The sequence below is a fragment of the Ostrinia furnacalis genome, unplaced genomic scaffold, assembly GCF_004193835.3.
Source record: "Ostrinia furnacalis isolate ACB-3 unplaced genomic scaffold, ASM419383v2 OfSCF2811, whole genome shotgun sequence".
NCBI lineage: Eukaryota > Metazoa > Arthropoda > Insecta > Lepidoptera > Crambidae > Ostrinia > Ostrinia furnacalis.
Window position 1 is genome coordinate 97,720 of NW_021133050.1, and position 72,089 is coordinate 169,808.

At 37.1% G+C, this 72,089-nt stretch overlaps 2 protein-coding genes across 4 annotated transcripts; one reads left to right on the forward strand and one right to left on the reverse strand.

Moving 5' to 3' along the window:
• Positions 1-3,294: 3,294 nt before the first annotated feature.
• LOC114356505 (uncharacterized) lies at positions 3,295-8,606 on the forward strand. Its single transcript, XM_028309717.1, has one exon. It carries the CDS (start codon positions 3,327-3,329, stop codon positions 8,439-8,441), a length of 5,115 nt encoding a protein of 1,704 aa, XP_028165518.1. The 5' UTR covers positions 3,295-3,326; the 3' UTR covers positions 8,442-8,606.
• Positions 8,607-11,034: 2,428 nt separating this feature from the next.
• Positions 11,035-49,014, reverse strand: LOC114356502 (paramyosin-like). 3 transcript variants are annotated; one of them, XM_028309711.1, is made up of 19 exons: positions 48,962-49,014; positions 36,703-36,771; positions 35,393-35,470; positions 31,719-31,868; positions 23,585-23,977; positions 22,877-23,398; positions 22,676-22,782; positions 22,465-22,597; positions 22,277-22,381; positions 21,667-21,836; positions 20,561-20,771; positions 18,228-18,437; positions 17,586-17,822; positions 16,832-17,017; positions 15,744-16,274; positions 14,685-14,882; positions 12,960-13,028; positions 11,933-12,012; positions 11,035-11,584 (listed from the first exon to the last, which is right to left on the reverse strand). In XM_028309711.1, the coding sequence occupies exons 1-18, from the start codon at positions 49,004-49,006 to the stop codon at positions 11,956-11,958; spliced, it is 3,471 nt and encodes a 1,156-aa protein (XP_028165512.1). In that variant the 5' UTR covers positions 49,007-49,014; the 3' UTR covers positions 11,035-11,584; positions 11,933-11,955. The 3 variants fall into 3 exon arrangements, with proteins under 3 accessions (XP_028165512.1, XP_028165514.1, XP_028165513.1); XM_028309713.1 differs by lacking the exons at positions 11,035-11,584; positions 11,933-12,012; positions 12,960-13,028; positions 14,685-14,882 and adding an exon at positions 14,968-15,074; XM_028309712.1 differs by lacking the exons at positions 11,035-11,584; positions 11,933-12,012; positions 12,960-13,028; positions 14,685-14,882 and adding an exon at positions 15,268-15,369.
• Positions 49,015-72,089: the final 23,075 nt, after the last annotated feature.

The following is a 72,089-nucleotide window of genomic DNA, read 5'->3' on the forward strand; positions in this document are numbered from 1 at the left end:
TAGACGATATTTTCACAAAAAAAAAACCAAAATCTTGATAAAGAAAATAACATCCATTTAGCTAATAGGTGTAAGCATTTTTAAATCGAGGGTGGCCACCAGGATGGTATTGGTAGAAGAAGATAGTATTAGTAGTTGATTCATGATGAGCTGTGTGTGATAGTACATATTATTTATTCTGTGGTGATACCAACAAAAATCGTGGAGACAGGAATACATCGTCCGATGGCAGACCCAAAACTACACACGGATGCTTAGTCAAAAATTATGGGTAAATAGCAGTAGGTGATAGGTAACAGTCACACGTTACATTTTATCAGCCAATGATTCGATGATCTGACTCCCACCAAGGTAAATGNGTAAAAGTTTCTGGAGTGAACTCCTTCATGCACATGCATCGTCTTCGTTTCAGCCAAATAACGTCCACTGCTGGACAAAGCCCTCAAGGATTTCTTTAACAATCGGTCCTGCGCTGCCCGCAGCCAGGCTCTTCCCGCGACCTTCACTAAATCGTCGGTCCACTTAGTGGAGGGCCTGCTCACGCTACGTCTTCCAGCACGCGGTCGCCACTCGAGAACTATTCTGCCCCAATGGCCATCGTCTCTGCGAGCTATGTGCCTCGCCAACTGCCACTTGATTTTAGCATTTCTGCGAGCTATGTCAGTCACTTTGGTTCTCCTGCGGATCTCTTCATTTCTCATTCGATCACGCAGGGAAACTCGGAGCATAGCCCGCTCCATCGCCCGGACATGCATATGGCTTGCTAATTTTATGTAGACTTTATGTATTGGTTATGCAGGTAATTCCCCGTCACTGTAGGTAGGTACAATATCAATAACTTACTATCAAAGAAGAAGATAATGGTTTTTATCGCCTTTGATACCTAACCATAGCCAGTGCATTGTATGATAAAACTACTTTCCTAAGTAGGTAGGTACATAGTTCTTAAGTTGTTTTATACCTATTCGTTAATAATATTACCTTACTTGTTAATTTAATGTTTAATATTTTTTATGTTTAAAGACATAAGAAACGTATAGATTTTAAGCACTTACTTACAAGCAACTGTAATAAACTTTAAATAAAAAAAATAACGGGTAATTTACGCGCGTATTCACAAACATTACTATGAGGTCTCACAATGCGCGTGGAAGCACAGGGTGACACACGAACCAATCACAAGAGCTTTACTCAACGCTGTGCGTTCGATTTTCTGCTTCACTTAAGCAAGCATCGTTTGTGAATACCTACAGGCGAGTTTTTCAGTGTGATAGGGTGCGTTCCCATCCCACGGGAATTCCATTTGCGGGATCCAGTAATGCAGGGTCCCGCACTGTGTGAACAACATACATACACTTATTGTAAGTGTCTTTGAAATTCGAATAACAAATTCGGATGGATCGGTTTTTTGCGGGACACTGCCAACGGGATGTTCGTGTGAACGTTAATATGTATACCTACTGTTAAACGGGATCCTGCAAAAAACAGTTCGGAACAAGCCCTACTTTTGCGAGATTTCTTTAAAAAACTGGGCAGTATTTTTATGCATTTGCAAACTATTTATCTGTCTGTGGAGGAACACTATAATGTGGTCGCGATCCTCATCAGTGAGGGACCGAGGAACAAAGATTAAGAAACTATTTATGTATGATACCTATCTATTTAAGTGTTCTTTGAATCAATTTATTTGTTATTCTTTATCACATCAAACGATATAATATAAACAATTTAGCAGGCAAGTACTTTCCAAGTCTTATCATTGTTACTGTAAAAGCTTAAAACTGGACATTGGAAACTGATAGGTTACCTTGTTTATGCTAAACAAAGCAGGTAGCTATTTGACTGCACCTTATGTTAATGCAGTCTAGGATGGTACCTACATACCCTGTAAGTGTGGCTATTCACTCTAGCCTTGAAGAGGGCCGGATTATAGACTTCGGGAAAGGCAGTGAATTCCAATCCCTAGATATTCGTATTATAAAAGAGTTAGCGAAGCGCTTAGTGCGAGCTGGTGGATTGTCGACAATGCAAGGATGGTACGCTAACTTGCGTCTGGTTCCCCGGTGATGGAAGATAGGTCCCTACTTACCTACATCCTCATTCCTCAATCAATATTCCTTGTTTTCCGCCAATCCACTACGTCAACCTCCTGGTGATGAGTCTTATGCCCGTTTTCACCATCAATCCCTAATAAGTGACCCTATGGTAACACAACATGAATTTTGTTTTCAAATTGGTCACGTAAAAATTAGGGATTGATAGTGAAAACGGGCTCTTGGACAGGCTACTAATTTTACTGCACAAAAAATATTCTGTAATTTTCAGTAACCATTCTATTGGCCATTTATTGTGTCCAGTTAACGGACTGGCGTATTGACTGTGACATAAATAAACCGCGATAAGATAAACATAATATTATGAATACAGTATTTTGTGGTATTACTTAGGTACATTTGTGCGCACCGGTTCGTACGTAACAGTCGCTGGATTAAAAAGAACTGTCTGATATCATCTTCAATACAATGTGGTTACGGAATTCGTGAAATTTCTTTCATTGCAAATGTAAGTTTTACACTAACGTATTTTTATGTAGCCTCCAAATAAACTGCACTTAACTTCTATACTTAATTGATTAATTGAAGCGTAATAAGGGTGTTATGTGTGAACGAACTGTTTATGTAAGATTTTTACTATCGAGGCGTTTTGAAGCGTCTCAATGTGAAAGACAGTGAGTGAAAATGAAACTGAAAATAGCATTGTAAGTACATAAAGCTGCGAAAAAAGTCGATCTATTGCAAAAATAAGAACGTAAGTTACAAAGGTTGAATTCCCAACAGAGGTTCGTTCGTTCGTTTCAGCCGAAAGACGTCCACTGCTGGACAAAGGCCTCCCCCAAGGATTTCCACAAAGACCGGTCCAGCGCCGACAGAGGTATTAGGATTTAATTAAAATGGAATCATTTTTTCATTAATTTACTTAGTAATTATGGAAAACTGAAGGGAAATTGTGGATTAAATGGTAATGGTTGAAAAAATATATAGGTACTTCACATAAATTAATCTCCGAATGTCAGCACATCACATCAGAACGCGGCATCTACTTATTTTGGTTATTATTTTGTGTTTGTAAAATTTAGCTGGACGTCTTGTGTGAAATCAAATTACTGAGACATAAAAATTAACCCCTTAATAATACCTACTAATTAGATTAATAATAACTTTAACTGTAAAATATTACTTTAGACATGGATAAGAATTGAATTGGCATTTCATTAATTAAACTATTTTGTTTTAGAAAACTGACAAAAAATTTGAAAAATAACGATAATGGATCAAATCACGGAAAACCTTTTTACATCGTTGCGCTCAAAAAAAGGCGAAGACGAAAAATATCAAGAAGTGCTCGGATATTTAGACAGCGGAGCCAATCCTAATGCCGCTGATCCTAAAAGGAAGGATAACAGACCCTTGCACATAGCTGTGCAAAATAGTGATTTAAAAATCGTTGAACTCTTACTTGACAGGGGAGCTGACGTGACTTTGAAAAATGGTCTCAACAAAAATCCATATGAGTTAGCCAAAGAATTACCTGAAGTCGATGAAGAAGTAGTAGCCTTACTACAAACAAAATTCGAGCAATTAAACATCGTCTCGAATGAGGTTTCAAGAAAAATACAAGGCAAAAATCTTACCCACAGTAAAAAACAACTAGGTTTCGACAAAAGAGAGGGCACTGCTAGTGGTATCGACGGTCAGTTTTACGAATCAAAAATATTAAGTCTTATATTATTTCGATGCCTTACTGATGCGACAATCGAGTACTTTTATTTGGGTACGAATGTTAATAATGTAGGAGCACTGGACGACGTCTGCTTGAGATATAAAATATATGGAGAATCAAAGGACAGAATGCTCTTCATGCAAGCTAAACATAGACAACAAGACGGCATAGCAAAAAAAGTAATAACTTTAGACGATTTAAAAAACTCCAATGATTATAAACTTATTAAATATTTTGAGAGTTATGAACAAATCAAAAACAAATTCAAAAGTAACAAAGATGACATCATGTTTAAAGGCTCCTACGAGGACGTAGATTGTGATTTAGTACTATTCACGCCTTCTGACAATATTATTGAAAGAAAACATAAAGCAGAAAAGTCTATTTTGCGGGGCCACCGATTCGAAAAACTTTTTTGCTCTCGTAAAAATATAACATTTAGCAACATAAACGAAAATTTTCAAATAAGCGATGTAGCATTACTTCAAAATTTAATTATATTTAAGCACGTTGAAGCTTTAGGTGAATTATTAAAGGCTTTTATCTTGACTGACAATGAGAAAACATATTCTAATATGTTGAAAAAGGACAATATTGTACAAAAGTACCATGCCCTTTTGACACAAAAAGTAATCCATGTAGGTGCTATTGAACAAAAAAGACTTGAAGAAGAAAAACCTAATTTAACAAATTTTGGTGAAGGAACTTCATCACAGTGTTCAATTCAGGAAAGTAAGGTTTCAGGAAAAGAAATTGAAAATGCAAATCTAGTGGAAAAGTATCGAAAAGGAACTTTCCATAGCAGCTTCTTTGACGACGAAGATGCATGTATGCGTTTATTGAAGGAAAAACTTTTTGAAAATAATAACCCATCCCAAAAAGGTGAAGAAAAAAAAAGAAAAGATAAAAGTAATAAAAAAAGTTACGAAACTGAAATTGAGGAATTTAAATCACAAAAAAAATCTTTCAAACTTCCTGTATCGTTCGGGAAGCTCGATCTGACACTCAAGAAAGGTAAGGAAAAAACCAGAATAGAATATTTAGTACGGATAATTATTATGTTGGCAAATATTGCCAAATATGAAAAAAAGAATGTAATCAGAATTGATAAAAATATTTTCTGTAAAAACAAAGAAGAAGAAAAACACGTTAATAAAGGATTTATTGATAACGAAGGTGGAATTGCAGGTTTAGTTGGTAATTTGCTGACTTTTGACAGTGAGACAGAAACTTATCAATTTCGCGATGTAGAAAAAGAAAATAAAACACATGAATTGGAAGCAAATAGCAAACTTTTTTTAGAAGAACTAAATAAGCAATGTATAGAGCAATGTGAAGAGAAATGTAAAGATCAATGTAGAGAGCAATGTGAACATAAATTAGATATATATCAATTTAGATTTGACATTGCCATAGACGATTTTCCAAAACTTGCTTTTTATTGTACCGAAGATGAAAAACTTAATGCAAATGATTTTTTAAATAAATATTGGGTTTTAAGTAATCAATGCTCACAGAGTGAAATAGAAGATATTTTAAAAATGGAAATTGAGTCTCAATTGCGCCAAGAAAACAAAAATAGATTACTCCGAATACAATCACATGCAATTTTCTTAAAATTTCACGACCAAGTTCAAAAATGGTGGATGAAAAATAAAAAAGCTAATTATAAAACCAAGATGTGTCAATACTATGAAAAAGCTAAAAAAGAAATAGTCGATAGCCCTATATTGTCTGTTTTAAATTTTATTATGTTAAACACTATCAAAAAGAATCTCATCAAATTTAAAAGCGATATTATTGATACATTAGGGTTACAAATATTTATGAATGATCCAAACACAAACGTGTTTAACATCACTGCATCTGAAGGTTTTCTAACCATTATCAAATTAGCTCAGTTTTTCGAAAACCACGGAAACACTGCATTTTTGGACTTTGAATATATTCTGGAAAATAAGTACTTTGAAGATATGAAATCGGAACTACAAACAACTGAGCTCGACACTTTCATATTCCTTCAAAAAAATCAGCAGAACACCCAAAACCTCTGCCAAGTTATTGATATTATCAAGGAAAATAAGAAAAAGAAATGTTTTCTAGTGACTGAGAAAAAGATTGTTGATATCGTCAAATCTCAATGCAATGTCGAATGCCTTTGGCAAGACGACAATATTTGCGACCTAAATTCTGTTTGTGATAGTGATGATGTGTCCAGAAATTGGACTCTTATTTTTCAAGAAGAAGAAGTCAAATTTAATAGAGTTATAGAAGAAGAATCAAAGAGATTAATTAATTCTCATATACTTTTAAAGCTAATAAAAGGAGAAAAAATTGAAATAGGTAATCCCTTAAGAAATATAAGATACAATGAGGTTAAACAATATTGCATTCCTCGTAATTTAGATCGCGGTGAAGAATTTATGATTAAATCTTTTAAAGATATCAACGAAAATGTGGTACTCATCGTGGCAGAACCTGGTATGGGTAAATCGGTATTGATGAATCAACTCGCTATTCAGACAAAAGAAATAGAACATGAATTTTCTGATCTCAGTTCGTGGATACTATATGTAAATTTAAATGACTACTCGTCTGACTTTTCAAAGTGGCCTAACGATAACATATCGAAAGAAGAAGCAATAATATTTATTTGTAAGACTGCTATAAATAAACTTTGCACAAACAATGGAGCACAGAATATCGGCACAAGAACAAATGTAAAAAATGCGTTCAAAATCAAAGTAGATGCAGGAAATAATGTGCAAGTAGAAAGTTTCATTAAGGACCCACTAGTCTCGTTTGAGTTGCGCCTGTTCATAGATTATTTAAACAGGGGAAATCTAATAATAATATTTGATGGGTTTGATGAAATCTGTCCACAATATGAAAAGAAAGTAATATGTTTACTAAAACATCTTACAAGAACCTTTCATCTTCCAAATTGTGAGTTGTTACAACCTTTTGACCCTATGATCAATGTAAAAAACGTTATATCTTTGCTACAAAAAACAGAACCATCAACTTCGAAGACCTGTAATTGTCCTCGAATGGGTGCAAACCAGAACCGCATATGGGTAACTACACGATCATACAATCATATCAAAAACGTTCTAGAAACGGAACTGGGAAGAACTGGATTTACACTTCGCCCACTTTCGAAGCATGAACAGACCATTTATTTAATGAAATATTTTGAAATAAACTTTCGAATATCGGACTTGAAAAAAGAAGAAATAGACAACCTGAACATATTTTTCGATTATATGCTTAATAGACTATCTGATGAAAGCCGACACATAACAATGGTAAGTGTCCCTCTGTACACTGTTTATGTCACACTAGTGAGCTTTTTTCATAACAAATTTTCTGCAAATCCATTAAATTGTTACTCAGATGATGAAGTGAGAGATTTGAAAAACAAATGTGCTGATGTTTACTCAGTTTTGACTAGTTATGGACCAGTTTTCGAACGACAGTCAAATGTTCGTGCACTTACTGCAGTATCAGAAAATCCACTTCACCTATACATGGCAGCGGAATATTTTTACAGCCAAATCAAATACAATGAGAGTGAAGACCAAGGTTATGATAAATGGGATATTAACACAGAATCGTTCAATTTATTCAAGAAATTCCTTGACATCAAATTCAAAAAAATACTTTTTGAACAAAAAAACTATGTGGATCCAAGCAAGTCTGCTATCGAAGAGACTTTGGAAAATCAAAGGTTAAAATTTGTTGAAGACCATAAAAAAATGGCCCTGTGCGCAATATTTAACCGTATCGATTTGGAACGGTTACTACCTGAAAGTGTTTTAGACGATATAGACAAAATCATGATACAAATAAACACTGGGAAGGAAAAAACTGGTATCATAGTAACAGTCATCGATAAAGTTCCAAGATTTGTACATTTAGTCTTCGCAGAATATTTTGCTATCGAGTATATATGTGATTTGCTAATTAAAAGTTCGAATTCTGAAATGAGTAGTCCTGATATAGAAGAACTATGGCGTTTTATAATGAATATAGTGCTATACAAAGCTAGTGGGGGCGTCCGTACATTCTTTGATCATAAACTAAGAAACGATTCTGGGTTTATGAATGTAATAAATTCAGAGCAAAATAAAAAGATAGTTTTCAAATCATTCATACAACAGGGGAAAGAAAACCAAGTAGTTCCGGAAGGTTTTAATTTTTCAATTCTCAAAACATCCCTGAATATTGCTGTTGAGGAAAATTTATTAGATATACAAAATTATATATTTGAGTGTATTCAATGTAATTTGAATGAAGAGAATATTGATGAATTTACGGAACTCACATCCAATAGTTTACTTCTTTTCAGTGCCCTTGGATCTAACAACGATGACCTAATACATAGATTTAAACAATGCTTAAATAATATATGGGATGATGATGATGATAAGTTTATTGACTTTGTTTTTCCGGCGTTTGTAAGGAAAATACTTCCATTCAAAATAAATCTACAAAATTTCATGTCTATATGGAGAATGGTGCAACGCATGATACCCCAACTTGCTGACGTGGACATCGATACAGCAACTGAAATTACGCCAAATATGAGAAGTGCTCTCTCAGATTACATAAAATTATTTTGGGAACTGGTTACTGATACATATAACTCTCAAAGTTGAAAAANTTAGAATTGAAAAAGTAAATAAAAGCTTGTAAAAAGAGAGATTTTATGCCGAAAACAAATATTATGAACAAATTAATTAATGCTTAATTATTATACTGTGGCCCCGGGCAAGTAGTGATCAAATTTCTATAGAAAATTTTATTGTGATTTTGATTGATGACTAATGAAGAATAATATTATGTAGATATAAGAATAGATGTTCTCATTTCTTTTTCCTAGACATACAAATATACTATCCGATTGAGCTAACTACCCACCTCGCTGAAATGTAACTCTCCTTCGCACTCACCCACACTCCTCCCCGCGTTCGGCCCCTCGCGTCTGTACCATCAACGTGACGTCACGGCTGCCGGGTGCGCAGTTAACTTAATTGGGTTGTAATTTTTTACCGATAATTTAAGGGTAAACTTAGTGTTTGTTATTAACCCTTATCGCTAAGTTCTCGGAATAAAACGATTAATTATTATTATTATAATAACAAATTATTTAATAAGAACAAACTAATTATATTGATGTTATATTGATTTATATCGATAATAGCCTACCTACATTATTATATTAAAAAATATTATTATGATAGTTGTTTTTTATTTATTTCTTCGAATTACCTAAGTACCTACCTACTCCAGCCGTTTTTGAATTTTCTATGAAATTACAAATAAAATATTTAAATGAAAACAAAACAATCATTTTAAGAAAGTAGGTATTTAATAATAATTCTGTAAAGAAAAATTTTACGTTGCATACCTACATTACAACCGGACTTCTTTGATGACTTCGATCTATCACATCGTATACAGGGTTAAATTTTAACTTCATACTTAATCGAAACTTTTCATTAATGTTTGCATTTTGCATAAATTCGCAGTCTTACCAATTACTAAGCATTCGCATACTTTGCAACTGCACGCTTTCTTTTATTCTTCTTAATATTCATATTTCATAAACTTAGTTGGTTTTGGTAAAGAAGTTTCTGGTTTACTATGAGATATTGAGTCGGTAAAATCTTTGTGCGGCACTTTCATAATTTGTGCACTTATCTGAGCTGCATTCGTATCAAATTCTTTGTTGCGAGTTGCGAGAGCTAGTGACGGTCGCGCTTAGAGAATGTGAGAGTTGTAATGTTTCAGTGGACAATGTGGACATATTGTTACTATTATATTTGTAAGTTTTTTTAGACATGAGGACATTTGAAGACGCTCTTTGAGGCAGTTTTTTTCAGGCGGTTTAAAGGAATATTTGCTTGGGCTTCTTACTCCCCTGGAAATATTTTTGAGCTTTGTCTTGTTTACATGTACAGCATACTTTGTTTCATAGTGCAAAGCGTTCGAAGGAATCGCGGTTGGTGCACGAACAAATTGATATTTTTCTTCTCTACCTATGTGGTGGTTTACGCAAAGTTTTTAAATTTGAAAGTTTCATGCTGGCTTATATTGACAGTCGTGCTTCTTCGGGGGTTCTTTAGGTTTCGGCTCTTTTTTCGGTCGCGTGATAGATGCTGCACTGCGACAACATAAATTTGCTGACTTCACGACCTGCAAAATAGTTTGAATTTAGAACCCACCTAAGGGTGAGGCCCCATTAGTGACATGGGATTAGTGACTAAAGGATCATTGGCTTAATAGATAGAGGTAGGTACTAAAGCCCGGTCCGTGAGCACGTAGAATTTTGTCCAATGACCCCTTAGCTACCCATCCTTATCGCTCGCGCGTAATTATATTGCTGTCGCGACTGTGCGACTGGCACCCGCAGTGATTGTGCGAGCGCAATAGCAACATAATTACGCGCGAGCGATAAGGATAGATAGCTTGGGGTCATTGGACAAAATTCTACGTGCTCACGGACCAGAGTATACATGATGTCAGGCTGGATTATGCGCACTGGTTTCGAAAACGGGGTCAGTTGACGGCCGCTCCCGCGTCGCTACCGCCCCGCTGCCCGTAAAATTCGAGGTAAGGCGTCCACTATCATTTATGCAGTGCTAGTAAATCATACAAAGCAAACTGCGCGGTGCGTTTAGCGCGAGCCAATGGACGCGTACCTACCTCTAGGCAACATGGTATTCAGGTAGGGGCTTCCATTGCAATTGGCACTCTTGATCATAATAACAAAGTTCAAATTCGTTACTTCGTTATTCGGCACTTTGACTCAGGCGCATTTACCGATAATTTTCGGAAGTGAGACAAAGCGAAACGAAATGAAAGGGGTGCTTCTTACACTATCCATTTCGGTCATATTCGCGTGTAGGATGCATAGACACTATTATTACGAGATTCATGGGTTGTAAGTATAAAAATAAAACACCAGTTTAAATAATATTTTTTAATTCGTCGAATAAAATTAATCTTTTTGTAAATAAAATCATTTTTTAAAGTAGACAAAGATACAAATCGCTAATTCGTGAGTGACGTTAGATACAAAATAACAAATTGATTTGTCAAAACTATTTACAACGGAAAAAAAACTTCGAAAACACAATAAAATTATTGGCACGAAAAACGATGAGTCAAAAAATCCGTAGTAGGTATCACACAAGCGATTAAAGTTTTTTGAAGACTAACGCGCTTAGTCTCTTTGCATTTGATATCTAAAACAAGTTTGTTTTAACCCAAATAGCGTTAACACTTTACAAGTTTTTAAGACTTTTGCAAAGGTCAATAAATTGCAGTCTGAGATTCGAAATAAAAATATTTGACAACAAAGAGCGGACGTGTTACAATCTGGGGACAGAATATTCAGCTTACCAGGCATTTTTCATTATTTAGCTTTTAAAAACTCCATAGGCGATTAATGCCATTGGCTAAATTAGTCACAAAGCGTTCTGTGAAGAAAAATAAATACCCCGCGTATAGTAATAATAAAAAGTTGCAAAGTATCTACCGGTGAAAAAAATACAAGATTCCCCAATATCAATGAAACTGTCAACTTACATAAAATCGCTAATGTGATGTGACCTTAAAAATTAATAGTTCGATTTTTTTACATCGATTGAAGGTACGATTGTTCGATATGTTTCGCTTACGTTTATTATAAAGAGTATTATTATTATTCTATAATACAAACATTATGTACATTTCGTTATATTTAACTGGCTTAACTAATGAAGGCACCAGAGTGAGGTCGGTGGAGGTTTAACACCTGTAATGGAAACAAAGTTTTATACATTAGGCAAGAATTAGAAAGAAAGATATCTCTGTATATTAAAATGACGTTATTACGTTTAATTAATTAAGGTCAAACTAAAAAAAACGTTTAATAATTCACATGTTGCTCAAAATTCTAAAATAGATTTCTTACTATTTACATGTTAATAAAATTATAATTATTTCGTGTTATAATGTGGATTGCTTGTGCAGAATGCATTTTTTTGCACTATATTTTAGATTATTTCGTGTTATAATGTGGATTGCTTGTGCAGAATGCATTTTTTGCACTATATTTTAGTTTAGTTTATGTGTATTAATTATTAAATTAATATGAACTTACACAAATTCGCACAACTATCGTCTCTAAACGTCTGTGCTCCAAACTATCGCATTTGTACCCAACGCACAAGATGGACAATTCTGAAAAAACATAACGAATTATAAACACAATTTTTATTTTATTTTAAACCTATAAATTGGCAAAATTTTTTGTAGAGTAGATCCACTCATTCCACTCCCATTCGTCCTGTGAATGTCGTAAAAGGTATATTTTCACTGAAGAATAAACTTGTCATTTTGACATATTTCCCATACAGTGGGTCTAGACAAAGTGCAAATTATAATCGCAAACCAGTCGAAAAGTGGTCGAAAAGCCCCTTTTTTGTATGGAGTTTTGACGGATTCGATTTTCGATTCGATCAAAAAGTGCGTTTTGTCTAAGGGGGCTGAAACTGTTAATATGCCAAACCTATTCTTCAGTTAAAAGTTATCCGACGATTGAAATATTAGCCCTAAATCCAATAAATAAATCTTTATTTTACTCACACAAAAATCGTACATAGTTACATAGTGAATGTATAAGATAAGTTTGATGTTCATTCTTTGTGAGTCAGATGCCTATGCTAAGTATTTAGTATACCTGTGGGTCTAGACAAAGTGCACATTATAATCGCAAACCAGTCGAAAAGTGGTCGAAAGGCCTTTTTTTGTATGGAGTTTTGACAGATTCGATTTTGCATTTTGTCTAGGGGGCTGTATTACCGAGCCCCGATTACGGTAACTTTTAACGTTTCCAATCCAGACGCGCTTCATCGATTCTGCGATAAGATTGGTCAAAACAGCTGACGTACGCTGTTGAACGACCAATCGTATCGCAGAATCGATGAAGCGCGTCTGGATTGGAAACGTTAAAAGTTACCGTAATCGGGGCTCAGGTCAACTAAACCCAACCGGTCTAGCCAGGGTGGGGAGTGTAGGTCAAATCCTCCATTTGCCTCTGGTAAATAAGTATGGGGCATGCTCCTACAGATAAGTCTAAATGACCTGTGATGCTGATAATAAATTTAAAAAGAAACATGGATACTTACAACAATACTTTCAATGGCATTCGCTAACTGCTCCTCCATAATCTTAACATCTCCATGGTCTAACACTTCCTGTAACAATTGAAACAATATTTAATCAAAAGGCAAATTAATATTATAGACCAGCGGTTCCCAAACTTATTTAGTCTACTGCCCACTTTGAGAATAAATTATTTTTTAGCGCCCCCCATTTTTGTAGTCAAGAGTCGAGCTCAGTCGGTGTCTAAGAGTCCTCCTAGTAGATGACGTCTCCCAAGCCTCTACACAACGTCCCGATTTTTTTTCTGGGTCTCTTACCGCCCTCCTTTAAGCCTGCAGCGCCCACAAGGGGGCGTTATCGCCCACTTTGGGAAAGACTGTTATAGACAGACCAACCTACGCTATCAGATTCTGCTCTGATTATGTGAATATGAATTATTGAATGCAGTTCTCTTTCTTTCCAAAAATAAAGGAATGTTTTCTTTAAGTAAAATTTTCTATCTACAGTATTAAGAGTACTTTCCCTCCAGGTGGCATTACAAAATTCCACCCTGTATTATGTATAACTCAAAGGTGACTGACTGACATAGTGATCTGTCAGCGCACAGCCCAAACCACTGGATGGATCGGGCTGAAATTTGGCATGCAGGTAGATGTTATGACGTAGGCATCCGCTAAGAAAGGATTTTACGAAACTCCACCCCTAAGAGGGTAAAACGGGATCCACGTGTACGAAGTCGCGTGCCGCTGCTAGTTGAAGTATAATTTGAAAACACAAAATGAAAGAAATAAATCTCTCTGTGCATGTCTCTCCCCAACTTTTCTGGCCAGCATAGGAAGTGTCCACAGCTGGACAAAGGCCTCCCCCAAGGATTTCCACAAAGACCGGTCCTGCGCCGATCGCATCCAGGCACCACCCGCGACCTTCACCAGATCGTCGGTCCACCTAGCTAGTGGGAGGCCTGTCCACGCTACGTCTTCCGGTTATCCTTCGGCTCGGCTATCCTTGGGGGAGGCTTGTCCAGCAGTGGACATCTTTCGGCTGAAAAGAAGGTAGGAAGTGTATTGTGCCGGTATGCACAATACTTAATCTCTTCATATCTTATCTTGATCACGTTCACAGTGTCAGCACATTTATCACATATAAAGCCTGGTCCAGGCTTTAGTGTAGATGCTGTGACGTCATTTATCTATAATCTACATCTTATAAATACTCGTGTAGTACAGACTAAGTAATATCTGAGACTAATACCAACTCTTGTCTCATTTATACGGTCTCCTATAGATGACCCACGCTGAACTGTCCCACCAAATTCAATGACAGGGGGGCGCTACCATCGTTCAACTATATGGTTTCCAACATGGCAAAAATGGGACCCAGCGATCCGATACTGACGGTGGCGCCCCGCTGTCAATGTCGGCCGTTTGGTGTAGTGGTTCAGAGCGGACTACTATGCCGAGAGGTCCCGGGTTCGATTCCCGGCCGGGCAGAAATTGAAATGATGAATTTTAATTTCTGTGACGGGTCTGGGTGTTACTATGTATAATATTATGTATGTATTTAAAAAAAAAAAGTATATAAGTAGTATATCCGTTAAGCTTAGCACCCATAACACAAGCATTAAGTTGCTTACTTTGGGGCTAGCTGGCGCTGTGTGAAATTGTCCAAAGATTTATTATTATTATTATTAATGTCATGGATAGGACAGTTCAGTATTTTGGAACTGTAACATGGCACATGTATCATACCTCCTGACAGAGCTTGACGCTGTCCGCTATCTCGGGCACGGCGGCGCACAGTCGCGCGGCGGCGCACGCGCAACTCACGCTGGCCAGCCGCGCGGCGCCGTGCACCACGCCCGCGTTGCCCGCCAACCGCAGCGACGCGAACTCGCCGCCCGACCCCGGCACGGCGTACGTCATCGACGACACGGCGCGCTGCCACTCCTAAAACACGCGGCGGTATAAACCCGAACCCCTTTCGAAATAGACAACTGACTACAAAAAATATAGCACCTATCCTACTAATATTATGTCTGTTACCCTTTCACGCTACATATATTTGCTACCCTTCAAATGGCACTCGCCGCCGGCGCCCGGCACGGCGTACGTCATCGAGGACACGGCGCGCTGCCACTCCTAAAACACGCGGCGGTATAAACCCGAACCCGTTTCGAAATAGACAACTATCTGAGCAACTTACACTACAAAAAATGGCTGTGACATACGGACGGACAGACAGACAGACATGACGAATCTATGAGGGTTCCGTTTTTTGCCATTTGGCTACGGAACCCTAAAAAGGGTTGGACCTATCCTACTTATTTATGTTTGTTACCCTTTCACGCTACATATATTTGCTACCCTTCAAATGGCACTCGCCGCCCGCGCCCGGCACGGCGTACATCATCGAGGACACGGCGCGCTGCCACTCCTAAAACACGCGGCGNGAAAATGGCCTGAATTGCTTCGAGAAAAGGATGGTACGGCCGTGCCGCTTTTTTGCTCGACTTGGTGGGGGCACTGCCGTGCCCCCAGATTATTTGCTACCCTTCAAATGGCACTCGCCGCCCGCGATAGTAGGATATAACATTGGATAGTTTTTTATTAAATATTGACGCATTTGAATGGTCAAACTGAAATATAACAGATTATGTAAGAATTAAGAATATGGTTTTTAGCAGAACCATGTTTATCCCATCGGTTAAGCTTTCAACCACCATTTAGTAAGAATAAAGAACTCAGTTAACAAGGTATTTTAGTCACAACCTATTACGGTATTAGAATATAATCCACAACCATACTGACCTCTGTATCAGTCTTAGCGTCGGCGTCTCCTATGGACCTAACGAGCTCCTTCGAAATCGCCATTAAGAGGTAATTAGTAATTTTTGCTTTGGTTTCAACAGTCACTTCTCTGCCGCAGACGGGGGTTATATCTTTGCAGAGTCTCGTCAAATCGTCGTCTGCGGTGTTGTGTATTCTATCGAACAGGTCTTCGATCAGTTGGCTGACTAGCTGGCTCCTCATGGACGGGCAGGAGCACCTGGCGTCCGAGGTGATGTAGCTCATGCTGTGATGCATCCTCCCATAGTCGGTCTTCTTTGGCACGGCCGTATATATTGAATAGCCCTCGTCTATGTATTCCGTTCTCTCCGGCTGGAGTTCCACCCGCGACGCGTGGTACGACTGCCGCATAGTCTCACTCCTCAATTCCTCTAACTCCTCAGTTTTGATCGACAACTCGTGGCTGAGAGTTTTGATTTTTTCGTCACATTTCCTTTTGCACTGTTGCAATGCTTTCTGAGTTATAGCTAGCTGCTTTTCCAGAGATTCCACCTGAGAACACACGTCTTCTTAGAAGGTCTTCCATGACACCGCTGCATGCATATTTACATTCTTCCGCCATGCATTAAACCGCCCAACAATAAAACCGTCGATTCCGAGTGGGTAAAGCCAACATGCGTCGCGTTAACGAAACAAACAAAGCGCAAACATTCAAAGCGTTAGCAAAAAGAGTGCCAAAGCATCAACACATTCAAATTTTAACTACTGTTTAATCCGAAACCATAGTTATCTAGTCATATTTTTAATCTTCTAATTAACCTTAACTAAACAAGGCATGAAAGTTCGTCAACAATTAGACGAAACATTAATCGGTCTGTTTTTATGTTCATTTTGGCAGTTATAAATACTTAGGTATTATTTAAAATCATGCGGAGCTTAAAATTCATTCAGTTAGATGTCATTGTACAATTAAGTGGTTATTAAGATTTTTATCAAATACAAAATCTTTGATATCTCAATGTTAAGACCTTTCGCTAGTTAATTAGAAGATTGTAATTCAGTTAAAATAATCCCAAGTCGATAAATGGTGAGTTAGTATCAATCGTTACCTCTTCCTTCAGTTCGCTGTTGGTGACTTCCAAATCTTGGTTGTTCTTGCACGTCCTGTGCAGCTCCTTGCGAATGCACTCCAGGTCACCCATGAAGCTGACCTCTGTCTTCTTGGAAGACTCCCTGTGGCTCTTCAGATCGTCGTCCAGCTGTTTGTTGATCTTCCGCAGTTGCTCCATTTCTTTCTGAAAAGTTATTTTAAGGGACGTCTAAAGTAGGGATTTTCCAATACTAAAAAAGAACACTGCCAACAATTTGATTTTTACGCAAACACGCGTGAATAAAGTGGGACCCTAATCCAAGATAATGATTTTACTCAAACTTCCATCGCAAACTGAAAACTAAGAAAGTAAGTGTTAGTACCTAGTTGAAAAAAACGAGCTTCACAGTAGTTTTTCTTGTATTCACACATTTTATTTCTTTAGAAAAGTTGGGAACTTTAATGGTCGCCGACATTTAACACAAAACTCCCGTGTTCACATCACCAACGTAGTCGTTTCGCTGTTATGGTTCCGTGGCGAAGGTGTGCTATAGGAGTCTCCTATTGTTATAGTAAAACCTACCTATTTCGCACTAATGATATCCAAATAAGGTCCCAAGGTGGACCGACGACATCATAAAGGTAGCAGGTAAACGCTGGACGCAGGCCGCTACCAAACGATTAACATGAAAAGCATTGGGGGAGGCCTATGTTCAGCAGTGGGCGTCCTATGGCTGAAATGATGATGAAATGATGATATCCAAATAACGTACCTTAAACTTCGCATCCAAAGCCTTGAAAGCCGTTTCAGATTTCTTGGCCTCGGCATCTGCTTTGCCGAACATTGCCACCAAGTTGGTGTTTTGAGCCTTCAGCGCCTTTGCATCTCTTTCGGCCTTCTCCAAGGCTATGCGGAGACCTGATTCGGATTCTTCTACTTCTCGCAGTTTCTTCTTCATTGGTTCAAAACACTTCTTGTAAGTGTCCCGCTCGGATTCCAGTTTCTTTACCTGAAATGAACACAATTTTAAGGACAATCTTTTGGGTGACTGTGAAAAGCTATGTATTATATTTGAACATAAATACATAAAAGTTGTTGGATTATAGATCTATAATTTGTATTACCTACTTTCAACATGTGATCGCAAACAGCATCCTGTGTAGAAAATAATGAAACGCTGAATATCCAAGTGATGCTGGCATTGCCACTTCAGCTTGCTGATGGGGCAACAAGGTTCTGGAGGCCATGTATGTACCGGAAAACGCAGCGTGAGACGTCCACACACAAGGTGGAGGTGTTGGTGGAGGGTAGCAGGAAGGCGCAATCCGTTACCAACCGGGCGATGTGGAAATCATTGCCTATGTTCAGCAGTGGATATCCTGTGGCTGAAATGATGAACCAAGAGATACTTTACCTTCCCTTTCAACTGATTCTCCGTGGTCTGCGACTCCTCGATCTTCTTCTTGTAGCCGCCTTCCATCTCCGCCCACATGTCGTCGGCCTGAGTGAGCATCTCCAGGTAAGCTTGTTCGCGACGCTCCAGCTCTGCCACTCTGCTCTTCAACTCCTGCTCGGTGATCAGTAGCGCTCGTATCTTGCTCCCCATAGTCGGGTCTACTGGCAACTGAAATTTGCATTTTAAAAACTCCTAAAAAAACTCATAAAACTCGTTTATTTCTGATAGGCTTTAAAAAGCACTTTTACACGTCCCAGTATTAACCCTACCACTGCTTCAGGACAATAAATGGGCCAGTGCTGAGAAGAAGCAGCGCAAGAAACTCAGTCACTATTATCAGTTAAAAAGTTAAAGAGGAAGGTTGAGATTGAGAGCACAAGAGCGCGCGGCACAATGAGGGAGGTCCACTCTCGCCGCAATGAGAGAGGAATGGCGACGGATTGTAAAGCTTGCCACCAAATCAGGTGTGACGACCACGACCACTCTGGCGAGAGTGTAGCGACGAAGAAGAAAGATTATTATGTTTGAATTATGTTTGCTGACGAGGAAATAGCTTTAGATAGTAGGGAAGTACCTAATTACGCTCCTTAACTGAGCCCTAGCATGTATAACTAGATCCATGAATTTTTATAATGCTTTTATAGGCATAACGTTAACACCAGACATAAAGATAGGCTATACTTACCACCTTCCAGAATCAAAATGCTCAATTGTAGTCCTTTTTATATGGCAGTAAAAAAATTTAATAAAATACCGAAACACATAAAATTGGAAAATAAATTAAGACCGTTTAGTAATAAACTTCAAGATTATTGATCTCAAACTGCTTCTACTCACTTGATGAATTTTTTAGTTATCGCGACAATAATAATAATCTTTGAGATAGATCTGGATGACGTCTGTAATTTACAAATCACATATACCTCTGGGAGGTAGCAATGTAACATTTTTTTAACATCTGTCTTTAATATTTGTACATTGTGAAGTGAATAAAATGAACTTTCATGTGAACGTACGTAGTTATTATGAGTAATAAATTAATTAATTTTATCCATAACCTAATGACTAGTCTAATACTCTTAAATATCTATACATTAATGTACACCACACAAGAATGATACAACAAGAAATACCAAACCGAAACGGCACAATTAAAGCGGTCTCATCGGTAACAAGCAATCTCTTCCAGGATACCCTGGGAGTGATGATAGTTGAACAATAGGTATAATAAAAGGTATAAGTTGCACTAATTTCATTAACCAAACTAAATATTCTAGTAAAATGTTTAAAACTACACATCGATCACATTCTTAGATGTTCTGAGACACTCAAGTAATGACACGATAAAAATAATTGGAGTGCTTTCTACACTGCGTTCAGTGCACATTACCGTTTGTTTGTTGTGTTCTAAGAGCAATTGCTTATATTGACGCGATCTTAAATCACTAATAAATGTGCCGTCTTGTGATTCAATCATAAAGCACGATGATTGTGTTTCATCAGAGGAATCGTCATGGTCAAGGAGTTTAACGTTGTTACATGTTACGTACATTCTTAGTACGGTCTGATAATGATGTGTTACAGTGAAACATTTCATAGTAATTTTACTTATTTTGTTTCATTTATCTTCGGGAATTTGAATGCGATTTCGAATTATTTGCAATAAATCGACTTTCCATTGAATTACTTTGTATCAGAACAATAGATTTGACTCCATCTATTAAATTCAAACAGCATCAAATTATTCGATTATTATTCTGCATTACACCTCATTGTCAGTCACAGTAGAAATTGTAAGGACAAAAATTCGACTTGTTAAATTACTTATTGATAAATAGTACCTATACTATCGTTACATTCCCTCTAATATGGTCGAGTGAAGCGATGGCTGGTTCACTCGTCATGTCTGTGAACAGGCGCTGCTTTCGAGGACTGGTCAATCCAAGTTATTCAAATTTATGTATGCGAGTCATTTCTACTAGTACCTTAATAATTTATGTAAGTNGTACTACTATTTCTATTTATTTATATTAGCCGGCAGACAGTGGTGACTGAGTTTGTTGCGGCGCTTCTTCTCAGCACTTGCCAAATGTTGGTCTCGAAGCGCTGGTAGGGTAAAAAGATTATGAGACATGTAGAGGCTCCTTAAGAGCATATGACGATTTGTAAGAACTATTTATTAGTCTAAACAAATAAAGAAATTTTGACTTTGACTTTGACTATACTGGGGCAAGTGCAGCCTGTATTACAAAACTTGTGAACACGTAAAAATCACAGGTAGTAGAACAAACCTTCTCGTTTTCTTTCTCCTTGAGGATTTCGTTTTCAATCTTGTTGATCTGCTCATTCAACTTTCCTTTCTTTACTTCAGCGCCGCAGACCGCCGCCGCCATTTGCCGTTTGGTCGTTTCCAATTCTTCTTCTAATTCCTTTATCCTTTTCTCAAGTCCCTTCCTGATTTTTCCTGTTTGATCCTCAATTTGCTTCTTCTCTGTTATGAGTCTGTAATCAACGTCAAATATTATTAGATAATTAAAGAATCTTTCAAACTCATGAACACTTTATAATTAAGTAAACTGTGTACTGACATCATAACAAATAAAACAAACACTACCCAACTAAGTTTGTGTTTATTTATGTTCTAAAATATGGCCTTACTTTTAGTACACATTGTTTATAAAATATTTAATTGCACTATTTTAATTACACTTAACAATATTTGTTACACAATTAAAATATTGACAACAGGTCAAAAACATGGTCTGATATTGTTATAAAAACGATTTTTTTTCTTAAATAGCAAAATTTTCTTTGCAAACAGATGCAACGTCAATCATAATAATTAGTACATTTTTTGGACTTCGTGCAGTTCTGGTCCGCGTGATAGGAAAAACAAGACGTATAAATTGCAATAGATCCGCAAGCTTGCCGAAATCCGCGGCACAGGAAAAAGACACTTACACCTACGTAGTACTTAGTGCTCAGGACACATCGTGGCTTTTCTTTATTGCCATTCATTTATAACACGAATTTTGCGATGTGGACGTTTTGCAGTGATTACAAAGCGTTGTGAGTTGTTTTTTCGCTCAATGATCGCAGAGACGATGGCCGTTGGGGCAGAAAAGTTCTCGAGTGGTGACCACGGGCTGGAAGATGTAGCGTGGGCAGGCCTCCTACTAGGTGGACCGACGATCTGGTAAAGGTTGCGGGAAGAACCTGGATGCGGGCAGTGCAGGACCGTTTATTAAGGAAAACCTTGGGGGAGGCCTTTGTCCAGCAGAGGACGTTATTTGGCTGAAACGACGATCGTTTTCGGTCTTGATTCTGAGCATAACCTACTTATTTAGAACGTTTTGTTTGCTTTTGATCGTAACAGGCGAACAGCTGGGAAACTTACTTGAGAACTTGTTGTTCCAACTCCTTGGTCGTAGGCGCGGACGACGTGTTGATGTCATTCCACGCCACCAGCGCGCCGCAGCCGGCTGGCTTCTGCGACTCCTGCTTCACTTGCGCTATGAACGCCTTCGTGTCTTGGCTGTACGGCGCCATTCGACTGATCAGCGCTCGCTGCAATCACGAATAATGGAAAATTCAGGGCCTGTCTCCTTTAGATGCTGATAGAGTCCCTAAAGCTCAGTAGGAACTTATACCATAATTTTGCGATACACAGATCTTGGATGGACATAATATTATCTGGCGGGAAAAGTCACCGGTAATAAGCAACCTGTATCAGGAACAAGACAAAATGGCCTTTACTAACGGATTGAATAAACAAAATGTATGGTGAAGCTTGTAGCGCAAGCTCAATTTGTCGCCAGTTTCCGAAACTTTTCGAGAGACGAATCAATATTTAATCAAAAATCGCCCAATTCAAAGGCAATAAATAATTTCTACCTCATCATTTAATTTAATTGTTACACGGTTTAAATATAAGTCGTTACGTATTAAATGTACCTAATGTATTAGCACAACTAGATGCAACCAAAAACTCGGCTTTTTAAAATTACCTGTCCCCCTGGCGACATGTTAACTCCAATAGCTTGCACGACATTCCATGCTATTAACGCTGGAACTGCCTTTTCTAACTTGTCTAGCCTCGTTAATAGTTCATTCTGGAATAATAGGTTAAGTAAACGTTAAACTTTCTTCTTATTTCAAATAACTACCAAACAGCGTCAACAGTTTATACGATTACCTCTCTAGCTTTCAAAGTACATTCCCTTTTACTAAGCTCGCCCATAAGCCTTTCGGCTTGCGCCCTTGAACACTCACGCTGCTCTGTCATGTCTCTTAGTTGTGCTGAGCAAAGCTCATAGTCCATTTCAAGCCTAAAAATAAAATAAAAATTAAGAAAGTTGTCATTTATGGTGATACCCACTTGCAGAAAACTTTCTGAAAAAACTTACTGCTGCCAATGCAATCGGGTGTCATTTTCGATTTCTTCTAATTCACAACAATCTTCCTCTAATCTTTCATACTTCTCTTGAAGTTCTGAAAGCTGTGATTCAAGCTCCTGTAAAAACAATCACATTATTTTTACAAGTTATCGTGAGAAACTTTGTGGAGTTTTTACCAGCAATGCGTTTTGGATGGTCAATATTAATTACCTGTATTCGATTCTCAAGCTGGAATTCTTTCTGTAACCTTTGCGCTAACTTAGCCTCCTTCACGTCCTGTGCTGCTTCATATATCGAGATTTTTCCCTCCAAAAACTTAAGCCTCCTCTCGTAATACTGCTTGTGTTTCTTCCCCAACTTCACGCACCTGCACTCCAGGCCATCTCCATCGTCCTTAGTACTTAATGTTCTATTTCTAACACCTTGCCTTTCAAGTTTCTCTCTTATACTATTCAGTCGCTGTATTTCGGTGTTCAATTCACCGCTGCATTCGAAACTTTCGTTGACGTCTGTCTGTGTACTTTTACACTCTGTCTCAACTTCTTCGAAAATTCCACTCTCTTGTAGAACGTTATTCGGTTTCCTCTCTTCGCTACAAAGACTTTCTAGGGATTCGCACTTATAACCTTTTTGTTGGTACGGTGTTACTGTTGCGATTGCCTTTTGAATTTTGTGCGATGGAATGTCAGGTTCAGATTTCAATTTCAGATCACATATTCTTCTAGGTTTAGCCTGTAACACAATTTAATTTATGTATTTGGTTCACAGGGAGTTCAATTTATAATTCAAACAAACATTTCAGATGTCTCCTATGACCATTTTGTCAAATGTGACATTGTCAACTTTTTAATACAATTATTATATTTAAGATCAAAAAATAGGTTGATTATGATTAAAATAAAAGAACACTAAACTTACTTGATAGCACTCATCTTCACTGACGGAACTACTTAAAGCTTGGAAATTGTAGAGCAACATCTGGACTTGCTCTAAGCACGTCCTATCCTCCGCGGATGCTGCGTTCAGTATCATTTGCTCGAGGTGGTCTTTCACTGGGTTGCTCTTCAACGAATCACTGGCTTCTGAGTTCCTGTCCAATATGTCGGCCAGGACTTGTGCCTTCGCAAAGTCTTCTTTGAAGTCATCGTGGGGGGTGCCTAAATGCCTTCGGGGGTTGCAAGGGCTGCTAGGTGTATGTGGGGACTTGTAGCCGGAGTCCATCCGCTTGAGCTCAGGCGACGCGGAGTCCTTGATACGGGACCCCGGAGACACGCAGCCTGAGTCAGAATCTGTCAGGTTGTCCCTAGTTCCCTGCAAAGAAAATTAAGCTTGAACCAGGAAAAAATAAAAGTAACGTGTTAGGTAACGTGAGTGAATTGTTGAAATCCTTATCAATTTTCGGATTAACGCCAGACAAATGTCCACCTCTGTAAGTTTTTAAATAAAAGAAACCATAATGTTAGAGTTAAGTTAGAACTGTATTTATTTTTGGATAGTACTTGTAATTTAATTTAATTTATCATGCTGTGTATACTAATTTTGGCTTACGGTCCAGTATGTAATTAACACTTTTTCTTTACGATGAAGCCCAGACTGTAAACTGTTTGTATACCTATTACAAATAAATAAATAAATAATGACTCTAACATTCACTGGGAAAATGTCTAATTGTAAAAAGAATATGAGTTGTGATTATGATAAAATATCTGACTTGACTGGGTGATTTGCGCATTATAACTCTAATGTTTTCACATATCGCCCACGCAGAGCGATTAGTGTAGGAGGCAACACTGTAAAAGGCAGTTCGAAAAATATAGTCGGCGTTAGATTTATTTACGAAGGCGAACGACAATTATTTTGTTCAATAATATTTATAACAGAATCACAGCCTACATTTAACTTAGGTACTGTAAAAAATATAGACCGTTTGCAGGCACAATGAATGTGGAAGGAAACATTAACGTTTAACCTGTGGTTAAAGCAAGTAAATTACTAATGTAAATAAAATCCACACGTATTTTTGCAAGAAACCTACATTTTGATTTGCAAGAAACTACCCTCCTAAGATTTTGATATACCATAGTAACTAGTTGGTATTAGGTACTAATATGCTAATACTACAGAAGTGCCTGATTCTCCTTCAAGGCTTCCAAGTTTGCAATGCACACTACTAGCATCATTAAGAATCATTTGATCCATTTGCGTCGATAGCTCCCGTCTTTTCCTAAGCACCGTATGGCCTCCTCATACCAGCAATGGCTGACCTCAGGAAATGAGCATAGAAGGCTGGCTCCGTACAAGGCGCGCGCGTCACGAGGTGAGCGAACGCCGTGTCCGCGTCCGCGAAACTATGGTGTGGTTACACATTGGGATATTATTCCAACAATATGTGAACCATACCCCAAGAATCTGTAGGTAGCCCACAGATCAATTTTTCTTGCGCTCTCATAAAATGATAATTATTTGGGATAAAAAGAGGAGAGGACCGAAAATGAATTGAAATGATCTGTAATCTGTCTATAGATAGGTATGCGATAAACTCAAGAACAGTTTTTCATCCAATATAAGTGATAGAATGATTCACGAGTAAGGTTTAGTGTAAATTGGTTGAAATATGAAGATAATAATAAATAAATGCTATATTTCTATAAATAGATATAAGTACCTATCAAGTAAGTCGGTAATTCTGTGACAAACTCCATTTCACATGGGCGTAGCCGCGGGCAAAAGCTAGTACCTTATTAAATACACAGTCGCGATTGACACAATCGACTGATTCGACACGAGCCCGTTTCAAGGAGACGTCTGCCTACGTAACGATGACCTAAGTAGGTAAATGTTTGGCTTACCGGTTAGGACTTGAGATGATAAAACATAGTTTTTGGATTGACCAAACATCTTAGGGAGCTTACACATTGTGACTTTTTGCAGCGATACAAACGCGCGTTTGACATCGCGATCGTCATCTCGATCAACATGTAAAATCAATTCATACGCGTATTTGAATCGATGGAAACATGCTGCATCGCAGTTGCATCGAAGGGTGCTTCGCTAGTTATACACACACAAACGCAGTAGAGGACAAAAGAAGTTTGTATCGTCGCGTTTGATCGCGCTAACATCGATGCTGTATCGCGACTGTATCACGATTATACTAACGTGTATGTATGTGTAAAGGTAGATATTCTGCATTGTTAGATGAGAGACGACGCCCAGTTTCCACTTAAACGAAGCAAGAGAGGAGATATGTTTCAAAAACCAATATTTATATTTGTTTGTTGCTTTACGTTTTTAATTCACTGTAAATTGATTGTAAATAACTGTAAATAAATAAATAAATGAATTAAATCTTTATTATTTCCTCATCTCTCCGCTCAACTTTGGTTCGGAAATGTGATCCATGGTTATTCAAATAAATTAAACTCCTTTCCTCTCCACGTTGGTGGAAACCGGCCCTAAGACTACATAATTAGAAGTTCATTATGCACTCTAAGGTGCAATTTGTGCATAATTTTAGTATAATATGGCTCGTGAGCTGACGTCATGTCGTGATGTGGTCTTAAGTCATTTCCATACATTCTGATTGTGACTGGTCGATTCCATCAACGAATATCCCAACTAATATTATAAATGCGAAAGTAACTGTCTGTCTGTCTGTCTGTCTGTCTGTCTGTTACGCTTTCCCGCTTAAACCTCGCAACCGATTTAGATGAAATTTGGCATAGAGATAGTTTGAGTCCCGGGAAAGAACATAGGATAGTTTTTATCCCGGTTTTTGAAACAGGGACGCGCGCGATAAAGTTTTTCTGTGACAGACAAAATTCCACGCGGGCGAAGCCGCGGGCGGAAAGCTAGTAAATAATAATAAAGTAATACTTGAATATTATACCTACATCAACATCTAGTCTTAATCTAAGAAAAGCTTGTATTACCAGACGACAGATTATTGTTAAATTTTAAATTTAATATGACATTATAACATTGATAGCTAGTCTATCTAGGCTCTACGGGCTACGTTTTTTCGAATACCGCTGTAGCGACGAATGCTGTTGCGATTTTTTTGCACTGCCTGTTTTTCGAAATAGCGTCGTTCGCAACTACATCATTCGAGTTCATAATGTTTCGAACCTATGAGGCAGTGGAAAAAAATTCGCTACAGCGTTCGTCGCTACAGCTCCATTCGGACCTACATAGGGGACCCAGGCTCTACATGGTATACCATAGTTCCTCTGTCTGCTTTACGCTTTAATATTTTAAACTATACCACAGCTTTTACTGTAGTACTAATCAATAATTATACTCATTCAAGAGGAAGGTTTATAAGGTTTACCTACATAGTATCAGTTTTTGCACCCGAGCGACGCCAGGCCAGTCGCTAGTATAACGTTATAAACATTAGGGAATAATAATATGTGTTAATGTATTAAAACGCAAGTAAAGTGTTATATTAAATTATCGTACAAATTATCGTAGTAATATTGCAATGTTATTTTAGTCGGGTTGAATTGAATACGATGAAAGGCAGCCGACTTTCCCTGCCTATGTATTATTAATGTTTCCACACGTACCACTGCGAATGGGAAACAGTTTCGCGTTCACACTCAATTAACATACTTGAACAATTATATCAATAACTTCTACACTTACGAAGTTACGTAGGTACGAGTAGTACTTGAATCACAGAACATAGAAATCTATGTTTTGTGACTTGAATAATACAGTGTGACGGAAACTGACTTTTACTTAACATTAAATGGACAAAATTGGTTTTTTATCGGTAATGTAAATGCTGTGAAGTTTGACCATTTCATTGCAGGCAAATCTGTATTATAGGTGTACCAGAATCTCATGGCAAATAGGGAAAATAAACTTTGTTGAGAGCAATACTGGGGAAATTGGAATAAACGATCTTGATACTGTAATTTTTTACTTTTATTACTTTAATATTAATGAACATGAAGTACGAATATACATTTTAGGTAGGTATGTGTATGATGTATGTTATTAGACATCAGATTTTTAACATAGGTAAATGTCTTGGAAATTAAATAAATCGTATATTACTTTAAGTAACTAATTTTATTATGCATCATACTTATAACTTATCACTTCATTCAGAACTAGAAAACGATTCTAAGAAGTCCACTTGCATTTCTTGTTCTTCAATAGACAGATGATCAAGATAAAGAGGTACTGTAAATAAATTGCTCTTCCAGCATTTCAATGGAGAAGTTCCTGATGTTAAAACACTATATTTCTCTGAATGGGATTAAAATATATACCAAAAGTAAAAAGATGGTGAAGTTTTTATTTAAATCGATCAAGAAATGTCTGAGAAATAAATTATTTANGGAGAAATTTATCAAATATCCAAAAAAATACGAATTATTAAGCAGATTTTTTTCAAAAAGTGTCATTTTTTATTATTTGTTGGCATTTTTTGTGTATTTTATGTATTGTTTTAGTATCGCCTGTTATTTAGCATTATTACTGTTTACGTTTTCTTTACAATAAGTAATTGGAAGAAAAAAAATCTCAAAAATTTTTTGACCTATTTTTTGTCGATAAAAATAGGTCTAGTTTCATCTATTTTCATATGTACACTTTAACGTGACTCACACTGTATGTGTTAATGTATAAAAACGCAAGTAAAGTGTTATATTAAATTATCGTACAAATTATCGTAGTAATATTGTAATGTTATTTTAGTCGGGTTGAATTGAATACGATGAAAGGCAGCTGACTTTCCCTGCCTATGTATTATTAATGTTTCCACACGTACCACTGCGAATGGGAAACAGTTTCGCGTTCACACTCAATTAACATACTTGAACAATTATATCAATAACTTCTACACTTACGAGGTTACGTAGGTACGAATAGTACTTGAATCACAGAACATAGAAATCTATGTTTTGTGACTTGAATAATACAGGGTGACGGGAACTGACTTTTACTTAACATTAAATGGACAAAATTGGTTTTTTATCGGTAATGTAAATGCTGTGAAGTTTGACCATTTCATTGCAGGCAAATCTGTATTAGTAAATATCTTAATTAATTGGATATTGTTTAAAAATTAATTACTACGCGAAGATACAAAATTTCGGTAACAGAGAATATTAAATTGTTACTTGGAATTTTGTATTTTCTTGTGTTGTTTTTAAAAGCAGAAATGGCATGGCAAGCTATGAGTTTTCCGGCTAAGCCCTTCACCTATATCAGGGTTAGAGAAAGGCAGTCGATTGAGTTAGGTGTTTAATGTATGATGCTTACAAAATATCAAAATACACAATTAACACATCCTCTACAGGAAAAACAATAAAGTATTACTCATAATGATCGCTGTGGATAGAAAAAATATCGGAAGGATAGGAAGCTCTTGGCCTGCATCTCAACTGATGGAAAGTGATGATCAGGCCGAAGATGGAAGCATGCTTCAACCGGAATTCTCAAGCACAGAGGAACTCGCTATCTAATCTCTAACTGCCGGAACACAGCAATGTTATTAACATTCATTGTTATTATGGCGACAGACTAAGATGGTGGTAAGTAGCTAGCCAGGCGGACCAACCAACCCGGACAGAAAAATCTGCCCCTACTGGGAAACTAACCCAGGACCTCGGATCAGACGCAGGTGGTCTTATTCTCGTTTTAGAGGCGCTTTAGAAATTTCCATAAAATTAGTCCATCGTCGGAGCTACTTTGCACTGTGTGCTTACCATGAGTTTACGTTAGGTGTGCTCGCTGGCGACTACTGCGTAAAAAAAATACATAAATGCATGACATATTGTGCAGCGCCCCTGGCGGCTACATTCAGGAAATAAAATCTTCATAAATTTTTTGACGTACTCGCTACCGAGCACATCTAACGTAAACTCATGGTAAGCACACTGTTCATGATATGATCTAACTAAAGTTCCACAAAATCTCCTGTGCAGCCAAGACCTAAAACTTGACAGCCAATAAGCCCAACCAGTTCAGGTCAAGTTTGTCCCGGAGGAAAGTTTAACTGTCATGACCCGCACGAAATTATTCAGAAGAAGGAGGAGTTCGAAGTAGGATCGACTACTCTCCAGGGCAAAGCGGGTGATAGGTTGTTAATGATGATCTTTACATCTTCAAAAGAACCTGATTTAGCTTATTGAAATGAATATAAAATTAATTCAAACTTTTTAATATAGGTACCTAAAGTAAATAAAAAATGGGTAGTTTTTAAGTATCTTTTGTCAGCTGAGTCAGGTTACTTTTGAAGATGTTGTCATGATTTTCAGTCCGTCAGATACATTATATTCTTAATAGTATTAGTAAGTACTCGTACTCGTATTGATTAAAAAAAACAATGTTCAAGTAGTTAATTTGCTAATGAACAAAATGCCATTGTCAATTCTGTCCTTTACTTGCCCAATGCTTAGCTATAACGGCAACATTTTGTAACTTCCTTTTGAATAAGGCGCATTGTATTAGGCCATTGCGAATAAGAAACCAAGAATGTGAATAAATACTACAATAGTGTGTTGGCGCTCGCGTGTCTTTCACAATATATCGTATGTAATTGATTTTATTTCACTCATTCTAAAGATATAATCGAGAAATGGTTTATTCGTGTACGTTATGTTATTTATTAGAGGCTAGCTTTTGCCCGCGGCTTCGCCCGCGTGAAAGTTGGCTTGTCACAGATCGTTATAAATTGTTATTCTGATGTATAAACAATAATACTGTAAAGTTTAATCAAAATCCGTTCAGTAGTTTTTGCGTGAAAAAGTAACAAACATGTTAACTCCATACAAACTTTTGCATACCTACCTACGATGTTTTAAACTTTATTTGAAAATGATGACCCTTTTTTCAGGATAGTAGGATTATAATATTACATAGTAGGATAGAATGCAGAAGTGGTTCTTAACTACCATAAAACTCAAAATGTATTTGGAAATTCATCGATAAGTGGTAGCTTGACGAGCTAGTGACTGTATGTACAGTCACGGAATGAAAAGGTCCGTCAGTTTTCAAATTGATTCCTTCAACCAATCGCGAGCACATATTACCTTTTGCAACTATGTTACAGAATAATCTCGAGTTAGAGAAAATAATCTTTAACTGTTCGTCAGTAAAGTTCAAAATTATTCAGATCAAAGTTGTTGGACGATTTATCTTGTCAAGAAGATTATTATGATTGATAAACTAAAACCTTCTTGTTGGTTCAGCCTGCCATTATTATTTCTATTTAATAAAAAAATATATTGTCAATTGGTCAATGTCATCATTGCATTGCACTGATGGGATAGAAAAATAAACAAGCAAAACCTTATTCGTTAGCAAACGTCATGAATATTTATTTAAATGTTAGCAGCACTATTTCTTGCACTGTTATGTTGGCAGGTTTGACTCTTACAGTACCTAGTGCAAGCGAAAACCGACACTAAGGTGACGAACCTTTTCATTCCGCGACTGTACACTGTACAGTCTGTACATAAAATCACATAATATAAAAGTTAAAACTGGTTGACGTACGTAAGTTTCATAATCCATCGAATCCAGGCAATCCGCTGAAGTAAACTAATCACTTATAAATACACTACATCAATTACCGCTACACAGAATACAATTCAAACTAAGTAAGCCAGTAAGTAATCGCCAAGGCTTTCAAAAGAGAACTGCAAAATTATAAAATTCAAATGTATATTATTTCAACAAAACCAACAAACTTACTTCCTACAACTACAATTTTCTTACAACCTTGCTAATCACTCATGCATACACTGTATTGTTTTCAAACATCAGGTAGAAGATAAGAAAATAATCTAACTTGATTATATTAATATAAAAAATCAATTTAGTTGAACATATTTACTGATATAAGTACTCGCACACCAGTGTACCTCAGAAACAAATGCCACATTAAAATTCCACTATTGTCTTTTGTTTTTCACAAATAAATTTGTAATGGCCTCCAAACTACGCGTCAAAATAAAAGAAATGCTGATCGATTTTCGAACAGCACTAGTCTTCTTTTGTTTTGTTTTATGAAAATGACGTGGGTTCCGCTTACCTTATCAGGGTGCGCGTCTTCCAACTCCAGAAGTCTGAACTCCATGAGCTCGATTTGATCGCGCGCGTCGCGCAGTGCGTCCGCTAGCCGCGAGCACTCGCGCGCAGACGCGGCCGCGCGCTCCGCCGCCGATCGGCATTGCCCGCATGACTGTACAACGATAGGCGGACCATGAGTTATGCAAGAAGCGGGATAGTCGCAGCACAAGTCGCAGTTTATACGGTTAAGCGCAGACCATCGATTTTTTATCGGCCGATAGTTTAGTCGGGCAGTTAATCAGTATGGGCATGTATGGACGTTTTTTTTTTATGTGATAGTAAGCAAACGAGCAGACGGATCACCTGATGGTAAGTGATTACCGTCGCCCATAGACACCTGCACATTACACCGATTGACTCTTCATAAAATTAGAATCGGGCCCAACTATCGGCCGACTAAAATTCGGTGGTCTGCGCATAGGCTAAACGAGACACCAAAACCAGCCGGGTTAGGATGCGCACCTTGTACGCTTATCGACGCCAAAATGTATGGGCAAAATCGATAAAATGGCGTGATAACCGCTTATCGCGGCGCGCATCTTAGGTCTGTAGCAATACAATATTAAAACAGTGCCGTTGCAGCTTAAATGCTTAGATATTTTCTGTCAAAGTGTAGACGTAGGGTTAAGAATGTTTTATGTCTAGTCACTCAATCAAGTTGATTTAACTCTAATATGATTTCATAAATCAGCTAATGAGGTTCAAGGTGATATTATGCTTGAGAAATAAATTAAATACGAAGTGTGGTAAGGTAATGTGTACCTTACCCTATTCACAAGTCGCAACTCATTATTCGGCTATGGATCAAACAACTTAAGGCAATAAACTAAATGAATAAGCTTAACGTGAAAATATTTGAGCCTCTCACACATTTGTAATAATCTGTTGAATCTAGGATGTGTGTTAAAAAATTATAAGCTATACCTAGATATCTACAATAATCTACATCTATCATATTTACATGGACTTTAAACTTGTATTAAATTAAGGTAACTGAAAACTTTTACTGCATGATTAATGTCATGTATGCAAAAAAAACTCATTTTCTTCCTTTTTACAAACGGCTAGACACTTTCGGATTAAGAAATTAATAAATCAAGTGGATTTCGTTAATGAAACTTTCACACCGCATGTATTTTGTCGGATGTTGCTATTTGGTCGTAGTTTTCTTTTAATTAAGTTTCGTTTTGCACTATTTATTTTACGAGAAAGGCTTATTACTGAAATTATTATAAATAATGTTCATGAGTGTAAGAACGGTACAAGATTGTATGTAACAGGTATTTCCACTTAACTGTATTCAAAGCTTTGCAATGTAATCTACTAATTATAAAAATAACTGAAAAATAACATGTCATTCCCAATACATATTATTATGTTCTTATTCATCATCATCATCGTCATTTCAGCCATAGGACGTCCACAGCTGAACATAGGTTTCTCCTAATGATTTCCATGTTGATCGATTGGTAGCGGCCTACGTCCAGCGCCTTCCTGCTACCTTTATGATAGTTTCATATTATGATATGAACCCACTAGTAATGTAATAGAATGCTGTTTGTTTTCCTAACAATAAAATAAAAATATATTATTGTGTGAGATATTTGTGAGTGTTTTAGAACAGATCAGATTTAAAAACCACGTTATGTTCTTCATTAATAGTGAGAAAGTATGTGTGAGAGACCAAAATTGACGAAAGCGTTTACATGGGTATTGGGCACGAAAATAAGGGCTAGCATACTTAATAAACAACTCAGAGAAATGACTGGGTGATCAATCATTCATAAGTATAAGACGCAGGGATTTGGAATGTTCCTTCAATTTCAAAGACCACGGTCACCCTACTCTGTATGTCACAATGACGCAACGTCAACCAATAGTTCACTGGGTGACAACTAAATGTTTGAATTGCAATCCTGACATTTTGTACGACGATGTTCTCTTGCTAGACCCAAGGTCGTACCGGATTCCTTGCGTTGTTAGTGTAGGTCGATGTTATGTTTCGATCTACGCACCACCAATGCATATTGAATAGTTTTAATTAACGATAAACGACCTAAAAGACATGGTACAGATACATAATATTATTTAAAAAAATCAATAAATAATTTGATCCTTTTTTATATTTTATGCTTTACATAAAAAATAAGTTTTTGAACCTCATCAAATCATGTTGAAATGAAAAAAACAGAAGGAAATTAGATTTATGTAAAAGACTAAATAATAAACCCTCTTAGAAACACATTAAGTTAGTTTATAATCTAATATTTAATTAAAAACTTAGTTCTTGTATGTTAACCTTTAACCGACGACGTGATTTTTTTGTCACGTCGCCGTCTGCGACGTGCGGTCTGTGAGACCGCTATACTGTTTACTCAAAAAATAATCATTTTTTGTATAAAAGTATATTGGTTTTATATTTTTTGAGAACATTATAGTATAACAAATAAACGTACTAATAATTTTTGAGGAAATAATGTATATTATTTATTTACATATAGGCTAATTCTTTTTTGACCCTTAATTTCATTGAAATTACACAAGAGCTCAATAATACCTCTAAAACTTGTAAATTTTAACCAAATCAAGAAAAACTGTACTTCTTCCTAAATATAGTGAACATAATGAATAAAATAAAAATAAATGATACGTACATTACCATGAACAAAATAAAATTGACGTAGGGTAAACATTAGGCATAATCTGGACATATTTTTTTACCGCATGCCAAGCATTTTCGGTATGCATAGGTAACACCTGTAAGATAATTTCGTTTGCAATTTAGGTGGACTAAAATGTGCGTCGTTTTTGCAGCTGGTGCAATGACATCAGGCTGATTTAGCATGTCAGAGCCAATAATAATGTCACTGTTTGCTTTACCACCCGTTCCGCGGTATTTTTTTACAGACTACCATCTTTTACATCATATTATTATGTCCTAATATCAATATATCAGTAGGAAATGTCTTTCTCTAGGTTGTGTTGGCCCAGGATCCATCATTTTTACACAAAATCAGTCGTCTAAAACAAAAATGCAAGTTTTAGTATAGTACAAAAATATTACGTAGTCTGCGACGTGCGGTCCCACAGACCGCTGTTGAACTTTGAATCGAATTATCTTATTAAAACTGCCCTCATCGATGTAACCACTACCTGTAATGGCGTATGGGTAACTAAACTCGAAGGTACTGAGACGCTCGGGACACGGGAGTAAGTAGAACATTGCAATCCAGAAATTTCAAAAACCGGAGCGGTCTGTGATACCGCACGTCGTCGGTTAAAGGTTAAAGAAAACGAACGAAAAGAAGTCTGTCTTAAAGAAACGCCTTACAGAACATCTTGAGCAAATGTGTCATAATGTGAATTTAAGCTTAGCATAACATATAATTTCTATGTATGTTATGACATCTGCTGTGCTTGTGCCTCCTAATTTTGTCAATTTCATGTACCTGACCCAGACGAACTACAAATGTAGCTTCAATTCACATTAAGACACATTTGCTCAAGATGTTCAGTAAGGCGCGTAGGCGTTTCGTAAGCTCTATGTTAGCAGGTCATAGGATGTACAGAATAACCCGTTGTAACGTTATAGTGCCTTGTGTTAAGGTCCCGTCATATCTAAGAATGTTTACCTACCCACATATCGTTGAGCGGTTGTGGCGAGAGAGAAGCAGGCGCTGATGATACCGCGGAATCTTCGTCCGACGGGTTCTCCTGGAAAGACGAGACTTTTGAGCAAGTCTATAAGCGTGGCAGGCAGCGGGAAATTGATGATGCAGTGTGGTTTAATACATACAGGGTGACTTTGCAAAGTATTGCCAAATCTTTAAAGGAGCGACTCAGAATCAGTAAAATTTCGTACTTAATAAAAGTGTACTCTTTTTTAACGGCAAACACCTAATAACGATGGAATTTGTTGGCTTTTTTATTTATCTTGTTCTCTATCCGATTTACCGTGTCGAAAAATGCTCAGTCCCTTCAATGTCGTCAATATAGAGTTTACACTGTATTTCAATCTGCTGCGTGAGTTTTAAAATTGGCACACATTGATCATAGAAAAATACGCACACACAGTTAACTGCAAAGATAATGATGTGTGTAAATAAGCCTTAGCCTTTAAAACTTAAGATTATGGGCACCCGCGAGTTATATATTTTATTTTATTTTTTATATATAAAAATGGAACCCGTTTCGCGTTGTTACGGCATCACGTGTGAACGGCTGAACCGATTTCGATAATTCTTTTTTTTAAATGTTTGTGGAAGTCCAAGGATGGTTCTTACGGAAAAAAATATTAAGAAAATCTCTACGCTAAGGCGGTACGAAGTTCGCCGGGTCAGCTAGTTTTTTATAAAAATACTACCATTAAGAATATTACGATAAAGTTTATAATGTTCCATAGAACTAAAAAAATTTCAACACCTTGCAATTTCACTCTCCCCAGCAAGCATGTTTTTGGTGGATACCATAGTGAGGCGACAAAAGGCCAAACGGTGTCGGTGTCGGACTAGCCGACTCGAGATATCGAGTCTTCCAGTGACTTGGCCCACTTTTAGCTTGGTCCACGGACCAAGTAGCTGGATTTAATTTTTAAATATTTTTTCTTTCAGCAACTGGGACCTTCAATATTTGTATTAATAAATTAAACACTAAGTCAACAAAAATCTACTTAAGAATCTTAGAGTGGGCCCAGTTATTAGAAGAAAAAATATTTAAAAATTCAAAGTCACGACTTGGCCCTTGGACCAAGCTAAAAGTGGGCCAAGTCGTTGGAATACTCGATTGTGCGACGTATGCTAAGCAAGTGAAAAAGGTATTTTTGTAATTAGCTACTCGTACTACTTTATGGTAGGTACATTATTTATTTTACTGCTTACAACATGATTACTATTACCTACTATTTTCTAGGCTTGCTTAGATAGTGAATTCGGATAAAATAAACTTACCCTGTAAAATGTTTCTTTTCTATGCTGTATGTCTGTTTTCAAATCTTCGCGGTTGGTCTTCTCTTTACCCTGCAACAATAAGAATTAAGATTGAGTTTTAAACAAATAGTTATAAAAATAAATGAAATAAAAAAGGAGTCTTCCAGTGATTTGGCCCACTTTTAGCTTGGTACACCGTCAAGTCGCTGATTTGAATTTTTAAATAGCTTTTCTTCCAGTTACTGGGCCCAACTTCAATGTTTTTTAAATAAATGAAACACCAAATCAACAAAAATCTACTCTGGAATCTTTATTCTCAAAAACAAGACCCTTTATTTTCCATAGTGATAACTTTAATGATTAACACAAATAAATAACAATGATTCGCTATCGTGCATGCCTAGCCTACGTATGATTAAATACTATATTGTTTCCTATTTCCACATAGCAGGTTAAAAGGGACTGAAACCTCTGAAATCTGCGCTAAGTCCTGCCTCCTGGTAATATTGTAAATATGAAAGGATATGAGGATGGATAGATGGTAGGGGCTTTGATGCTGGATGTTTGTTACTCTTTTACTCTTACGTTTGAAACTCTGTGCAGATTCTGCCATACAGAAGAAGAAACGGCCATGCATGTTCTTTGCTCATGCGGCCCGCTTATGAGCAAAAGAAGTATCCATCTCGGGCGACACATCATGCACCCGGATGAGATAGCAGATATCACGCTCCAAAGAATCTGGAAATTTATAGACTCAACGGGACTAAGCAGTGAACTCTAAAGACAAGGGCTGCCACAATAGATCAAACCTGGTCGAGCTGGCGCAAATGAAGGCCCAAAACCAATAATAATAATACTCTTTTACGATTAAACAACTGAACCAATTTAGTTGAAAAGTACCTGTGGAGTTTAAAAGAGAGTTTAAGACCCAGGAAAAAAACTATGCTAGTATTTATCCAGAACTTATAAGGCGAGATTGCGTTCAAACACCAGCCTATAGTTGGATAACAATTACTGTTGTCTCTATTATATAAACACCCTGTATTTATCAATATGCCGGTAGTTACCGATAAGATTTCACTAGTCTAGGACAGGAAAGGCAACCGAAAGTGAACTATCCCACGCGATCGGAGTATTAACGCGATCGAAAGTAAAACGCGATCCCAATACACATCTCTGATCTCAGTGCCCAAGCGGCATTTACACTGGACTACATCATTTTCTGAGTCTTCCAGTGACTTGGCCTACTTTTAGCTTGGCCCACGGGTCAAGTCGATGGATTGAATTTTTACCTGACTGCGCCAGAAGGAGGGTTATGTTCTTTAAAAAAATGTTCTTCCAGCAACTCTAAGATTCTAGAGTAGATTTTGTTGGTTTGTGACAAGTCACTGGAAGAGCCCATTTTCGATGACCTTAGATTGGACACGATTTGAAACTGTTAAAACTGTTTTTTTTTTATTTGAAATCAAGTCGGTGTGTTTGAAAAACAAAACTTCACCAAACTCGCCCACCCGCGCCGACAGGAGTCGCCGACTTTTAACGTGTTTTCAAAAGTCACAGACAAGTCGTCGTCGTTGGAGTCCTTTAATTAGGTTGATTGCGATTGTTTTTAAGGCTGTAATTAAAGCGAAAATTTATGGAATTTCCCACCATATTTTTCAAAGTTATTCCTAAGTAATAACGCAAGGTGTAAATCCGCTGTTTGATAACTCCACGGTTATATTCAGTAAGATCCCAGAAGACTGCAATGCATGCTGCGAATACGTTGTCGCGATTTCTTCACTGAGATCCAAAACACACTTTCACTGGGCATTGTTTGGGTAATAATTAGTAAAAGCTGCGAAAGTCCGTTCTGTATGGAGCTAATCTTCAGGTTATTAGAGGAAAACCTGGTTATGATAATCAAGCGAGGTATCTTAATTTGTTGCCGTAATTCTTTGTGATAAGATTGAAAGTTGCGTTGCGGATTTCTGTTCAAGGATTTAGGACGTAACTGTGCACGCACTGCTCCTGCTAAAATTTTTATTTAAAAAACCTAAACATAAGTTCTGTTGAAAATATTATCGTTATACTTTTTTAGTATTCTCAAAAATTAGGTTATTCCCAAGTTGGTAAAAGCTTTTATTTACCTAGATTGGTCGACTGATTTTAATTTATTACTGTCATTGAGACCATTAAATATCAAACAGACAATTTTGTTTACAAGAGGTTTGTTTAATGACATTATGGTATTGTATTAATATATTTTGTAACCACAGCTTTTGCTGCATCTCACCAAATGCAGTGTTGATCAGGCCGAAGGTGGAAGCATGTTTCACGCTGCAACGAATCATCAAGTCTCTACATTTTTGAACTTTAAGAGCAAAGTTTGAAGAAATCATTAGCAAATATTGAAATCTGACCGTTTATACTTCCACTAGAACATAACATCCTGTGTTGCCAGTCGTGTGTCCTTGATGCAGTTATGTCTCCGACAAGGCCCATTTAAAACCGTCTAGTTGCCCCAGTTCCCAGCTTGTATCGGAATGGTCTAATAGCAAACCTATAAATTACCTACTATCACCGTTAAAAGCATTGAAGTAATATTACTTTAAAAAGTACAAATAAAATAGGTGTAAAATGGAACAAAAAAGCCGGCCAAGTGCGAGTCGGAATCACGCACCGAGGGTTCCTTACAAAACTTTAAATGTAAATTCGCAGTTTTTCTTTTTCTATGACATATAGACACAAACGAATGAAGCCAAGATAATTTCATTCATAATACAAGTAGATTGACTGATTGGCATTAATTAATTCATTTAGGAATAGCACCTTTCTAATTTGATGCCGGTAATTACGAAGTAGAGCTACGAGTATTCGTAGATTTTCATTGACAACTTTCGATTTATCAAAGTCCCCCTAGAGAAATATTTTACTCGATACATTAATCTATCTATACTTATAATAAATCTGTGGAGAGGTCAATTCTGTACATGAAATATATTTTCAAAATAACTATCAGGGGGTGATTAGTGATCGATACTGATGCCAAAAATGCAATCAGTAAAATTTTTGTCTGTCTGTCTGTCCGTCTGCGTCTGTATGTTCCTTATAGAAACAAAAACTACTCGACGGATTTCTTCTGAAATTCTTATGAAATTTTATGTGTATATTCAGTAGTTTTAAGAGTAGGATGTAAGCTATTTTTCTTATAATCCTAGGTTAAGGGTTTTTCACGCAAACGATGTCACGGGCACAGCTAGTATAATATAGCTGCTCTATGAAATTCGTTGCAAGCTCTCTGACCCCATTGGAAATGTCAACTGAACCATCCATCTACGTAAACGAGTCGGCTTAAAAGCGAAATGCATTGTTTGATGCGGTTGAAACAATAAGCCATGGGAAAGTGTGACCCCCTGTCACGACCTACCACAAGGTACAGTCGTACGCATAAGTGGAAGAGTATACACACCTTAAGGAAATTAACGCAAGGAAATCGAAGCTTACTAACACTNTACTAGATTTCGATCGTGTTCCTCCGTGGTTGAGGATTCCGGGTGGAGCTTGCTTCCACCTTCGGCCATATCATCACTTACCATCAGGTGAGATACAGGCCAAGAGCTTCCTCGTTGTATATAAAAAAAAAAGATTTAAATTCGAGCCTAAATCAATCCTGTCATTCTTTTAACTTAATTTTAGGAGCAGGATATCGTTTCTTGATTCAGCCTCAGATTCGTAAATACGGATTGATTCTATGTACACTTTATGTAGGTCCCTACTTGACAGTACGAGCCTCAGATCATAGAAGGGTTCTAGGGAAGAAACCTTCTATGATCTGAGGTACGAGCTAACCATTATGATATTAGAATTTGACAGCGGCGGCGGCAGGGCGCTGTGCGGAGCTGTGCGGAGCGAAAAAGAGATGTGGAAATAATGAGATCTGATTGGTTATTCAAAACACATCTCCGCTCCGCCTTGGTGGGAAAGACTTTAAAAATTAAATGCGCATGCATTTTCCATGCGCAAACGCATGGCGAGTGAACGGCCGGCCAGGGCCAGAGGTGCTGGCATGACCAATGCACTTATGATAACGATCGGTGTTGCAATGCAAGGCTTTATAGGCTTTGACAATATGCTAATCCACTGCGACGTGCTTTTAAGCGATTTTGTCAAAAATATTATAGGCAGCTAGCTAATAACTCACAAGATAAACGACCGTGGTGCATATCTTTTCTTAAAAGTTACTTAAACCTTTGTTTTGTCATGTGTCATCCGCTTTGCACTGGAACTCACTCGAACCTTAACTTCAAACTCGTTCTATTCTTCTGATTAATTTCGTTGCGGGTCCAATGACAGTTTAACTTTCCCCAGGAAAAACTTGAGCTTTACCGGGAATAACGTATTATTGGCGGCCAAGCTGTAAGGTCCTGGCTACACAGGAGTTGCATCGGTGGGAACGAGAGGTGGGAATAGTCCCGTAATCCACTGGGAGATCCTACAGGGTTTGTAACATTGAATGAATGCTTCACCAGGCGTTATAAGCCCATAAAATAATGTTCTAGTCAATATTTTAACCCTCCTCTCCCTGTGTCGTCTGGATGCGATGACATTACCTAAGTTTAACCGTTCTATTTTTAACTGACTTCAAAAAAATAGTTATTTTTTATAATTTGCCATTTTTTTATTAAAGAGTACCTAGTTTTTTTATCAATCGATTTTAAATATATGATTTGAAAGCTTTCACTGTGTGGGTAAGATCAGTCAAGTCAAATGTTGGAAAACGTAATATTAAAAATATTCTACAAATACGAGAATAAATAATTGATTTGTTTATATTATTTCATCACACCTATAAAATGACATAACACACGCGTGGGTAAACGTAGTAAAACACGAAAGCAGGTGTCATAGGAATCAGTAATCGGTATGTAGGTTGCACCTTCAAAACTTGGTGCACGTCAACTTTCTCCGGACTGCCGAATGCCGATGTTCCAAATCGATTAACGATTATAATTCGATTACGCAAGCGAGGATCGTTTCATTCCGATTCCGGAGTATCAATCAAGTTCTTAAGAACAAAAGAACGATATGGTAATTCAAACGTGTGACGCAACGAGGGAAACGAGCGTGCATTAAATTGGTTAAATCGACCTCACCGCGCGTGGCTGATCGTTAAATTCGATTAATTGTTGAACCAACAAGTTCTAAACCGTTTTATGTCTTCATACCACCTTCTATTCGGACACAAAGTACGTGGAAAGTGTTTTATGTGTGCTCAAATTGTTTCCTATTGAGTAATATTACTATTTTGTTCGCAAGCGTCATTATATTTATTTGGTAGGCTAAATGGCAATGCCAGATTTTGTATGGAAAGTGGCGTCTTTTTTTTTTCGCGCGGCCATCGACCAAACTTTGTTTTTTTATTACAAAATAGTGTAATAAACCAAACTTACTATGGCATGTATACCTCTAAACTCAGTCTGAACTGAGTTACGAGCATTAGAAGTTTGATGATTTTCATACTAGATTTGCTTTTTGTGCGCAAGTTTTGTAAGAAATTGCAACAAAAATTAGTCTAATAGTTGTGATGTAAAGTGACAGTGGCCATTTTTCTTAGCTGGCAGTACCTCAGGTGTCCCGAGTGGGCGCGGGACAAGTGGCTCGCGTCCCACATATGGCCACTTTCCCAAACGCGCCGACCGCCGCGGGCGCAGGTCAAAAGTAGGTATGGCCACCTACTTTTAAGCCCTGAGCTCTATAACTGTGCAAGATGATTTCAATTTATGGACCCTATTCACACTTTGGTTTTTATATGCATTTCAGGCGGATTTTGATCCTAATTATCTTTTTCTATAGGTTTTAGGTTATAAAAGAATCCTATTTCGATCCCCACCGAACGCTATTGGTAAACCGATATAAACATATAAAGCCCGATTTCACAATCAATCCCTAATTTTTAAGTGACCCCTATGGTAACACATGACAGGAATTTTGTTTTCATAGGGGTCACTTAAAAATTAGGGATTGATGGTAAAACGGGCATAAAACTCTTTTAAAACTTAAAAAAATGCTTAAATGTTCAAAGGACGTATTCAAAGTGCACCTGAGAATGCCGGCTCTTCCGTACATTATTATACAATAATTACACATTATGACCACAAAGTGGGATTAATATGAGTCATGTAAGTCCGACGTGTCAAATGAATCATAAGTCATTGAAGCAGAGTTCAGCAGACCACCAAATAGTGGCGTGACTATAAGGTGGCAGGGCTGCCTTTTGACAGACAGTCATGCTTCATGGTCGAGCTAAACACTTATGTTGCAAACCCATGCAAGTATAATATCGCTCGGAAGTAGATATCCGCTCTCAATCGATTGGTATCAACGGATATTGATCTCATAAGACCTTTATTGGACGAAAGAAATGAATCCGACATAATATTTTGCAATTATTAGTTCTCACTACAAAAAACTTCATTCTACAAGAAGCATGTAAGTAACGATTTAATTATCTGTTTGTTTTGGACCTAAATCTGCTGGATAGCTAGTATACTTATCCATTTTGTGTGTAACTGGCTTAACTATTTATTATGCAACAAAATCCCTTAAAGTCCCTCAGTCACGATGGTTTTTATGGTTTTACTCTGAATGAAACCAAACACAAAACCTGTCTTGAATGCATCGCACGCCCATGGGTAGGGTAACCATACTACAGGATCTCCACAACCCATCCTACAGCTGATTACGCTATTGCTAGATATGACACTTATAGTTTTTTATTATAGGTGTTAAAAATGATGCGTTGTGATTATGATGATAGTGTTTTTTATACATCCATACATTTTTTATTGTGACGTGATAAAAACAACAAAATAAATAATATAAAAGAAATGCAATTGCATTGAAAGTCAAAAGAAGTGTGGATATGCAAACGGGACTCTAGATTCTACTTGGTTAAATAAAATAGAGTCAAATCAATCCACAAATGGTTTATGAAATAAAATAACTATTATGTCCGGGAAAAAATACTTAACTTTGGGCCAATCTTCATAAGATACGAGAGGTGAACCTGTATCCTTAATGCACCGACAAAAAAACTTATGCAGTTTTTTACGGCGTAATCCTTCTTCCCTCAGGTGTAAAGTCGAAAGTGGTGTAACACAAAAGTTGGAAAAAAATTGTCATAAAAAGAAGGTTCCGTGTAAATGTGTAATGTTTTATGAACGGAGATAATGTTGGGTTAAAAAAAAGAAGTTAACTTTGGTACGAAACAAGACAAATTGTTAATAACAAGTGAGATAAAATTGTTAATAAACAAGTAACATAAAATACCAAAAATATTTACAACAACAAGGCAGATAATTAAAAAAAAATCATGGGACAATATACGAAAGTTATATACTTGCTTATTATAATCTATACATTATATTAGTATAGATTCTACTTATACTAATACGAGTATCATTCTCTGTTTTGTCAAATTTTCTGGTTAGCTGGAAGAGAATGCCACATTGCATTAAGCTCGCCTGTTGTACCACTGTTTTTTATGTGTGCAATAAAGATTTTAAATAAATAAATAAATATCATAGAGCTGAAGAGTTTGTATGTTGAACATGCTAATGTAAGGAACTGCTGCAATCCTGTTCCTATTTGAGAAATTATTTGTGTTGAATAGTCCATTTATCGACAAAGGTTATAACCGTCTTGTTACAACCAATAAAAGCAGAGCATCAGTGACAAATGTTGCGAAGACGGAAAAAGACATTAAAAACTCATCAGTTTTATGAAAATTGGAGGAGCAGAGAAGTGTCTTTAGTAACCAATCAGTTTTCATTCTTTCCACATCTCCTCTCCACTCAGTTTCGATGCAAATAAATCGCTTGGAAAAGAGAGAAATCTCATTTTTCTACAGAATTTGACAAGGGCGGCGGCGCAGAGCGGTGCGGAGTGTGTTTTCCTTTCACAGACAGCAATAGACTAACAGCTGAGAGTTACGCATCGCACAGAACACATTACTCTCTTCTCCGCTCCGCTTTGGTAGTAATAAAATTAATGTTCCTTCGATATAGAGCAACAACCACGAGCTGTCAAACGAAACCAATTTTGCGTGTCACTGAAGTGTCCGTGTCAGGATTATTTCACTGTTTTGTACAATAAATCAATCACTGAAGCACTTTCTCATAAACATCCACGTTACGTAAAATCTGAAAATATATCAGAATTCAAATTTTCAGCGTGACACTGCGTACCTGCTGAACTGTCAAATAGTTGCAAAAAATGGTTCTGTTTGTTGTGGCAGCGACAGCATTACTCATCTAGTTTTATCACANGTATCACACAGTGTTGCTAGTAGTGACATCTCGCTCACTCAGTTCTTTGTTGCTCTATTCCGCTAGGTATATTAACTTAATGAAATAGCCTGCCAGCTTCGCCGCACACCTCTCGTCTCCGCTCCGCTCCGCTGGTGAAAACTTGGCCTTACTTTTGGCTCGGACCAAGCTCGGTTACGTTTGCTTTCGTCACGCGTTCGTTGGCCGCGATGCGCGTGAGCAGGTTTCACGGGTTCGAGATGTGGAGCATTGGGTTATGTTAAAAGAATAAATGTTAAATAAATAAATACTAACAAATTCTTGGATATTATTCACCGCCATCCAGTCCCAAACTAAGCAAAGATTGTTACTATGGGTACCTGACAACGAATAAAATACGTACTCATATTACATATTATTATTGCATCAGTGATAACAATACATCAGAAATTCAGTTAAGTAGCATAACACTGTGAAAAATAAGAGTATTTTCGATCTTCAAATAAAACAAATTATTTTATTATCTACTTCCACAAACATTATGAATCAGGCATAATCTTTTGACATACTTATACAGACTGGAAATCCCGTTGACAGTGTCGTCACGTTGGTATAAAATAATGCAGGAAAAACTGACTATAGTAGCAAACTTTTCCCGAGTGTCTTGTTTTATTTCAAATTCTTTAATGTTCTATATTGGTATACAAAGGTATATTTCGTCAACTCAAAGGTAAAAAAGCACTAAGTAAGTAAGGTAATGTGTAAAACTGAATTTTTAATAATTTGTAAGACGGGCACATCAGAAATACAAACAATTTTTATGTAGAGTCACATAAAAAAATTAAGCCTCCCCATTCCAAGATGAGGGGGGGCCACATATGGGGGCATTTTGTCGATAAAATTGACATCACAACATCGCCTTAAATTATCGCTAGCCCTATCCCAATATAGATTTAACATAAATAACAGATTATCTAATTTAGCAGAGGCAAACGGAGTTACGGCGTGTACGTCTATTGTACTCTCTTCTCCAAATATTGAGAGAAGAGAAACTTCACCACAGTGACACCATGACTTGTGTATTCGGTGTTCCCACGACGTCCTATCTACACACGAGATGAACCTATACCGTTTGACATAAAGCGTGTGGCACACTGCCAGTCAAAAGCGAAAAATATCCAACCAATAGAAACTAACTACCTAAATAATGTTCTAAGTTTTTTTAGATTTATCTATTTTTATTACCTTTTTTTTATTTATTTATATTTACTGAACAAAATAACCAAACTTTGCTGAAATAGGCAAATGTTTATCAAGTATTTTTTATGAATATAGGGTAAAGGTTTGATGAATACTTACTTGAGTTATGCAATTATACGACAATGATAAAATAAATCTGCCTTGTTAAAAGGGCGCACGCATCTAACATGTTTTTTCGCATATGAGTTAAACTCAAGGATAGGGTACAAATACTTAACCATTTGAAACTTTTTAACACCGTTTCGATTTGTTGTCACATGCGCCTTTTTTATCTATCGGGGGCAGAGATAGAAGCGGCACTATTCCCACGTCTCGTTCCCACCGCTGCAACTCCTGTGTAGCCAGGATCTACAGCTTGACCGCCATAATAACCCAACCAATGAAGGTCAACTTTGTCCCAAGGCAGAGATAGAGGCGGTGAAAACGATGTCCACACATAAGAGTCACGTCTCTAGCATGAGCAAAATGGGCATACGCCCATAGCTTCGCATCGCCAATAGCTTTTGCAAGACGCGAACCTTACATCATAGTATGACTGTACGCTACTAAACAAAGGTGACGACCCGGACTGCGTTGTATTTTACAGGTTTCTTTGTTTATGACCGACTGACGAGGCATGCCGACGGTCACATAAAGATGTTTAACCACAATCTGCGATAAGAGTAAGATAAAGAACACATAAAAACACTAGCCAATGCCCGCGACTTCGCCCATAGTCAGAGTTTTATGTCGCAATCAAAAACACTCGAAAAATATCGATAATATGCATTTTTCTATTTCCATATTGCGTTAAACGTATTTTTTTTCTTATTACTTACTTACCTTTTTAAAATGTCTTTTAGTTAGGTTGTAACTACTCTAGTGGTTCCCATTAACAAACAAACAAACTCTTCATAGTAATGTATAGATTTAGTTTTGTTATCTAAATATACATTATATGTATAACTCAAAGATGTCCGACTGACTGACTGACATAGTCATCTATCAACGCACAGCCCAAACCACTGGACGGATCGACTGTTTGGAATGCAGGTAGATGTTATGACGTAGGCATCCGCTAAGAAAGGATTTTACGAAACTCCACCCCTAAGGGGGTATCACAGGATCCACGCGTACGAAGTCGCGGGCGGCTGCTAGTTAATATAAGAATTCGCTAATGCGAATGTGATCTAGTACCTACATACGAGTATCTCAAACGGACGACACCGACACTAAACGTGCCTCACAAGTGATCGTCACTAGTTACACAAGCAATTGAAAGTGAATCGATGTTCGTTAACTTAACAATCGATTATTATTTTTCGCCGATACATCGTAGAAAGGAGGTCGAGTCGTTAATCAAATAGATGGTCTCGTGATTACTATCGAATCAATCGAGATAATGACCGTTTTAAGGAGGAAGTGTTTCGAGTTACGAGTAAGTAGGTATCAGGATCATAGGCAACATTTCTTTTTGTATTTGATTTAACATGGTTAAACTAATTATGTAAATTTAATTTAACTCTTAGCATGCATTGTTCTGATAAATCTATAAAGCGAAAAACCAGTCACTGATTAAACACGAAATCTCAGAAACTATAACACCTACCTAAAAACATACAGACAGAGAGAACGGTTTTTAAGAAATTTCACCCCTAAGGGGGTAAAACGGAGGTCATTTAACTCCACGCGTACGAAATCGCGGGCGGCCGCTAGTAGGAAAATAGAAACAATTATTAACCGAATTATTAGCGAAAAAGGAAGTTCTTTTTATGCTCTATTTGGTACGCCAACCACAATATTATCAGGTCAGTGTAAGTTTAAGTTTGAGTACCTATTTTAAAAGGAAAATGCATTGAATCAGAATGGTGTAATCTTTAGAAGCTTTAAAATTTCAAATCCTATAAATAATTCAATTAATAAACGTCATCTCATTTTATTATCTGTCTCAGTGCACTTTTTGCGGCAGGTGCGCACGCGCTCATTGCGTAATAACGTTAATTTGACAGCTGTCAAATGCGGCCCAAGACGGAAAACTATTACTGCAGTGCAGTAATTACGGTAGATATTGACTGTCATGCTCGCTCATAAATAATAATAATGCTGATTGATAATAAAGTTATTGATTATTGTCCAAGGCATCTATATAGGTCGCAAATTATTTTATTTATGATTATTTTATCACCTGCATAACCTTCTTACATTGACCTACTCAAAGGGTTACGAAATAATCATTAGGACCGTCAAAATCTGTCAAATTGACATTGACAGTGATCGATCGCACTGAAACCTAAAACAACTTGGTTAATAATTATTAGACCAGTCCAATGTATTACCAAGATACACATCAGCCTTCGCAGAAAGATTACTGGGTACCCTATGATGACAAGTAATTTATTTTGGCTTCGAAATGAGAGCAATAATCGATTCATAGTCAAAAATTAACCTTAATTAACCACGAAAGACCTGCATGTTCTTATTAGTTGTTATTTTGATAATAGCGCCTTTATGTCAATGTCATATCTAGGATGGAAAGTCGAATAGGTGGAAACGATAAGTGATGTCACTCGATCATTTCTAAACTGTAAGATAATAAACAAGATATTGAAAAACTGGTTACTGATTCTGAAAGTGCTTAATGAGCTCTATTACGGTATCAATAATAAGTTATAGATTGAACTAGATCTATCCGAAAATACATAGTGTCTTAAAAACGACTTGCATAAGGATAAGATGAATTAATTCGAACACACCTGGTCAACTCGCAGTTTCCTGCTCGCTTCGACGACACCCTCCATCCTTTGGTTCTGTAACAAAACAACATGTAAATTAAATATTATTTATTGAAAAAATTGTGGCGTTAAGAGTCGCTTCTTCATCTAAGTAACTTAAAAAAAATCGAACTGCTTATGGCGTGAATCAGACCCACGACCTTTCGCTTGCCGGGCGAAAGCTTTTCCATCTGATCTACTTAGACACTGGATGAACTGGATGAATTAAATATTATTATTAGGACAATTCAACACAAAATACTCATCCCAAAAAGGAATATTAATCCACGTTTGGAATTATCGAGTCATCCAGTGCTTTTCTTTTTCAGAAATCTCTAAAAACATATACCTAACTCTACCTAGAATACATATTGTAATCCCGTGACATGTCACATTGAAACAATGTCTTTTCTATTCCTAACTACCTTAATGTATTTCATTAATTCTTTTAAAGATCGAATAGATAACAATTATTTTAATTATAATCTTTTAGAAACTTTGCATATTCTTGTCCGTCAAACTTGAAGTTTATGGGCCTTGAGCAAAGGATACTATGGAATCAAGTAATGGACTTCCTAAGAACACAAAAAGAAGCTCGGTACTTCAAACGAGTACTGCGGAAAGCAATTTAAGTCCGAGTGCGTGCGCGCATCCGCTGCCTGCGTTGTTGCAATTACAACTTTCTGCGGGCGAGATAAAGCACACTATGGACATAAACTTGATAGTGCAGCTGGAATGTCGATATTTTTCCTATCGACAAATTATTTTCATTGACATTGAATAGGTCAATACGTCAATGTAAAAAGTATACCGTACCGCTTGCAACTGGTCACTCTGGAGGTCTTCTAAGAGTGACCAGTAAGTAGTCCAACAAATACTAATGAGCTACTCGTAGTAAGTATGATAATAAATGACCGTTTACTTTTTTAGAATCGAATCTATAGTTCGAATTAGCTTAATACATTTCGATCTCCTGCCCGCCTGCCAAGCGTGAAGATTATGGCAAAACCCTCCACTACAGTGGAGGAGGCTCATAGTCCAGCAGTGGACTGTAAAGGGCTGTTGATGATGATGATGATACATTTTGAATCAAACGACACATACTCATAATATGTAAGACAAAAATTGTCTAAGTTAATCGCGACATCTTCATAATGGAGTGGTAGTGGAAGTGGCACAAAATAACATTTTGACTGTGACATCATTATTATAAACTTAACCAGGCAGTGGTGCATTAGACTCCACATCAATTAATCTTTATGTTGTAAAGAAACGAATTTCAAGTCCAATGAAAATATTATTTTCGTAAATAAATGTCCGTGTGACTGTCGATAATGACCGCAGCACTAGGTCTAATAGAGGCTGGCTGTACGACAATGCAAAATCACTCTTATCTCAAACCACTCAAGATTTACTATTTTTGAAAGCAGCGTAAAGGATGGAAAGCTCATGACTAATGATTTAGTGTCAGGATATCGCTCATCACAATCATGTGAAGACGCATCAGGGATAATGTCCACTGTAACTAGGGTTGCCAGGTCCAAAAACACAAAAGCCGGACTCTGTGCTTCATTTGGCCGAACATTTTACCCTAAAAGCCGGACATGCGACTCACGTGTGAGTCAACTAGTGAGCTCACGAGTGAGTACTATCATCATCGGTTGCCTAACGTCCTGATGCATGCGTGCCTTATTCTGTGGCTCGACTTTCGCCTGGCGCGGCAGCCAAATAAAAAGCCTAACAAAAGCCGGACAGGCCGGACATCGGTTATTTTGGCCGGACACGCAATCAAAAAGCCTAACTATGTCCGGCTTTATCCGGACGCCTGGCAACCCTAACTGTAACTCTACAACACGTTTCGCATGTTATGAAATGAAGAATGCAAGAATAAAGCTCAGTTAAATGAGTTAAACTGACGTACCATCCAGAAACTGACCATGTGTGTAAAATCTTCAGTAGAAATTCATTGTGCACTGTCAGTTTTGGATATAAAACAAAACTGAGAGTGCACAATGAATTTCTACTGAAGATTTTACACACATGGTCAGTTTCTGGATGGTACGTCAGTTTAACTCATTTAACTGAGTTTAACGGACTGTGAATGTCCAGATTTAAAATAAAAAGCACCATTAATATCTATTCAATCTATTTTGATTGCGGAATTTATCAACACACTGTAAACGGATAATGCGATAAAAAAGATTAACAATTTCAGTCAATGGCATTTCGCCGCTGGACAAAAGTTTTGGCACTAAAATCAACGAAAAACGATCTCTAGCTTTTTTATCCAGTCACTCACTGCCAGCTTCTTCTTGAAGTATTTTTTCACAGGAACTATTATGAAAGTTTTTTTTTTATGCATAACAAGTCAGGTATTTGACCACAATCGCACCTGATGTTAAGTGGGTTGCAGTCTAGGAGTATTCGTAAGTAAAATATACCTACGATTTACCAAAATAATAATGTCTCCACTTTTAAACACCTTTTTTAGTATTTAATGCTCTATTACTTTCGACGAAAACTCAATTTATCATAGATGAAACAAAAAAAAATGTGCATACTAAGGTTTTAGATATAAGTTAAAGCTTGAAATACAGGTTGTTATAATCTGATTGTTTCTCCATACAAATTCATGTATGCAACAGCTAATTGTAAGTATGAGGAAATGATCAATCGAAATAATATGACCGTATCAAGATTTCGTCACGTGCGGAACCGAGTAAAGGTATTATTTTCACTTAACATTATACAATAACCAGCGTATTATGTATCACCCCGATTGGTAATTAGTGCATGAAACTAAATAAACCAAGTCTCAGACGAAAATTTTGTAGTGTGTTCATCTTTAACCTCGAATTTACCAACAACAAGTAATTTCAAAACGTCTCTATTTGTGCTTAGTGGTGACTTTTAGTACATGATCCGGCGAAATTCGTACCGGCAGTAAAATTCCTCTTTGAAAATATTCTATTGCCTTATTTATCAGGCAGGAATAATGTAGAATTCTAAAGGTGAAAGAAATTTTTGCAATCGGTCCAGTAGTTTCGGAGCCTATTCAACACAAACAATCAAATCTTTCCTCTTTATAATTTTGGTGTAAGTAAGTAGGTAGATGTAGATAGATTAAAATATGAATTTCTATGGATTAAAAGATATTCAACGAGCGATCTTTATAACGAGACGGGTAGGTACTCCTTACAATTAGTGCGATTCGTATGTAAATTAATTTCAAAAGTAAATACCTATTAAAAGTTTAAAAAACTAAAACCACGCTTTTCATTACTGCACTAAAAGGCCAAACATTTCGATGAGTTTCTTCTGCCGTTTCGTTTAGGAGTTTCTAGGGCCACCTCTTGAATTCATCATCAGGACCCTGGGCATCATCTAGCACTAAAGTACCCACTCGAAAAGACAAATCCAATGAACCCAAAATCGATGCGATCCCGCTGTTTCGTTTAGGAATTCCTAGTCCCATCATCAGACCAGCTCTATGGTACCATAATATTGTATTGTCATCTAATCTACATATAATTGCCAAGTTTCATGATGATACAAGAATTAGAAGTGCGTGTAATTCAGATTCTAAGATTCCATTACAGTTGTTACATACCACACGACGACCTAATAAAAGCGTGTTAATATATTGCTTTCGCACTAATAAACCTGTCTTCCTTCAAATTCATGTTGATTCACTATTTCTGTTAAAAGAAAATTACAAGAATAATGCTATCGGAAATTGAATAAGTTTTAGTGTGAAATACATAGTTTCATTTGAAATGGGTTCGACTCGGACTGATTGGAAAGTAATTCCAGTGCAAATGTTATAGGCACTTCACATGCAAGAATTAGACCTGGTTAATGATCCAATCAAGGTTTCTGCATTAAAGCAACCTGTATCATTGTACAGTCAGCGTCAAATAGTTCGTGGCATCCAAAGTGACCAAAAAAAACACAACCTTATTCGAATTTTAACAAAGACGTTGCGAACCTGCGTACCCACTTTGGGCGTCACGAACCATTTGACACTGGCTGCAATTTAACAAAGCAATCGAGAAACAATTTATAATGTTTATGGAATAAAAATAGAAGTTGTACCTATTAGAAGAATCAAGGAACATAAACCAGTATATTTTCCACAAACAGCACGCGTACATGAATAAAGTAATAAATGAGTGATTAACTATCACAAGCTACGACGGCGGTACTTTAAACTTAACACTGAAGCAACTTATGTGGTTGTGTTAGGAACTATTTTGCAACAAAAAACTATGATTTAATGTACTGGGGACTAGAGAAGCGAGCCATTGTGTGGTGCCGGCCGACACATTATCATAATGCATGCAATGATCAGTACAAGTAATGGTTTAACCACCCACGGTGAAAACTATTAATAAAATAAACTAAGTTTTGCTAAGAATCCCAACTATAATATTATAAATGCGAAAGTAACTCTGTCTGTCTGTCTGTCTGTCTGTCTGTCTGTCTGTTACGCTTTCCCGCTTAAACCTCGCAACCGATTTTGATGAAATTTGGCATAGAGATAGTTTGAGTCCCGGGAAAGAACATAGGATAGTTTTTATCCCGGTTTTTGAAACAGGGACGCGCGCGATAAAGTTTTTCTGTGACAGACAAAATTCCACGCGGGCGAAGCCGCGGGCGGAAAGCTAGTAAAATATAAACTTTATACTTACTTACTATTTAAAACTAACACTCATGTAATCATTTATTTTTCGCTCAAAAAGAATGAAACTTACAACTTGTATGTGCCCGGAGAAAAAGCTTTAACGCGATGCAATAGTGGATAGCGACATCTGTTGATGGTAATTAACAATCAAAATATAATTACATATTACATACGTTGTATTTGACTATACTGTCAAATGACATGACTTTGTTGCGGCATCCTATGTTGTTGAGAAATTGCTACATAAACATTTCTAAATGAATCTTGAAAATCCAAAAACAAACTCCCACACTTTTCCTTAGTTTTTAAGTTATGCACGTTGATTCAAAAGAGTAAAACTCAATAATAATACCACAATTATTATTTTTAATGAAATAAATTATGTTCAAGATGCAACTTGTCCTTGTAATTATGAAAGATCGCCGCCTGCATAATTGTGTCTTTAATGAAGCTAATATATCATTTAACATGCAACATTATGCACTTTAAAACATTTACAAACGCTTAAATTCAAGAGTTGATTTAAAAATCATATGTTGCGCCATCGCTTGTGTATTTATAGTCAGTTTACATTATGCAGATGGTGGATTAGTTAGATGATAGATTAGTTGCATAACCGAATATTTGTATTGGTTTGTATAAATTCGTATGCTAATCGAACGCCCTTCAGTCCTAAATGATGTCATAAAATTTCACTTCCGTTTAATATGACATAATGCACGAGTGTCATTGCATAAGGAAGAAAGCGGGGCCCAGAACCCAACCCATGGCAACTCCTGCGATCAAGTTCGAGAAAAACAAGGTCTCATGAGGCCGGACGCTGCAACGAAGTCGCTGTGTTTCAATCAATGTTTATTTATTTCAATCAATGTTTATTTTATTTAAGCTTTTGCACATAAAAGTGATGTACAGTGGCGGACTTATAGGACTTAAAGGCACCCGCTCAGCTAGAGCTCTGTGATTGGTTCGTGTGTCACCCTGTGCGTCCATATGCACAGTGAGACCTCATAGTAAAGTTTGTGAATACGGGCGTAAGACGCACTTTGGGTGTCACGAACTATTTGACGTTGATTGTACTCTTTAATTACGCAATACTTCTACGTATGAATAATTAGAATCACGTTCCTCGATTATTTTGTTAGAACATCATAAATCGCTTTCATTTAAAACGTTATTAATTTGTGTTATGTAAGCAAACGTAACGGTTGTAATTAACCTTATTAGTTCAGCCGCTTGATTACCATCATTTGTTAGTAAACTTCACATCAAAAGTAAAACAAATCATAAGTCTATCGCCCGCAAATCATAGAAAAGATGGCCCATGAGTTACTTACACAATGTTCTATCGCCCGTATTCACAAACATTACTATGAGGTCTCACAGTGCGCGTGGACGCACAGGGTGACACACGAACCAATCACAGAGCTCTATTCCACGCTGTGCGTTCGAATTGCTGCTTTATGCAAGCATCGTTTGTGAATACGGGCGTAAGTTTTTCCAGAACTTTGAGCTAGAAGGACAGTGCTACAAAATAGCCTCCATCAACATACCGTTATGTCAGCAAGGCGTTTAGTATTTAACTACAGATAATAGAGGCTAGTCAACTTCAGAACTGGCTGAGGCACCAAGAAATGTGGAGATGAGCAGCTGTCTTCCTAGACTAGGAACAGGTGAAAGCTCCTTAAGACAAAGAACTGCGAAAACCTGTTAGTGGGCATTGTTTTTTGCCAATGGCACGAGTGCATAATTGTTTTATAGTTTAAATAACGTACACAGCTCAATAAAATCAGCCATGTCATCGTTCGTTTTTGCCAAATGACGTTTACTGCTGGACAAAGGCCTCCCCCAAGGTTTTCCACAACGACCGGTCTTGCGCCGCCCGCATCCAGGCACCTCTCGCGATTTTCACCAGATCGTCGGTCCACCTATAGGGCCAACAGCCGTGTCATACTAATAAAATAAGCTGTTTTGTTTTAAAAATACATTCTCAGACAATTTCTGGTATTCTGAAACGTCACTGATATTCGATTGAAACTCAATCTGAAGCATTTTAATACAATCCAATTGGTTTGTTATTTTTTTTATTAATATTTGGATCAGCCACAGATTAAAGCTCAATCGATTTGTCAAGAAACAATCTTTAATGTAGATTTGTATTTACTAAGGTGTTCTTTCAGAATACGGCTATAGACTTCTATTCTATACCCAACGGCTGAGAATTTTCCACATACTACCACATACTTACCAATCATCATAGTTATTACTTATCCGCCCTAACCAATCGACTGTCTGCTTTATTCTAGCTGTGGCCATCTGCTCTTACGCAAGTAGCATCAGTTGGTCATTAAATTAAATTGTAAAGTCCGATCGGCAGATGCGTTGGCCAACCACCTAATTGCATGGTTCGGCCGAGAAAACAGGTGTCTCCACACTTGCTTCTATTCACCTAAATGTCAAGAATAACAAGTGAGAACACAATCATAATTTATCTAACATTTACGATCACTAAACCTGCATCAATTATTTAACATTTAATGCTGCATATTAATTCTATTCTGGCTAACATTTGGCGCAGCTCAGTAGGTACCTGGTATCTATTGTATGAACCTGTCCATTATTTTTTTAACCACTTAACAAGAGCATAATCTAAATAATTTATGAAACCATAACGTAATTTTTTCATCAACATAATTTCAGCCTAAAGAACTCTACTACTGGTCGTGAGCCTCTCCCAAGCGCTAATCGCTCGACCTCTCGCTTTATTCACCCCGACAAATTAGTATCTTTTAAATTATTTTTATCATCACAAGCGTTAAGCCTATGTCGGCCTTATGTAAATTAATTATCCACGTCGAAAAATTCATACAAAGTTACGATTACTGAAAATGACTAGGAAATCATCATAAATCGGTTATCAATATCTTCGCTTTGGACAAAATTACTATCAATTTCATAATACATATTTTATCCCTTTCCCAGCTGATAACCTGTTTACTGACAGAACCTTGCGATACATCAGAAACATGATGCTCTGCGCAGAAAACTGCGCTATTAATATTATTCAATAGAAAACCGCCATTAAAGTATAGTTAGAGAGTGCGCGGACTTACTTTCTCGGTGCAAACGAGCAACGTTATCAATAAGCCTTTAGTAAACGGTTGGAGTAACTGGGGTCTGAGTTAGTCATAATACAAGTTAGAGTTAATTTGCAAACGTGATAAATATCATAGTTGATTGTTCAAGTCGATTAAATACTTAGTAACGAGGCAATTCTTGGATGGTTCAAACTTGGAGTGCAAGTGTGGTTCTGTTCCCCAGTCGACGAAGCACATAATGTCGTGCCCTGGATGCCCAAACAACTGCACGCAGGAAGATTTAATGAAGGCTACTGACGACGCCATTCTTGTGGCGGAGTTTTGGACTGACGCTGTGTAGGTTTGTTGTCGACACCACAAGAAGAATAACGTGGCAAACAAGATTTTTCGGGTTTGACGCCGTCCCGCAAATTGGTCACACTCAGACAAAAGTTAAAGCCTACCATTTTTTAAACAATAGTTAGATTGAAAATGTAGTTTTTATTACCTAAGAAAAGATTTATTTTAAATAAATACGGGCCATCACAGAAATTGCTACGGAAAATCCTAGATCGCACTGTATCTTACAGAGAAATATTAATTGCTTCCTTAATTAAATGCGTATATGAATGTACTCTATCAAGAAACCATGTTACGTTCACATTATTAAAGCAGATAAAATATAAGTGGCAAAATTAACTGCATTCATTTAGATATATTTGTGGTCTTCTCCTATTAGACCCCATCCCCCAGACCCCATTAGTGGATATGCGCAAAGCGTTAAAAAATGATTATAATCTGATGGAATTCACAATTTTACATGTGACAGGGACATTTATAGAGACTCGGGCACAAGTTGTGGCGGTAGCGCAACGCAATATTTAGCCTGGGCACAAACCACCGACCTTTAGTTGGCCGATAGTTGGGCCCGATTTTCATTTGTATGAAGAATCGGCCGATACCAAATCAGTGTAATGCAACGCACACTTATCCGTACCGAGTTGATCCCTTACCGTGTTGATAAGACTATACCTTTAAATAGAAAGGAAGTTTTCGGTTTTTCCTCTCAAATTAAATGATGATGAATGAAAACTTTGGGGATCGCTTATTGTCAGTCATACTAATCAATGAGAATACAACTTAGTAACAGAATACCAGATAAGTGCATTCAATGAATCAGCAAGATCAGCGATTCCCCGCACACCATGAGAACGCGCGTACGTGACTGTACGCGAGTTTGGTGCACGCGAAATGAGAATCGGTACAAGTTGAACGATCTGTCGCGTGACCATTTGCGTTCATCAGATTTTATGGAAAGATCATAGATTAATTAAAGCCTAGATAGATATTAAGCGGATGAAAAGTGAGGCAACTTTTAGGCCTCGTTCGATCAAACTTTTATCCAAGAATAACAGACTCCTGGTATAACTGGCACATTGACAGTTTCAGTATGGGAAATATGTCAAAACTAACGATTTATTATAAGATTAATATTTACTCTTGTTTGGTCGAATCCACCCATAGTATACATTCTAAACTTTTTTGTAATTTGATAAAATAAGTTTCTAATAGACTATTAGGTAAGTATAACTTACTGGCAGACTTTGTGGATTCTAAGGCTGAGTTGCACCATCTTTCTTTAGCTTTAACAAACGTCAAAAATCTGTCAAACTCCATACAAAATACACCGGTTATTGTTATAGTTACGGTCAAAGTTAGGTGGTGCAACTCAGCCTAAGTAATAATCTCTATTTATAAGTAAGTGATGACGTTCTTCATGGTTTTATTAACAATCCTAACAACTTAGCCGTGCAAACGTACGTGTATAATCGGATTTTTAACCGTTCTCAATAATTTGGTCGGTATATTTTTTTTATATTCTTCAGCCCCACTGCTGCTAAAATAAAATTTCACTCTGGCAAGAAGAATAAGATTAGGTCTCAAAAAAACCCTTACGGGTTTCGAACGCGGTCAGGTACGCAAACCTCCGGACCAGGGTGACGAAAAACGTAACCCTCCTTCTGGCGCAGTCGGGTAAAAAACAATAGACACGTGTACCGTGTGATCACACCGACGCGACGTGGAGCCCTCGACTTTATTTGCATACTAATGTTCCCAATATTCCCATAATTCCTAGGGCTGACAAAAATGTCTATTGAATGTCGATTAATAAAAACTGTATTGTTTAAAAAAAATCTACTTCATATCTAAGATCGTTGAAAAACAATGTTGGTAAGTACTCGTAATACTGGAAATTGCCAAGAAACTAATTAAACTTTACAGTTTCATCAATAAAACAATAGGTACTTATAATTTATAACCATTGCACAATTAACATAAAAACCTTGATCACTGTAGAGCAATGCAATAAAATTTTATTGTAGCAGCTACAGTAATGGTAGTTAAAATAACTCTATTTGTTACTCTTTCACGCTTATCTTATACCGCCTATTAGCTGAAACCCAGAAACCATTAATTATCCCAGTTTGTGAAAAAGGGACACATGCGATAAAGTTTTTCTGTAACAGACTCAACGCAGGCAAAGCCCCGGAAAAAGCTTTTTGTTGTACGTTTATTACGTTACGATTTAAATATCCTCATAACCCCCTCTTATTATAGGACATCAACTAAAAATATATTTTTCGGTTATTAGTCTTTTTTGCGGTGCAAATACCTTATTTATAGTAACATCTACGAGTACCTTTTTATTATTTTTGCTAGATTTCATGGCTTGGGATGTTTATTGTTTTTTTACCATGTCAATAGAAGAAAAATTTCAACATTTTAAGTTTCACAATGTAATTCATAAAAAAATACCTTGAATATTCAGCAGGATTTTTATTATCTGGTACCAGACTAGGTGGCAACCCTACCCATTCATAAGAATAAGACAGTTACGCACAACCTCAGAATAGTCAATGCCCATTACAAGAACTTTCGGATTCAAACGGAATTAATTCATAAGATACCTAAACGTGCTCGTGACTTCTGAATAAAGATAACTTGCAAATATTGGTAGGAGCTTCGCATCATCAAGTAAGCTTTAAGCTCCGTTAATTCTATATTTAAGTTCGATTAAGTGTGAAGTTAAGCTTTAACTCAGTTATCTTTTACATTTTACATGCTCGTGACTGTTTTTTTGTAAATATCATCCTATTTTTACTTCAATTAAATGTCAATAATTTTACACAGTCTTACATGAGACATTATTAACTATTACTAAAACTTAAATTAATTAAAATATAAATATTGTATTGTACGAGAAAACTTTAGAATAGTAGAGGGACGCGCGCGGTCGGCTCCGCGCGCTTTTGATGCTAAGTGATGAATTGTATTTAAAATGAGGCAATATAATTTTAAGTTAAGTATGAAGTATTTTATTTATGAGGATAGAACTACTGGCCTCTAACACAGTAAAGAAAAATGTTGCAAAAATGGGAAATATTTATTTATTTATTTATTTATTTATTTATTTTATAGAAACCAACAGCGATACATTGAAAATATTAGCTATAAGATTTAGACTGATAGTATAGCCAATGAAAGGTTTCCCTTTTTATAAAAGTACATTGTTGTTGGGAAAAAATATGAATAAAAGATGTTAAAAAAATGATAATAATTAAAAATAACAAAAACTCACAAAGAAGCAATTCATTGCGTCAATAATTAATTGCGTCATTATTCAAACTACTTTCACGCATACGAAGTCGCGGAGCTAGAGTATAAATAAAAGTGTTTACATACAAGAGGACTTGGTCTCAATGCCCTCTAGAGAATGGCGTGTAACTCTCCCACATTTGCATTAGGTGGTGTTGTTGGTTTCTTTTTGTATCAGCGAACGGCCATCAGCAACGCTGATATCTTATGGACCACATTAAAACACAATTTCCATCGATAACAATGAGCATATTATTATCACAAAAATACAAATTAAACAATACGGCTTTAGATCCGCCCCTAGCTCTACCGCTTGATATAGGCTTTGTAGTGGACTTTCTATTTTATATTTCTTCTTTTCTGATTTTCAATTACATTTTTAATTAAACATCTTAGAGAATCTTGTATTAATTGTATCTTGTAACCTTTATATTGGCATGAATGAATATGATTTGATTCAAACCTGATGATGCAGTCATCATAATCATCATCAGATCATTTAGTCTCCTCTACAGTAAACAAACGCTCTTTACCAGAGGGTAATGAAGGATAAAGGTAGCAGGAAGGCGCTGGATGCAGGCCGCTACCAACCGTGCGATGTGGAAGTCATTGGAGGATGCCTATGTTCAGCAGTTGAAGTCTTGTGGCTGAAATGATGATTATGACGAATTAAGGATTTGGCCTAAACTCCCCCACGCAAAGGCTTACGCTCCTCCTTTAGTCCAACAATACCGTCTGGAAGAGTGGAAGTGGAACTATTCCATACGTTTGACCGTGTGGTTCCGCATACGGTCAAACACAAACCTAATGCAGTAAGACTCGTTTATGGTCTTTCTTTACACGTAAAACAATAAGGGGCGTGAAGGTTCCAAATAATGGCAGTGAAAAAGTCGTGAGCGGCGTGCGAGCGGCGGCCGGTCACACGGCCACCTATTTGTTAATTACTATTGTGCTCGGCCCCATTCGAAATAACTTGCCAGTGCCAGTGCCACAAGATCACGTGAGAATGATCTGTTCTCGTCTCATTTCAACCGAACTCCGGCCAATGCTGGACAAAGATTCCTACATCAACCGGTCCAGTTTTGCCCGCATCCTTATTCCTTGTGTAGTAGTACCTTCACCAGACCGTCGTTTCACCGAGTACGAGACGTGCCTTCACTACATTATCCGGTCCATGGTCGCAACTTGAAAACATTTTCTGACGATCATCAGTTCTATGAGTTATGCATGATCTGTTATTAAGATTCTATTGACTTGATTGATAGGAGCTTTCCTTGAAGTTCACAACTCATCCCATGCGAGTTGAATTGAAAATAACAAACGTTGAAACTGATACATCGATAACACTACTAAAATTAAATGTCACTCAAGGTTGGATATTCGAAAACAATTTAATCTGAATTCAGAATATTGACCTGAGTTTACCTTAGAATATTTTCCCAGAATTCCCCCGCACAGTTGAATTTATAAAAATGCAGGTTTGCAAAATGACTAGAACGGTCGGTTACTTTCTAGGTTAAAATTGCGAGTGACCGAATACATTTAGAGATCTTTTGATTTGAATTAGCGTGGGACTGTCTCAGTATTCTTAATGAAATCTAGCTCGATGTCAATAAATATTGCAATTGTTTTGTTTTATTTCGTCAAACGAAGTGAGCGCGCACTCCGCAATGTACCTTCCTACTTTTCGACCAATTTATAATATTTTTGCAACTTGCATACAACAATAACTTGCACCGGGTGATGTGGATATCATTGGGGGAGATCTATGTTCAGCAGTGGACGTCCTGTGGCTGAAATGATGATGATGATGAACTTGCATAGATCGTTGATAAAACTTAAGTACTTTTACTCATACTTACTTACACATTAACATGTAGGTATCTTATTTATTATCCTCTACAAATTTAGACAAATTATCAAAATATTGACATGATAAAGCTTATTGTGACTTAAGTAGGTACTATAGTTATCAGGAACGGTAGGTCGTCCCAAAAAAGTGACTAGTGCTCGTTTTCACCTAATTTTTAAGTGATCCCTATGGTAACACTAGGAATTTTGATTTCATAGGGGTCATTTAAAAATTATCGATTGATGATGAAAACAGGCATAGGTGATTTATGTAAGTAGGCTTTATTCACCAAATTTAACAACACACCTGACAATGAAAGCGCTCGCAGCGAACACACTTGTGTTTGGTGCCAAGAGCCCAATGTTTGTTGAATGCAACTTGTCTATTTGCCCTTCCCACGTCTGTCCCTTTCCGAGTGTACATAACGTTTCCGTATTGGTTACACTAGTCACTAGCTGTACTGTCTATGTGGTGTGAAGGTTAAGCGATAGCTATTTTGGTATTAAGATATCAAACTGGGTTTAAATCATCTTGCTCGTTAGACAGTCAGTATTATAAATTTTATCCTTACATGCTAAATTATTGCGATTCAATACTCATTATTACACGCCTCGGGCGATAAAAGCTGTTGATTATAATTTTATTATTTACGTATTTTTAGTGCACTACCGCAGACTTATTTATAAAGTGGTAAAGGGCCATTGAGTTATAATGTATGTAAAGGGCTGGTAATTTTTCTCATCCATGTCAGAAAACACCTGTCTAGTAGACATAGAGGGATAGGTCTTCAGTTTTTTTTTTTTTTTCAGTGTTTGTGCAATGTCTTTCGACCATAATCATTGCCAAAATTCTGAATACAAAACCTTTTTTTCTCCTTTTATACTCGCCATTGCGCGTCCGCGTACTTGTACGATTTTGTTGTAATTTCAATTAAAATTACAAGTTAAACCAAGTGTTATGAAATTAGATTAGATCTATCATCTCTAATACTATCTGCATGCCTATACACGGTCTGTGAGTTTGTATGTTTTAATTACATGTCTATGTTTACATGCGTTACGGGAATTAATAGCCTGACTGCTGCGTAATTTAATAAAACTATAAGTAGGCGCGCACACCGTTGATTTTTAGTTGGCCGATAGTTGTGCCCGATTTTAAATTGTATGAAGAATCGGCCAAATCGAATCGGCGTAGTGTGCGCACTCCCATACATGCCCATACTGATCAACTGCCCTACTAAACTATCGGCCGACGAAAACTCAACGGTGTGCGCCTACTCTAAAATTACGACAACAATTTAATAATGCAGGGGTATTACGCACACTGAGGGATTAGTGAACTCGAGTCGGTATCTCCTCGGGGGGATGCGCGATGCCAACCTACATCAAATGTATGAAAAGTTTAGTTTTTTAACGTTTCCCGCTAGGGGCGCTGTACAATCCGTCATACATTAAGGCTGAGTTGCACCACCTAATTTTGACCGTACCTAACTTTGATGATAACCGGTGTTTTATGTATGGAGTTTGACAGATTTTTGATGTTTGTCAAAGTTAAAGTAAGATGGTACAACCCGGCCTTAATATCATTTTTTGTCATGTTGTAAACTCACACTAGGCCCTCAGCAGTGGCACCCGCGGAAGACCGCTTCTTGACACGCCCGTAAGAGTTTGTCAAGATAAATGCTGAGCGGCAGCCTTTTGACGCAGTGGCTTCGTAATTGTTCTTTGTTTTTACTTATTTTTTTATTCTCGTTGTATCGTTATGTTGTTGTCTATTTATTTACTAAGTACTGTGTCAATAAAGTTTTTCTATTCTATTCTATAAACGGCGTAGTTTCCGCTTTCAGCCTATCCCATAAACCTTCGTTCGTAAGAAACGTCGATGTTACTTTGATCAATGTTTCTCCGAAGATCCTGCTCACTAGTTGATTTGTGGCTTTTTCACACCTCACGGGTTTCGTAGTAAATCAGGTTCTTTCTTTCGAAGTGTTATTTTTCGGACTTTGAATGAACCACTTTTCTGTTTGTCGTAGTTATTTGACAACCGTGTTAAGTGTTTATCAAACTTTTACAATGAAATTGGATTTTTGAATGGATACTAAATCCTTTTATTTATTTTTAGAGTTCCTTATCCATATGGTGAAAACGAGGCCCTATTATTTTACTTATTTATAAGGCCAACCAACAAGACAGCCCGTATTCACAAACGATGCTTGCTGAAGTGAGGCAGCAAATCGAACGCACAACGTTGAATAGAGCTCTGTGATTGGTTCGTGTATCACCCTTTGCGTCCACACGCACTATGAGACCTCACTAATGTTTGTCAATACAGGCGACCTCTGTCAATTTTCACAACATTTTTGAACTTAATCTAAGAGCTGCCTTAATTAAAAATTCTTCATCTCTTGGTTTTGTACTCGTACTATGCAGTATCTAGTTTATACGTCCTTGGTGTAACTTAGAAGCTGTAGCCAGCGATCCGTTGGATGGGTAACCTAAATACACTCGACGGCACATCAAGTGTGACAGTTGCACTGCAAAAGTCACTCTTATTATGCAGAAAATAAGGTCTCGAGGTCAACATATTACATCTAACGTGATGTGTATTACAGAAGTCATGCTTGTCTGGCATGACGGAGATCAGAAGCATGGTACCTATAACATAATAAGAATGGTATAGAGATGCGTGCTCTTACATTTCAGTATATTATATTAATGCTATTATTACGCTACAAAAAACAGATATTGACAGTACTAAATCATTGTTATGTGGAAGTCCTTGGGGAAGGCCTTTGTCCAGCTGTGGACGTCATTTTTGGCTGAAACGAACGATATAGTCTATTATTCTACATGATCAAATCAAAAGAGGAATACAAATAATCAAATTTATTATACTGTAACAACTGGCATGTTTTTGACAGGTAGGTACATTAGGATCGACCTGGACAAGGCACATGTCAAATTAGAATGGAATATAGAAGTTGGCTTGACCATGATCTAGATTGAAGGTTTAGGAGTGGCTTTTAAACATAATTAGGTCATCAAAATGTAGGTACAAACAGTCTCTACCACATTTACTTACAATCGTTTTTGCTACGGAAATATAATTCAAATTAGGAAAATATCGTGTGGGATAAAAAAAATATTACTTACCCCATTTACAACTAACTATAGCTTAGGGTATTGGCTGACTACTCTATGAAAGTTAGAGCGTGTCTTTTGACTTTTATTTTTATTTTTTAATTCAGTTTCTCGTGGATAGAGCAATGCGTAAAATGCAATACAGCCTTCAAGCATGACCTCCCATGAACCCAGCCAAATGAGTCTAATTTAGGTGCACAGACAAACAATAACCGATTACAGTAATCGATAACATTCGGTACGGCTAGTGACACCACACGACGCTATTTGGCAGGATTGACCAGGGCCCCGATTACGCTAAAAATTTTCATCTTCGACGTGCCCGGACGACGAACGAACATCAGCTGTTTTGACAAATCCGTATCGCGATGTCGTTTTGACAGCTAGTTGAAACGAAGCATAGACGTAAACGTAAAGCTAAATATTATCTCATGTGACAATGAAAATACTAGTAGGAAGGTACGTCCATTACCGTGATACCGAATTTGCACCTCAGCTGGAATGAAAAACTGGAGAAGAAGCGCGTATGTATTGGAGACGTTAAAAATTAGCGTAATCGGGGTACTGTGGGTCTAAACAAAGTGCACATTTCGATCGCAAACCAGTCGAAAAGTGGTCGAAAAGCCTTTTTTTATATGGAGTTTTGACGGATTCGATTGATTCGATCAAAAAGTGCATTTTGACTAGGGGGGCTGGGGGCGTAGTGTGAGTTTACGTCAAACGCAGTCGAAGTAGACTGATCGAAGATTTTAGTTCTTAAAAGTTTCCGCTAGGGGCGCTGTAAAATCCGTCATACATTTAGTGTCACGTAATGCGTTTGACGTAAACTCACACTACGCCCCCTGATTTGAAAGGATCGATAAAAATAAAAGCGGCGGGATTATTACGAATATCAGCAACCGGTTCTTACTTTTACAATTACAACGCAACTGCGAAAAATTTATGGAAACTAACGCAACCTGTAAATTGAACGCGGCGCTGTCATCGGTTGCGTATCAATCTCGTTTCTATTAAACAACTAGCAACCGCGTTGCTAAGAATTAATATTAATTTAATATTTGAATTTTCGCCTTGATATTTTGTACTAGTCTGAGTATTTTACATCTGTAATAGTATGTTTCTACAAAAAAAAAGTATTTAGAATATTTACATCCATTGTCTGACACCCATATGATAGTTGTACTTTGCAAGTTTGGGAATACGGGACTGTCCACAAAGTGCCTCAATCGTAGCCATCCCAGTGATCGAGTGGATGCACCGACCACAGTTGCGCAAGAGTGCAGCAACTCGGGCGAGGTGAATGACAGCGCCCTCGGTAACCAGAAACCGAAACTAGGTGACACAATGTTTGGTCAGTAACAGTATGGAAGGTGGAAACTAGGAATTATAGACCGACAAAGATGATACAATTTAAAAGGGTAAATGAACTTTACTGCTGCAAATATGCTTTAAAATATCTATACTCTATATTATAAAACTGAAGAGTTTTGTTTGTTTGCTTACTTGAACGCGCTAATATCAGGAACTATACTGGTCCGATTTGAAAAAATATTTTTGTGTTAGATAGCCCATTATTTTATCGAGGAAAGCTTTAGGTTATACATAATAACATCACCCTATAGCCAATGATAGAGACAGAGCATTAAAGAAAAATGTTGCAAAAACGGAAAATCCAAACTATTTTCACGCGTACGAAGTCGCGGGTAGAGCTAGTCTCTAAATAAACCATTCATGATCAAAACCAAACAATCAGTCAGTCCATTGAATAACAAATTAGTGAATTATGCAACGTCAACGGACGTCGGACATCGAACGGTTTTGACGGCTCGTCCGAGCAGACATCCATACAAAGGAGCCCGTACTGATGGACAAGTTTGTCGATGTTGCCACCTAAATCGATAATGTCGATGTTATTTACTACTCTGTCCACATGATGATATAACAAGTTAACTAACTCTAATACCAACTTGGCCATTACTAACAGTATCGTAAAACCGTTGATACTTATTTACTTGAGATTGTATGTATTTTGTGAACTTTTTAAGATCGACCTCACCATGTCTTTTCAGCGATCTCTCATAAACTAAACTCATCAAATAAATGTGGAAACTATTTACTATTTAGATTAAAAATGCTCTACACTTCGATAGGTTTGGCTCAAAAGTCAACTGGGAGAGTAACTAAACTATATGACGTTAAGTTTGCCTTTTGTACTGCATTTTTTTGTGTGTGCAATAAAGTTTTTACTGTTAGTTACTTAGCCATTGTTTTCTGTCATCCTAAAGGTCATACATAAATGAACCACCGCTGCACCGTAGCCTATCGAAAATCTATCGATACTTTTACCCAGCCAGCACTACAGCAGCCATTACACAACAGCACAACACTTGTTGGACTTGTTAAACACTTCCGAATGTCTTGTATTATTGTGTATTGTTATCTGCCTGCGAAATTTTCTTCTTTATTTGTCTAATAAGAGAATAAATGAATAATTCATGTTTAGAACTTGCGGACATAACAGAATAATTGCTCGTAGGTGTTATTTAGGTTCATATGAGTATTAAAATTATAATTGTATATTTATGCGTGATCTTATTCTTATTAGAAACTTGTAAAATGAAATCTATGTTATAATAAATAATAATAACAATAGGGTAAAACACGATAAACAGTAAAATTAAAAATAGATTTTATAACAACGATTATTGTAAGGTTTAGATTATTTAATTAACTGGCTATTTTGATTTTTAATGCATTTCGATACCTTGTTTCTTTATAATGAAAACTCTTGTTTACACTGATATTTATACTAGTGTGACTGGATGGGAATTTTTTCCCAACTCAACTTTTTTCCCAACAAGGTATGACTCGTATAGAACAATTTTTCTTTTTTTTTCTGTCGGCCATTTTGTGTACGAACGGAGTACTATGCCTAGAGGTCCCGGATTCGAATTCCGAAATGATGAATTTTAATTTCTGTGACGGGTCTGGGTGTTTTCTATGTATAAATGTATTTACAAATAAAAAACAAAAAAAGGACCTAAGTATGTTTATATCCGTCGTCTAGTACCCATAGTACAAGCTTTGCTTAGTTTGGGACTAGACTAGAGGCGCAGTATAAAATGTCCAAGGATATTTATTTAACTTTTAATTTTTCTAGCAACCTAATAAAGCTAAAATTAACCTAGGTCTGCGCTTGCGCCTGCATTGCGAAATCATTTGGTAATAGCTACAGACAAAGATGTAGGAAGTGTGCAGACCTCGTGACCCCGATTCAATCAGTTAGGGGCCATCCATAAAGTACGTCACACGAATTTTATGATTTTTTGACCCCTCCCCCGTCCTTGTCACAGGTGGTCACATTTCTGAAACCCCCCCTCCCTAGTGTGACGTCACATGTTTTGCAATTTCACATCGAAAAATTATTAAATTAACAAAAAAATAACAACAAATAGAAACAATAAAATCACGCGCGAGGTACGGTGCGTTTGGTGGCATTATAGGCCAGTATAATTAGATTTTAAATCTGAAATAATACCTACAAAAGATTTTATTGATTTAATGGCTTCATTGGTTGCACATAGACTCTCTTAGGTTTTCGACTTCGACGGAGTTGTGCTTAAGTGGTAGGGGTATTTTTAGTTTAATTTATATTTCAAATTACGCGATTAGTACCTCTAGATATTATATTAGATTTTGAAATGTGACGTCACGAAACTTTGGACCCCTCCCACCCCTTGTCACACCATGTCACACTTTGTCGACCCCCTCCCCCCCTCTTTACGTGTGACGTACTTTATGGATGACCCCTTATCACAACAGGTTTATGCACTTTTAACTTTTGATTGCTGAGTGCAGTAAATTATTAGTACTTTCTTTTTTTGAGACCAAACAGGTAAAAGTATACCATCACTAGATATTATAAAACAAAGTCGGTTTCCTGTCTGTCTGTCCTTAATCCCTATGTATGCTTAGATCTTTAAAACTACGCAACGGATTTTGATGCGGTTTTATTTAATAGATAGAGTGATTCATTAGAAAGGGTTTTAAGTATAATTTGTACCTGTGCGAAGCAGGGGCGGGTCGCTAGTCTTTTAATATAATAATCTTATTATTTATATCACAATTGTCATTTTTACTGTTCCCACATACAGGTCTGTCGACTTGAATTTCCTATACGGAAATGTTCCATAGCTTTTTTCTCACCTACCACTCTTGTTCTGACACAGGCACTCATTAGGTAAACGTCATTTAGCATTACAATTCTCATTTCTCACAGGTTAATTATGCCTTCAACTATGTAGGATAGTTACTGGCTACGTGTATATTTATTGTTTTTCCCACTGAGAATTTCTGTTTACATATTTTTTAGAATCCATTACTACCGGGTCTTTGTTTACGGCTGTAGGTACTGACTAACATCTATATGAGAATTAAGGGTTTCCACTCTTCCTGAAGATAACTTGAAAGGCGACTAAGGGACAAATAATATGCAATCATCAGGCGTCCCCAACCCGTTTGTATGAAGTATGTAGTAGGTACTAGCTTTTGCCCGCGGCTTCACCCGCGTGAAATTTCGTTTCTGGGTTATAAACAATAATACTGTAAAGTTCAGACATCCTGACATCCAGACATCCAAACTTTCGCATTTATAATATTAAGTAGGATGTAGTGGCAGCGGCGTCGAAAGATGTCGCCACAGTTGGTATGAGGAATGTCAGGCCAAATCCTCCATTTACCTCTGTTTAATATTGATGACCGATGATAATGAGATGTAAGGGTCAGGTCTAAGGTAGACATACCAAAAGAAAAGATGTGTAAATTCGAAAGGAATGTTATTTTTTAAGTATTTATCTAGTAGGTATAATACCCACACAGAAAAATGGTTTTATTCCAAATATTTACACAAAAATACCTACTCAAAACGTATTAAATCATTACACTAGAAGTTTTTCACACATCTCTATGTCGATATAAAGTTCCGTATCAGTTACGTTAAACATTGTATGCGTTTTCTTTGTCGACTGTAGATTAGCATTCCTACACAAATGCGACAGTTCGCCAGTTTTTGCTGCATTTGATGGAGCAAACGTGAATACAATACAAGTGGAAGATAAATTTAAATTAATTTTACTGTTCGTTCAGGAAAAAATATAGTAAGGCATTTTTAAAGACTTCATACATACTTGTGTTATGTTTAATTATCATCATCGTTCGTTCGTTCGTTTGTTCGTTTCAGCCGAAAGACGTCCACTGCTGGACAAAGGCCTCCCCCAAGGATTTCCACAAAGACCGGTCCTGCGCCACTTGCATCCAGGTACCTCCCGCGACCTTCACCAGATCGTCGGTCCACCTAGTGGGAGGCCTGGCCTAAATTATCATCATCATCAGGTCTAAATGACCTGATCTCCACTACACGACCTTCTATAATATTTACCAAAGGGATGGTGGATTTGGCGTACTCTCCCCACGCTGCACACTGNAATACTGTAAAGTTCAGACATCCTGACATCCAGACATCCAAACTTTCGCATTTATAATATTAAGTAGGATGTAGTGGCAGCGGCGTCGAAAGATGTCGCCACAGTTGGTATGAAGAAGAAGAAGATGGTAAAGAAGAAGAAGAAAAAGGAATGTTATATTTTAAGTATTTATCTAGTAGGTATAATACCCACACAGAAAAATGGTTTTATTCCAAATATTTACACAAAAATACCTACTCAAAACGTATTAAATCATTACACTAGAAGTTTTTCACACATCTCTATGTCGATATAAAGTTCCGTATCAGTTACGTTAAACATTGTATGCGTTTTCTTTGTCGACTGTAGATTAGCATTCCTACACAAATGCGACAGTTCGCCAGTTTTTGCTGCATTTGATGGAGCAAACGTGAATACAATACAAGTGGAAGATAAATTTAAATTAATTTTACTGTTCGTTCAGGAAAAAATATAGTAAGGCATTTTTAAAGACTTCATACATACTTGTATTATGTTTAATTAATTATCATCATCGTTCGTTCGTTCGTTTGTTCGTTTCAGCCGAAAGACAAAGGCCTCCCCCAAGGATTTCCACAAAGACCGGTCCTGCGCCACTTGCATCCAGGTACCTCCCGCGACCTTCACCAGATCGTCGGTCCACCTAGTGGGAGGCCTGGCCTAAATTATCATCATCATCAGGTCTAAATGACCCGATCTCCACTGCACGACCTTCTATAATGTTCGATGCATCTGTATTATTGTATACTGTAGCAATATAAAATTGCACTGTAGTGTAGGTAGCATTTGCATTTTTTATTTTTTGCGTAGTTACACATTATTTAGCAGATGCAGTGCTTTTCTTTAAGTGATGGGGCACTTATACATGTAATTTTGGTTATGTATTTTAAATTTTAATAGTGTACTTATTGTTGAAAAGCCAAAATAAATAAATAAATAAATAAATAATATTTACCAAAGGGATGGTGGATTTGGCGTACTCTCCCCACGCTGGCCAGGTTGGGGAGGCTGCATTAGGCTTATGACTAACTTCAAGTAATATTGTGGACGGACATACAATATCAGCAACATTCATTGCATCTAACAGTATTATTGACTGTATCACTCAATGGTCTACGAGTACTACGAGTACGAGTACTAAGATAGCACGGCGTGCGTAGCGATCATGAATATTCACGCGTCCTTTGGTGGCATTTATGTAT

Coding starts and splice junctions, on each gene's coding strand:
- LOC114356505 (XM_028309717.1), top strand. CDS start 3,327: ATGGATCAAATCACGGAAAACCTTTTTACATCGTTGCGCTCAAAAAAA.
- LOC114356502 (XM_028309711.1), bottom strand. CDS start 49,006: ATGGAGGGTGTCGTCGAAGCGAGCAGGAAACTGCGAGTTGACCAG. Junction 36,772..48,961: donor GGAAACTGCGAGTTGACCAG/GTGTGTTCGAAT, acceptor TTATTGTTGCAG/GGTAAAGAGAAGACCAACCG. Junction 35,471..36,702: donor GAAAAGAAACATTTTACAGG/GTAAGTTTATTT, acceptor TCGTCTTTCCAG/GAGAACCCGTCGGACGAAGA.